General features: G+C 38.1%; 1 protein-coding gene and 2 long non-coding RNA genes across 3 annotated transcripts in view; all 3 read right to left on the reverse strand.

Moving 5' to 3' along the window:
* SLC38A2 (solute carrier family 38 member 2) overlaps positions 1 to 7,801 on the reverse strand; it is a 16,403-nt gene extending 8,602 nt beyond the window's left edge. Inside the window, exons 1-9 of the mRNA XM_007430270.4 lie at positions 7,500 to 7,801; positions 6,264 to 6,508; positions 5,866 to 5,947; positions 5,634 to 5,749; positions 3,117 to 3,190; positions 2,932 to 3,024; positions 2,673 to 2,754; positions 614 to 702; positions 1 to 32 (exon numbers count right to left, since the gene is read on the reverse strand). The exon at positions 1 to 32 is cut by the window's left edge and continues 27 nt beyond it. Of these exons, the coding sequence (XP_007430332.1) occupies positions 1 to 32; positions 614 to 702; positions 2,673 to 2,754; positions 2,932 to 3,024; positions 3,117 to 3,190; positions 5,634 to 5,749; positions 5,866 to 5,947; positions 6,264 to 6,382 (687 nt within the window). The 5' untranslated portion in view covers positions 6,383 to 6,508; positions 7,500 to 7,801. The remainder of the gene's footprint in view (positions 33 to 613; positions 703 to 2,672; positions 2,755 to 2,931; positions 3,025 to 3,116; positions 3,191 to 5,633; positions 5,750 to 5,865; positions 5,948 to 6,263; positions 6,509 to 7,499) is intronic.
* Positions 7,802 to 29,713: 21,912 nt separating this feature from the next.
* On the reverse strand, positions 29,714 to 38,982 carry LOC148215902 (uncharacterized). Its single transcript, XR_015796391.1, has 3 exons — positions 34,281 to 38,982; positions 31,702 to 31,816; positions 29,714 to 30,990 (listed from the first exon to the last, which is right to left on the reverse strand). It is a non-coding gene; the product is annotated as an uncharacterized LOC148215902 (long non-coding RNA).
* A 1,534-nt stretch (positions 38,983 to 40,516) lies between these two features.
* LOC148215903 (uncharacterized) lies at positions 40,517 to 48,291 on the reverse strand. The gene is made up of 4 exons (XR_015796390.1): positions 48,054 to 48,291; positions 47,753 to 47,927; positions 44,259 to 44,320; positions 40,517 to 43,022 (listed from the first exon to the last, which is right to left on the reverse strand). It is a non-coding gene; the product is annotated as an uncharacterized LOC148215903 (long non-coding RNA).
* Between the last annotated feature and the right edge of the window lie 23,798 nt (positions 48,292 to 72,089).

A 72,089-nucleotide genomic window follows, 5' to 3' on the forward strand; every position in this document is an offset into this window, starting at 1 on the left:
CAAGGAAAATCCACTGGTGTAGCCCAGATAACCTATGGTAATAAAGGAATGTTTTAATTTAAATCATGCAGTTCATGTGCAAATCACAAATCCAATATTTTGAACTGTAATGTCATCTTGTTCAGTAGACATTAGGTGGAATTGTTATTAGAAATATTTTAATGTAATACCCACTTACAAATAACCCTATGCACTTTTAATAAAGTAATTAGATTTTCCTCTCCAATATATGATTAGTCCAAATGGCCAATGGTCTAATTTGGCAAGTTAATTATTGGTATGTATCCACCAAGAATATACTGTAGCCCATTTAAGTTCAGATGATCTATTCCAAGTTAAATGAATATAAAATTGGAATATTTAATGTGATGCAAATAGCGCTACACTTTCTTTTCAGAGCAGTCATCACATTTTATTCATGTATCGTTTTGAATTCACCTAGGCCAACCAGAGGGCTTCATGAATTTGATCACGCTATTTCCTTCTGCGTGTGCAGGATAAAGGAAAAGAAAAACTGACTTGATTTTTGGGGTCTCTCTTGCTGACAGCAAATAAATTATGCATTCTTTTTCTTGTTTATTCTACATTAATATAAACAATAACAACCACTTACCTAAATTTTTCAACAGTGACAAAGGAAGAATGAGCCCCAAGGATACTAATACAACCAAATAATCGCCATTGGTATACCAATACCATTCTCTAGAAGAAAGGGAAGAATACACATGGTGAAATCCTTGCATGGTAATCCTGTTGACAATTTAAAATCATCTAAAGCTAATTGCCTCAGCAGGTGGGACTACCTGTTCAACCTTGTCTGGCTTTGGAAACTAAACAAGGTCAGGACTGCTTAGTTCTTGAATGGGAAACCTCTAAGGAGCAAAAGGGCTCTAGCCTACACTAGGAAGTCAAAGAGACATCTCAGAAGAAGGAAATGGTAAACCATTTAAGTGGTAAGGCAATAAAACTATAGGGATGTGTTGACAAAAGACCAAGAACTGAACTTCACTTGAAGAACTTCACTTCATCCTTTAAGGATTGGTTGAGATTGCAATATAATGCAGGGAGCTCAATGATTCCAGTCTGGAGCCTCTTCTGTACATGGATTTCCATATCTGGCCATGGGAATGTACTTTTCATAATCCCTTTTGCAAGGAGTTTTGCTTTGCTGAGTCACAGTAACGACAGTCCATTAATTTAATTAAGTTCCACAGAAGTCAGTATTTGAAGTAGACTCCACTCTCTTCAAAGGAATTTATAAGAACGTAATTGTGCTACTGATGGGACAGTGATCCAAGTACTCCTGCTCCAGAGCCTCATAATAAATATGTATTTTACACCAAAAGTTAGCATAGGGGGATAGTGATTTGCTTGATGATATAAGAATTGTGCACAGGCCTTCCACTCACTGTTATGGGCCAAGAGAATACCTCAATATATGCATGCACAGACATAGCAAAGGAGCTATTATATACTGTTGAGGTCACTCTTTATGTGGACCTGACCAACTTTGGTTTAGAGCCAGGGCCAGTTTGGTCTAGTGGTTAAGGCTCCAAGCCAGAAAGCAGGAGGCTGTGAGTTCTAGTCCCACCTTAGGCATGAAAGTTGGCTGGGTGACTTTGGGCCAGTCACTCTCTCTCAGCCCAACTCACCTCACAGGGTTGTTGTTGTGGGGAAAATAGGAGGAGGGAGGAGTATTAGGTATGTTCCCCGCCTTGAGTTATTTATAAAAATAATAAAGGCGGGATAAAAAAAAAAAGTACTACTACTACTACACTATACTAACTTGAAGAATGACCTACTGGTACAGTAACTATTAATCTTCTAAACCCACCAAGCACAACCCTAGTGCCAAAACCTATGCATCTATATCTAATTGTAAAAGTATTTCAGAATGGACAAATAATTCCAACAGTAATATTTGAGATTATATGTACAGATATAATGTACAGATCAGAAGCATTCATCAGTATGGAAATATATTTATCAAAATATTTTACTTTTTTGATATTGTATTTCACAGAATTTCATTTTGGTTAGCTCCCTAGATTGGTACAATGCATTCAAAAGATCTCAATCTTAGGCATGTCCAGGTAAGGCAGAGAAAGAATCTTGTCCCACAGTGGCATGAACCACTGTTGGCTATAATGTTGGCAACCCAGGGGTAGATGGACCACTCATTTGATGTGGTATAGGATTGGCTTCCTGCTTTCTCTCTTACCATTTTTAAACAAAAATATGTTTACCAGTTTACTAGGAATTATTATATTATCAAACTTCAAGGGTTTTGGTAACTCTTTTCTGGTAAAAAAACAAAAACAAAAAAACAAAAATCTATCAAATATGCCTCTCAAGAGGCAGGAAAGCATAACTGGCATTTAATACTTTACAGGTAGTCCTCACTTAACGACCATTCATGTAACAACAATTCAAAGTCACAATGGCCTCGGAAAAAGCACCTTACAACCTGTACTCGCACTTACAACCATTGCTGTCGCACCCCCCCATTTTTATGATGGTCATTAAGCGAATCACATTGTTAAGCAAGGACTACCTGTAGTTATATTTGGCTAAAGTTAACAAGTTTCAACAGAAGTCCTCAAAATAGTTTATACAATGCCCATTTCTGTTTCCCATGAAAAAAATTTCTACTGAACAGTTCTAGGACCTACCCTGAATGCTCTTCAATGTTCATAAATGCCTTGATGACCAATGGTAACTCATATTTCACTATGTAGAGGTAGCTTGACATAGCTGCAGGTGAATAATATTGTAGATAATTACAACGAGAACATGATACAAAAAAAAATAACAAAATACAGTTCCTAGTGACAGGATTGAATTCTTTAATGAAATCATGTTTTGTGAGAAAATAGTATTTGGAATAAAGTAGAAGACTGTTTTTAAAGCATTATCTGAGAAGGCTCTTACCTCCAATGTTCTGCATTGTAATTGATCCAGATGCTGCAAGTTTTCCAGGCATGCCAAATGCTTTCATTCCCAGTTGTTCATATAATAGAGATCCTACAGGAATAGAGATCATTTGGAAGAATGCAATTTACATAGGGGGCAGGGGATGAGAGAATCTATGATTGACAAATAGTTACTATCATTACCTCCTTCATTGGAAGTCTTCAAGAGAAGGTGAACGGAATACAGAGAAAATATTGACACGAAGACTAAGAGAATTCTAAAAAGCAAATACAAATGCAATGTTTTGTTTGACCAAATTGAATATATACATAAATTGCAACAAGAACACATAACATATAGGATTGGAGCTTACCCACATTATGCACATTTGTCTCAGCCAGTTAAGTTAGAACTATTCAAACACACTTAAATTCTTCATTGAAAATAATGGCTTTGAAAAATGAATCAATTATTTAAACATGACTGCATCATTCCCAAAGTAAATAATAAAATCAAATATAAATTTAAATGCAATGAAAATACTGGGAATCTTTACTGCAGTCAGGGGACAAGAAACAGTCTAAGAAGGATTAAAAAGAGCCCAACTGCCACTTTTTAAAACATAAATCTATCTAGATTTAAGCCATTTCAGATTCAGACTAGATTAAAATCAATCATTTTTAAGCTGATCAATATTGTCTACTCAGTTGTTTCTGTAGCCTGAGATGCTTATTTATTGCAAGTAGAAATAAAATGGTAGATACTTAATTTTTTTTGTTCATTTTAGTCCTTGATTTACAATATATTTTAGACAAATTAATTTCCAATGGAAAAGACAACTTAAGAAAAACATAACTTTAAGTTGCATTTTTATATCCACTTGCAAACCTCACTGAACTCAGTTTATTCTAACTAACATGCTTACATTGATACAGAATGTACTGACCTTTATTTATATATTTCCACTGATTTAAATGGGCTTTATGTCAAACCTTGCCTTTCAGAGAGTCCCAACAGCATGCATTATGCTGATGACTTGTAACCACTGCAAAACTTTCTTGGAGCATGAAATGGCACAATACAGTAAAATTATTGTCTCTGTCTCAGTTTTTTAAAAAAACCGTATGGCACTTTTTTGCTTATTTTTTTTTTTTCATATTCTAGCAAGAGTTATTTTAAAACAATTTGCAAAAGAAAAATAAATGCCATACACCAAAATGTGCTTCACACTTCAGTTTGTTTTGGTGGCAACAGTAACATTACCAGCATACTGCATGTTGAGACATCCCCGAATGACCATCAATGAATCATTTTGAGGGACCTGAGAAGAGAGAAGGGGAAATTCAGAAGCATTAAATATGCAACTGCACTTAAAGAAAATTGGGCTATTTAGAACATGAGCTTACACACACATATTGAATGAATTCATATTTAAAGATGAATTTGAGGGACCAAAGCTGTTTCCACTTAGAGTATTTCATGCATATTATTTAAAATTCAGTGAAACTTGTTCCCAAATAACATAACTAGGCTCACTGCCTTCAACAGCTTGACTTTCCCTCATTGTTGATATGGATTAATGAAAGAGAGAAATGCAGTTGTAAATGCTCTTAGATTTTATATTAATTTCTAATGATATAGGAAGGTTGATTTACTATCACAAAAATCCCTAGAGGCACATGTGAATTTTTAATCCTGTAGCCAACATTAAAATATTAACTTGGTTATTTCCATATTTCTTTGGTTTCTATTAATAGTCAACATATTCTGCCATTATATATTTGCCTTTCTGAATATGCTGTTCTTTATCTTTTCGGTGTACTTAATATAAACTTAAACAGCCTTCTAATAAAAACATATCTATATGCATCTCTTTGCTTTTCATACCAGTGAGAATATAGCTAAAGTCTACTCAGAATCTCTGTTTCCTTGTAATCAGACACATTCCATTTTCTTATCTAAAGCTGGACCAAGCAGCAAACTTTTTTTTTTTTTTATAAGAATCTGACAAGCAAAACTGACAAATGCTTTATAATGCTATAGGCAAAAATGCAGGATGCCATCATCATTAAATGGTATTGAAGTCTAGTTGCAGAACATTATAATCCAGAAATTAAAATGGATGCATTGAAGTATTTTCCCCACTATTTGGAAAATGAATGCAGTGATATTTATATTAAAGTAAAAATCAGTTTTGAGGAAAGACACAGCACTCAAACTAAAGAAGAAGCAACTTCACAAATTATAATTAAAGCATTAAAAAAGTGAGTGCAATTTCTTTTTTAGAGTGTATAAATTCAGAATATTTCCTTTAACTTCCTTGGCCCACAAAGAAGAAACAGGATGTATATGAGTTGTGCAAACTTTTAAAATCTTACCGGCTTCAATATGAGAAACTTAAACATGAGTTTTATTCTTCAACTGAAGTTACTAGGTCTCTAAATTATTAGTTTGGGCTGAATTTTTTTGTGTTTAAAGTAACTTGCAGCCTAATCCCATAGGCTTGCCACACCGAAGCAATTTTCTGTGAGTTCAAGTATATTTATAGATAAGTGTCCACTGGATCTTACCTCTAATCATGTCCATGGGATTAAATTGGCATGTGTTCAAATACTCTAGTAGAATTATGTTTTAGGCTTGAAGCAAGCACCTACAAATGTTTTCCTAATTAGATGCACAAACAACAAGGTATTGTAACTTGATTGCATTCTAATACTTACACAAAGAGAGCAATCCCTGTGTTTGCCATGGCATAAGAAAGTCCAAGGATACCACTGCCCACAATTGCATTGCTCAGATTAAATACTGACATTCCAAAGGAAGTTGTACCCGGATGCTGTAAATAATAAGAAGCATGGTAAAAGTTCAGAGTTTGCTCAGAACCTCTTACTTGTGAGAGGTTTTCAATAAACTTGATTTCACTCAGTGAAAAGATTAGTGGTGTGTGCTTACATATTCAGTTTCATATTTCTTCTTCCCTGGATTGGATTCAAGTAAAAAGTTTTGGTTTTCTGGATCCATATCTACGTAATGGCTGTGAAAGGAAGGGAAAGAGCAACTTGAAATACTCCTGTAAAATTCCACTGATTTTTAACCGAGTTAAAATCTGAATAAACGGCTCAACAATTTGAAAAGATTAACCTTGTCTTCTTTTTCCTGACTTGTGATATATACAAACGTTAAGATATTGGCACTTTTAAACATTTTCCCTCAGTGGGGGAATTCCAAAAGTGGAATTCTCTTCCATCTAGAGTGTCTGCCTGTCTGCCTACCCCCAGCTCAGTCCGCTGGGACACGGACTCGAAGAGGTGGTGCTGTAGCTCAAAGCGAGGCAGAGAAATCTCCCTGACCTTTTCATAGCAGCTGATTTGGTGGGGTAGTGATAGCTGAAGTCGTTGCTGTTCGAGCTGTAGCTGCTGCTGTCCTCCTCGCGGGTGCTGTTGAGTTTGCCCATTTCAGCTTTGCTCATGCTGGAATCCAGGGTGCTTCTTAGGGAGCGGGTCAGTGAGGCCCAGGAATTATTTATTTGGGTCGGGAGCGGCCGCCCGGGGTCCTCGTGATCTTTTGTCCTTGGCGGCCGCGGGTCCTGCCTCGCCTGCGAAGGTAAAGGGGAAACGTCAATACTGCAGCAGTCTCCCGAAACGGGTCACGTGAGACGCTGCCGACGAAGCGGCTGCTCACCGCGGCTGATTCAGCCAGGCGAGTGGAAAAGTACCAGCAGAGAAGGGCGGGATAAGCGAAGAGGGCGAGGGGAGGAAAAGTACCGGGAGGAGAACAAAGATATCTCCAGCTAGAACACTGGGAGCACACGCTGTCTGGAAGGAGGGGGAGGGGGAGGGGGAGGGGGGCTGGGGGAAACAAAGACCTACGGTGGGAAACCAGGGTGCGCAAAAGAGGCTCCTCTGCCCGGCGAAGCAGATGAGCAAGGAGCCTTCACGCGTCTTCTCAGATTTCATCCAGACAGTGAAGAACACAATACATCCGGCACAGGTAGATTAACTTGTTAAGACCACGGAAGCTTATCAACACGGATTTTACACACACACACACACACACAGCCCGCGACATGATGTGCGTAACCAGATTTGGAAGCGAACGAACTCCACCCCATCCGTCCTTTTTTCGACGGGAACTTCACATGATGCAATCTAGGTAACAGATTGTGACTATCCCTTTCTAACATTAACTGCCCGCCGCCCGAAGCATCTCCTGGACTTCCCCGACCATTTCCAGCTGTTTCTTTCTCCCTCTCGCTTCTCCCCGGGAATTCTGCTTTTGAAAATGTGGACAACAATGCAAATCAGTCACAAGACTGCACCACCAGCGTTGTGAGGAGGGTTTTGGAGAAGCGGGGGGAGACCTTGGAAGCCCTGCTGGAATACAGCGGCGCTGGCGGCGACTGATGGCTCTCTACCCCCCCCCCCCCGAAGCTCCCTCCCCGTCCCGGTCACATTCTAAGACTCGCCCAACCTTACATAAAGAAATCAAGCCACAGCTAGTTATATCACAAGCAAACGCCGTTAACCCATTCACACAGCTGTAGATACCTTCTTCCATCCGCTCCCGCAAACCTCAGAATATTTTACCTCAAATCTACAAAGCTTAAAACTCCAAATGATCCCAAGCTTCTTTCTTCGGCAGATTTCTCTCTTTAAACGAAGCAAAAATCCTTAAATACTGACAGTCCGAAGGACCAGTACGAAAAAAAAAAAGGAATAAATTAAATTAAATTATATATATTAAAAAAAAAAAAACAAGTTGTAATGTGACAAGCCGATAGAAAACAATAAGTTAGGATTTTTCTGGTGAAATCAAAGGCCCCCCCGCCAAGGAGGGAAGCGGCCAGGTGAACGAGGGTGAGAAGAAGCGACTCTCTCGCAGAACGACACGCTCGGTTCTGGGGGACGCGCGCTGATGCCTCCGCTTTTGAGAGCGGGGTGTGGCTACGTCAGAGCAAGCGAGCAATGGAAGGAAAGGGCGACGGTCCGCGATGGCAACGTGCAGAGGCTTTCCTGTGTATAGCAACAGTAGGCTTCATCGCTCCACCCCGCGCGTGCCCTCTTCCAAAAACATCCCGAAATTACTCTGCTACCCTGACACTGCGACTTCCAGGAACCTCCGTTCCCGGCCCAAAAGGAAAGCGTCTCTCAGCAGCTGGCCGAAAGCCGACCCTGTGCCGGGTTTTACTCAGCCATTACTCGAAACAGCTCGGGGGAAGCTTTAAATCACACGGCGCTGAAAGCAGGGGTTTATTTATTTATTTTTCTTAGCCAAGTCCCCTGTTTCAGCGGGGTCACAACTCTGATCGTGCAACTGCTTCCAAGAACTTGCCGTGGCCCGAGCAAACTTGAAACTCCCACTGGTAATGGCAGTGCAAGGAATTAACTCAGAAAAAATCCAGGCCAATGCTCTCTCATATGTCTGCCAGCAAGTTACGCATACTAAATTCCGGGAATGTCTTCTGAATATTGTATATACTCTGGAATTAGAGGTCGTTGGGGTTGCTTAATTTATGATAGAAGAGCCAGCTTGGCGTGGTGTTACTTAGCGTGGTGCATCAGGCTAGAAACCATGAGACTGAGTTCTAGTCTTGCCTTGCCTTGTGCATGAAATCAGCTGAGTGGCCATGGACCTGTCACTCTCAGCCCTAGGAAGGAGGCAATGGCAAGCCACTTCTGAAATCTTGCCCAGAAAACTGCAGGGACTTGTCCAGGCAGTCGCTAGTAGTCAACACTGACTCAAGGTACAAAAAAAAACAAACCAAAAAAAAAAAAAAGAGAGAGAGACAAGCTTGGGGGAGGAAACCCATCTTGGTAACATAACTTTATTAGAATTCATTTTATAAAATAAGTCAGTATGAATATCTTCTTTATATAATAGGGTAAAATGATTATTAGGCTATCCAAATTGCCATAACATCCTGGTTAAGATTTCAGAGTGTACATCAAATAAAAGCAGCAAAGAGAAATGGAGGTAATGATGATAAAATCTTGAATTCTGCAGTTTTGTTGCTGTGAAAAATTGAGTAGAGAGTTAATGCAAAATGCAGTATTCTAACTGTAATCATAAATAAACACAATAGCTTAATGTATGGATAAGTAACTATCAGGTCCTAGCACTTGGTTGATCATATTTGGGCTCAGAAGCTAAGATGGATCAGGCCTGGTTACTAATTGGATGGGAGACACCAGTGAATAATGGACTCACAGCTTAGATTGGAAGATTGAAAATGTATTGTGAAAGAAGGCAATGGCAAGCCACTTCTATACTTTTTGCCAAAGAAAACTAAATTGATGTGTCCATGTGCATGAGCTTGATTCAAGGCATTTCTAACTTTTTAGCTAACTCTTGCCACAGTATTTATTGATATTCCTGAGTGATAAAGCTAGTGATTTACAAATATAGGCCTTCTTATAACAGATGGAGAAGATTATTATGTCAAAGACATAATAATGTCTTACTGTGGGAAACTTACGTCTGAAATATTTTGTGTAACATTCAGCATTTCAATTATTTTCTCTAAAACTTCAGTCCTGTTATACCATCAAGGCTGCTAAAACTTTCTGTATGAGGCACAGGCAGATCACATTGTAGTAGTGAAGAACTTGGCATCATTCTGTATTATCATTAACTATCCAGTCTTGATTTCTTCTAAAAACATGTGAGAGTGTGTATATTACAATAGAAAATCTCCAAAATGAGAGTAATATCAGTTGCCATAACTTATACTTTTAATGCAAGTTTATTACTTAATATTTTTTTAAAATATATAATTTGTATTTAATGATCTTGAGGATGAATACTATTTTAAAGCAATCTTCAATTTGAAACAGTTTTCAAAATACTTACACAGATTTATATACTAAGACTCCAAATTTATCAAATCCCAAATTAATGTTAATCCAGAACACTTAATTCTCTTATTAATGTATCTTGTTTTCTTGCACAGGAAAAGCAAGAATTTGTTTCAGCTGATACAAGTGACCTAGAGCAGAATCATTTTTCTATGTGCTCTAATTTTCTAAATGTTTGATAATCACTTCCTTAGAACTACTACTAATGCATTTCTAATTTGCATCTCTATTAATGAATGCTTCAGGAAAAGTTGGAGAATTTTGAAAATACCGGTAAGAGGCAAAGTAATGATTTCAGCATTATCCCAAGTTAATTTAGAACCACATAGGTATGAGAGTATTATTTTAAAATACATATTTACTGAACTAGTGTTCCTGAATCAAATTTGTTTTGCACTTCTACTACTAATATGTGGGTTGAATGAAATGCTTCCACCCTCTTTAGTTTAAATAGGGATATTTTAATAAATAAAGCAAGAAAATAATCTCTGAAATGAGATCTTTATTTATTTTTTGACCTAATCATCACTATTCTCTACATGCTTCTGTCAATAATGGACAAACTTCTGAAAGCTGTCACACAAAAAAATCACACTTTGGTCTCTTCAACCAGATCCTCATAGTGCTTTCCATCTCTTCATTTGAGTTAAATAGATGCCCACCAAGGTATTCCTTCAATTTTGGGAAAAGGCAGAAGTTGTATGGCACCAAGTCTGGACTCTATAGTGGATGGGGTAAGACAGTGTAATCCAACTTTGCAATTGCCTCTTGAGTGATTCATGAGATGTGAAGTCTAGCACTGTTATATTGGAGCAAAATTTCCTTTTTGTGCTCCCAAATTTTGCTTAATCATTTAAGTTTTGAGCATTGCAAAGTAACACTATGAACTGATAGGAGTGTCAGGTTCAAGGAAATCCATGTGAATAACACGTTCTGTGTCCCCAAAAAAGGTAACTGTGACTTTTCTTGTCAAAATTTGGTTTTTGATGTTGGTTCCCCCCCCCACAGGTGTGAAGTTTTGCATTAGGACTTATGCTTCATTTATTATTTTTAAATTTTATTTATATAGCTGCCCATTTCACAAAGTAACTCTGGGCAGCTTAGAGCAGAATAAAAAAACAGTACAAAACATGATGTAAAACAGAACATATACAGCAGCTGAGACACCAAACCAGCCTAAATAATGTAGCACATCATGGTTTCCCACTAGCATTCTGATCCCATGCCCAGAAATACAACCATATTTTAAGGGCCTTCTGAAAGGACAACAGGGTCGGGGCCAATCTAATCTTGGTGTTCCATAGGGCAGCGGCAGCAACTGAAAAGACCTGTGTCCTGCAAGATGCCATTCTTTGACCGATGGGATCTGCAGCTTTGTTTCAGGGTCAAAAGCCTGTGTTTTGTTGGCTGTCACAATGATGTGAAGAATTTCCCCATTTTCATTCATTTTGCATGATAACAACTGCTGAAAAATTTCAACTCTTAAAACGTTCATCTCTTCTATCCACATGTGAGGAGCCCATCTTGCATAAACCTTCCAATATTTAAGAACATCAATAACATGATCCACACATTCCTGTAAAATTCCAAGCTTGACAGCAATTTCACTGGGCCTTACCCATCTCAATAGATCTGGCAGTATAGGCATATTACAGATAGGTCTATTCAGAGTGCTATCTGGCAGGACCCAGAAAGAGAGCCTTTTCAGTTGTGGCACCTACTCTTTGGAACATCACTCCACAAGAGATTTGATTAGCTCTGATCCTGTTGGCCTTCTGTAAGGCCTTGAAGATGTGGCTATGTCACTAGGTTGGGAGTCAAAATGTGGCAGAACCTGTGAGACGGTTATGTTGATTGGTGTCTGTGGGTTTATCTTGGCTGCCAATTCTGCACTTTTTTTGGTGGTGTTTATTAGGTTGGATTTCAACTGATGTTAGCCACTCAGTCATTATGATTACCATATATATTAACATAAATAAATAGTTACATAAATGAGATGGTGACTATAAATCCCTCTGTAGTGAGATGGGTGGTGACAAATTTGAAATATATATATAAATAAATAAAAAATATGCAACAATGGTGCATTCGAATATCTGTAAGAAATACCATTTGCCTGCAAGCAAGAACTGGTAGGACCACAAAACAGAAAAAGTAATAGAAAATGAAGACGCTAAAGTGCTCTGGAACACCTGCCACACAACACCCCAGACTTAATAACTGTTGATAAGAAAGACAAAAAATCTGGATAGTGGACATTGCAATACCTGGAGACAGCAGAATAGAAGAGAAAGAACTGGAAAAAATCACAAAATACAAAGACCTGCAAACAGAAATAGAATGACTGTGGTAAAACAAAGCAAAGATAGTATCAATAGTAATAGGTGCCTTGGGTGCAATCCCATAACATCTACAGTACCACTTGAAGACCATTGGCATTGACAAAAATCACCATCAGTCAATTGCAAAAGGCAGCTTTACTTGGAACAGCTTACATCCTGCAATGATACCATTAACAACATCAAACAACATCTGCCTATCCTAGGCCCTTTGGAAGGACTTGATAGGTGGATAAAAATGTCAAATCCAGTCTAAACATCTAGCTGACTGTGCAACCAACCACAGTAGTAATAATAATAAATACAATAAGAATAGATTCAGAATGAAAATACAGTGAATTTTAAACATTCTCTATATGCTCCTGTAGCATTTTTTCCTTCCCCTGGAGTTTCTTAAATCTTAATCCTCATCAGCCACTTCTAGATCTTTGCATTTTTTTCCCTTCAGTTTCTTCATTTTTCTACACATCATCTTTAGTTTTTCATACCTTCTCTTATATATTACTTGAACACATTCATTTATGGATGCACTGGAATTGAAGTATTTCCCTAACAGATACAATTTTTAAATTTAAGACACATATCCTGAAATGCTAATTCATTTCAGTTGGAGCTTTCCACATTGTTTGCTTGAAAGTCAGGTCCAAAAGTTTACTTTATTCTAACACTATGGTCATTATAGTCTTGTATCTGATGAAGTGGACTGTAATCTACACAAGCTTATTCAAGAATACATGTATTGTTGTTGAATGTGCATGAAGCTTTTTTTCTGAAGAATGGTATAGTTCACTTTTATACTGTCAAAGCAGACTTGATTGTTGAAGAAAAGTTTTCAAGTGATACCTGACAACAGTGCACATCAGAAATGCAACTCAATGGAAGATCATGCATGTTTTCCTTCCATATTTTCATAATTCATAGTGTATATGGGCACAAAACACCTTATGCAGGTTTTGAAAATCTTCAATTATCAGTCTATGTACAAATTACAATGGATTTTATTTCACAGTGTTTTCTTGTTCTAAATATGTCAAATAAAATTCCTTTTTATCTTACAGATGTATATTGAGTTTTGAATGAAGAGCTTAAGAAAAGAGTTTTTTTCATCTCCCATTTGATTCTCACCACAGCCCTGCAAGATAAATCTAGTTGAGAGCATTTGGTTCAAGTGACCCTTAACGGAGATTAGAATTTGCTTCTTACTCCTACTAAGGCAGCAACCTTTACATTCCCTAAAACACCCCAGATTGTCTACCAGATCCATTTCTCTTGCATAATCTTTTTTCTGATGTTCTTCTCTTCAGGGTTTTGCATTTGCACTCCTCTTTTTGTTAAACTCCTTAATTCTTTGCATTATCTTCTAGCTGCTTCTCTGTCTCCAAATAAGAAACAAGTGAAAATTTGCCTTTTTACTTGGGAATGAGGCAGATAGCTTTCTCTACGACGGGGAACACCCACCCAGTCAACGCGGCACTATTAAAAAGGAGCATTCAGAATTATGCTACACAGGTTTACTGTATGGATGCTTAGGTGTTACGCCTCATTAAAGTGTGCAGCGAAGGGCTTGGGTGTACCGTAGAACAGAGGGACGGCTCATCCCTTTTGTTGCCGGCCACCGTCCCCAGCAGCTCCTTCGAGTTATTTTGTGTATGTGAAATACACGCATCCATTAATAACGGGTGTCTTGGGCTGCCTCTTCTTATGTAAGGAAGCTGCAGCGCGCAGCCCTTAAAAGGTACTTCCCCCGATAGCGGGGAGGAGGAAGGAAACGCGAGGTGGCCTCAAGTGTACCCTGGAGAAATGTTTTCTCAGACGTCAATGTTATGAATTCCATGCTGCTTGTTCTTCGGAAAAGCGGGCAGAGGATGGAAGGCGCCACTGCTCCGTCTTCTCCTCAGCGCCGCTGTGAAACGACTCTAAGCACCCTTCGGGAACCAGCACCCCTTCTCCTCCCCCGCCCTTTCCCGGAATATTCTAGATGCAGAAGAGAGACACACGGGGGTATTGTTAGCTGCGCGCGCAGCGTTCAGATCGAAAAATTTTCCACTACTGCGGTTCCAAGGCTATTGGCGCGCCCTCCTCGTCACGTGGAGATTTTACTCGTCTCTCTCTCTCTTTCTCTCCCCCGCGGCGAAGAGGGGAGGGGCGGGGCAGGGTGGAGTAGCGCAGGTTGGATCAAAGCCCTCGCGTCCACCTGGGAGGAGAAGGAAGGGAACACAGACGACACAGTTAATTAATAAAAAATGCCCTAATGGTGAGAAAGAGGCAAGCGCCGGCTTGCGGAGGTGGATCTTCTCCGCGCGGACGCGCGCAGAAATTGCCGTTCCCACTTCGCGTTCTCCTCACAGCCTGTTCCAGGTGCGATAATCAAGCTGCTGCCAGCTGGGCTGGGGAGCTTGGGAAGGAGGCAACCTAACGAGCCGTTGATGGACGCACCCACATCAAAGCACTATGGTTCGCCACGTTTCCCCGTGTGCAGAGAGCGATTCTGCCAACCCCAGAGGAATGTTAATATGAAATATTAAAGGAATGTTATCCGAGGTGAAACAGAAAGACATAAAAGGCCCGCAGAAGACACGTGGGATTTGTTTGGTTTCTTTGAGTCCAACATTTCAAAATTCTGAGCTTATTTGCGTTTCCCATTCACCTTAGGCCCGTTTAGGTCCTGCTACGGGATTAATGTTTTCTTGTGGGTTTGGACTGGAAGCTCAAGAATTCACATGCAGTGGAAATGACCTGAGCTCTCCAGAATGTATTGGAAAGAAAAGAATACTCTTTAACTGGGAAGCCTAATTTGTACTGAGATCATTCATGAGATGTTTCTGTGGCTTTTTCTTTAGTTCAGCCTTCCTCTGCCCTTCAGATGTCTTCGAGATCAGCTCTCAGATCGTGTTGGTCATCTTGACTGAAAGTTATGGGAGTTGAAAGCCACACATTGAAGTATATCAAGTTTGGGATGGCTGTCCCGGATGAAATAGTTGGAATTAAAATGTAAATAAAACCACATGCAGGTCTGTTTATGCTCAGTAATTTACTTAGAGAAATGTATCTATTTTACATCATTGTTCAGGCATTTCTTGTATGCAGGGATAGCCTAGGAATTTGGAGCACAGTTAGAAAAAGTCTTGTTTAATTAATACTATAAGTTCCTTCATTCCAGAACATCATATTTTGAAGGCCACATTGGCCTGTTTTCCTTCCTTCCTTCCTCATCGTTTTTCAGCAACATCCAGAGAAAATAATTTGAGACATGCATCTGGGTTAGTCATAGGAAATGTTTTTCCTTGACTATATTATCTGCTGTATCTGTATGTAATATATTTTTGGTAATTCTTCTCTTTGGGCCTTTTCCCACTTGCAGCTTTCACCATACAAACATGCTCTGGCATCTTTTTTTTTTTTTCCTGTTGTATCTCCATGATGTTGCCATCTTCTGTTCTCCAATTCATAAGTGAGATGGGCTTAAGTTATCCGTAGCTATATCAGTGTTAAAAATAATACATCTCCCTTAAATAAACAACATCCAGCAATATTTGCAGGTTATGTAAAATTGATTATGCTTCATTATCCACTAGGGTGAAATCTGATTATAATCAGCTGGCTTCAGAGAGGTGCTTATTGGCTGTTGCAGGCATATCTCCGTTCCGGTCTCCAGCCAGCCTCATCTGTTGCCATTCTGCCATTGTCTCCCCAGAGAGGTGGAAAAGTTTCCTTGTTTCTTGAGTATATACAGTGTGAGAGAATTTATTACATTGAACTCTGAATGGAATGTCAGGAAAATTAATGTACATACATAAAGTATTATTCTTTAATGCCCAGTTATGGCTTTGGCTCAGTTCCATCAGATTGTCTCATCAATGTACAAAAATATAATCCAAAATAATTTTAACGCATCATCATAATTAAATCAAGAAATAGAACAGAAGAAGGAAGAAGTTGAGATTTTATTTTTTTCCTTCTTTAAGATATAGAATTAGTACAGATTATAGTCTACTATCAAATTATAATCCACACGTATAATTAATTTTGTGGCCTGTGTAGCATAATGGTTAAGTCACTGGGAGTGGCAGTAAGAGAAGACAGTGTTCACTACAACATGTGTTCATTATTCACAAAAACCGAAAGTTAACATCAGAGTTTTCTGGGATTTTCCTTCAAAAGTAATTTAATGTTTATAACAAAAATAAATATGTCTAATAGACTTATGATACATCAGGCACTGCCTGGCCAGAACTGAATTGTGTCTTAAAAAGTACTACTAATAGATACCCACCATAGGAAACTAGGGAAACATAGGGCAGAGAGTAGGCCTCTTCTGTTGTAGCCCTCACACTTTGGAATCTTCTACCCCTGGATGTCTGCATATCCCTCCCCAACCCCATTTTGAAAAGTAATTTAAACGACCCTATACCATCAAGGTTTTACGCCAGTTGATTGCTAGGGTCCATGTTGGGGGATGTATTTAAAATTCATATTGTTTTCTATTGTTTCCTGCCCAGAGTCTTGACTGAGTGACTTACAAAAACTATAATCAATAAATCAATATTGATACCTGGGCATGTTGAGGGCATAAGTCCAGTCTTTCCCCTTTACAGGCAGAAATGTATGCCTGGTAGATAACTTGCTCAAAAGAACTCAGGAATGGCTAAGATTTAAAGGCAACTCTTTCAAGTTCAGCCCTATTAGTCCATGCACTAGACTTCTCTGTCTCTAATCATCCTGTCTGAGCTGACTGCTCATCAGTGGTTGACAGCAGGGATACTTGTTCTGAAATGTCTGGCCATTATTTGATCTTCATCATAAGTTTTGTTAAAAGCCATCTGTGATTAATTGATATTTCTGAGCATCACCAAAATGCAAAACACGAAGTAATAAAGTTAGAAACTCTTCTAACAAGTTTTCATCAAGGTACACTGGTTGTCTCCAAAATGCTGCACAAACATGTTTAATTGTAATTTACTGACTTCCATTTGTCTGTTTTCAAGGTGGATATTGTGTTTACTTTTTCCCACAATAATCACATTGTTACCAGGGGATCTGGACTCAGATCACTAGAAGGATTTGACGTGTTTTATTCCCAAAGGTTTTAGTCTTATTCTTACTTTTCTGGGCAGAAGCCCATTGAGCAAAATGGGATTTACTTCTGAAATATCTATACCTGTCAGCAATTATTTGCTGTATAGTTTCCCTTTTTAACTTCTCAAGGATATATTTCTACACAGGATCTCAAAATATGTTTGACCTGACAAAACAGGACATTCAAGAATAAATAGAATACTGATGTAATTTTAAGACTGCATATACATATATTTGATATATTCATATTTAAGTAAATATTTATTTGATTTAAGTATACAAGTTTGAATACATATGTGTATGTATGTAGAAGCATAGTTGCTGTTATATAACAAGTTTTTAATAACAGGTTCCCCGTTAACATAGTAGTAAATCAGAATGTTATGAACATTTGCTCTGTATGCTGTGGAATTTTGTGGAGTTTATTTACAAACAGTCGAGATCTCTAAGTATAATTTTTGTCTTCCTCTTCAGTGTGATGGAGATGACAGCACAAAGAATTGGTACACATGGCTAATCCCATTAAACCTGCATGGTTAAATGTGCATGAAAGAGTGAAAGAATGCAATAGTGTACTATCTGGTTACCTACATTTCACTTTTTTGGATCTCAGTGGAATTTAAGCCAATCTATTTCTTGGACTATGGCCAATATCTATAGTGTTACTCATGAAAAATGTTTTCGACATCATGTGTTCAAAATTCCATCACCAACAATTCTGTCTGATATAAAAATTTGAATTACCTGGAATGAGGTGGCATTTTAATTTTTATATAGTTCCAATTGCTACAGCAGTATGGAGGAGAACTATAGCTATATCCTATATAACAGAGCTGACCAACCAACATTTTTGCCGTAGTTGAGCTGTGCTGAGTTAGGGGAATACATTCCACAAAAGTAAGTGGGGTCAGGATAAAAAGTAATTTTGATTTAATTTAACTTAAATTTAAATCTGTTAATATTAAATATTTTCCCATATTTAATAATTTCCTCTTTTTGCTATGTTAAAACTTAGAGTTTAGTTGGTGACTCCTGGAGGGGCACTTGAGCTGCTCCCACAGCATTAAGGGACTGCCTGAGGTTCTGGCATCTCAGGCTGTATGTTGCTGAATGATCAGATGCAGTAGAGGAAACAGTGTGGGAAAATATGGAAACAGGTTGATAGTAAACCATTTATAATTGAGAGAGGGGGAATCTTTGCTCAAATAAAATCAGATAAAAGAACAAGGAAAGAAGGGAGGGAGGAAAGAAGGGAGAAGGAAGGAAGGAAGGAAGGAAGGAAGGAAGGAAGGAAGGAAGGAAGGAAGGAAGGAAGGAAGGAAGGAAGGAAGGAAGGAAAGTTGATAATTGCAAAAGGAGTGGAAGAATCAACAGATAAGCCCATTTCCAAGGGCGTACCTAACTTTTATTTTCTATGACAGGATGAGATTAGCACTATGTCAACATCTCCTCTCTATGCTGCTGAATCAGTTTGTTTTGTTGTTTTTGTTTGCTTAAAGGAAGGCTATGGCTATGTCACAATGTACAAATGATTTCCAAGATGAAAGACTGCTGTTGGCTGAATCTTTTTCTTTGGCATTGCAGACTTATGTTCCCAGGATATTTGAGGTAAAGCTCCTATGCTAGTTCCTAAATTTGCATAGGGGTTGTTGCTGTAGAGGGAATAGTTATGTTTGGAATAAAATAAGTAAGGTTTTCTTTGAGTCACGCTCAACTTCTATGACTTAACAGAAGTGGATGTGGTTTGTCATTTCCTTCTTCCAAGACTTTTTTTTTTTAAGTTTCCCAGTGCAGTCTTGAGCCCAGGGATTTCCTGATGACATTCCACCCAAGTCCAATAGTATTGCTTGGCTTTTAAGGTCAACCAAGTCAGGTAGCTGATGCCTCATCATTGGAGTACTTATGAAAACAAGAGCCACTTGTGTTCAGACTACCCTCTTCCCTTGCTGCATAACCTTCCCTGGAAGTAGCATGTAGCCCATGTAGCCCAAACATGGCTGGCTGGGGAATTCTGGGAGTTAAAGTCCACACATCTTAAAGTTGCCAAGCTTGAGAAATACTGATCTCGCTTTATTTGCCTGCTGCCACCAATAAATCCAAGCTGATTTATTAGCTTTCAACATCTCTTCAGAATTTATTTTTAAACAGTGGTTATAAAAATGGAGTCACTGTAGAGAATGACTACCTATGGAAATTATTCCAGTATATACTGAAATTTAATCTGGATTCATTGTATTACTTGGTGCTCCTTCTACTTCTCATTGTTCTAAGACTGAAAGCATTTATAAATTTTAATTTCTGAAAACTGGAACTTTAATAATGCTGTCTATTTATATGCACAGAGCATCAAAGAAATTTGCCAATTATAATGAGAAACTCTACAGTGATAACTTATTTGTCTGCGAGGAATGTAAATGCACATCTTTCATGTAGAATTTAGGTCATATGAAAAGTCACATTTTATATATCACTTAAACAAATCTAAATAAACTGAAAAACAAGAAAGGAAGTAGGATGTTGTCTTAGTCATGCGCTTGGTGCAGAAAATTGTGATTGAATATGCAATAAAAACAGCAACAGCAAGGTCTAAAAATTAATACCCATGGCGCCATGGGCATGTCTGTGAAAGAAGAATGTAACTAGACATTTCTGATATTTAATGCATGAATTCTTATAGGTTGATTCATTCACTGTTATAAAAAAAAACAAACTAGATTATTATGGTATGATAGGGGCCAGTCAGCTTTTTATAAACATGAGCATTCCTACCTGAACATATAGAATTAAAGTATTTCTATAAGCTAGTCAATAATATATCTTGAAGGTGAAATCTGTAAGTCAGCCTTTTGGGGAGAGAACTGAAAAGTAGACAATATCTAGGAAAGGCTTTGCACATGGTTATTGGACAAGGGATATTTCTTTCATTTCCCTGAAGATGTCCAGCATTTTGCCAGGGCCAGATTAATGGAGATGCTTGCCATATTTCTACTGCCATATCTTATGTTTTAAAGTCTGGGATGGATAGATACTCATTTTGCTCATTTGATGTCAATAGCATATGTGAAGTACATGCAACAAGATATGGACAGCTGCAACCTAAGCCCAAAGAACACCAGTGTGTATTGCTCTCTTTTTCTGATTTTGCTCGTCCATCATCAGATGTCTAGATGGGGCCATGTCGGCAAAGGTTGAATTAGTGAAAACAGGAATTTACAGATTCTAGGGATGGAGGCAACATTTATTCATTTTGCATGTTAGTGGAAACCTGTTTAATTTTACAGTTTCCAAATTTTACGGTTGAGTCATCCAATTAAAAACAGTACAAAAATGCACATTTTGGAGAAAAGAGTACATAAAAACATAGTAATGAAAAGAACATGCAAAAATAATTTAGGGAAAATTTTATTTGCAAAAATATGTATCTTACAAGAAGTACACAGAGAAATGAAATGAATACAAATATTAATGTGAATCAAAATCATATAACTGATATGGAAACAGGATGAACCAAATTTAAGAATCAGTGCATTGGAAATTGAAAAAGAAAGATAGATGAATCCTTGGTCTTTGTTGTGCCTTTTCTACTTAACAAGCAAAAAAATTAAAGCCAGGATAGGTTTTTCTGCTGCTTGCTTTACTGAAACTTCTAACTAACTCTAAAGAGTCTGTGAGAATTACAACGTGTACAAGCAGGTCAAAGTAACTGAGCAACTATGCCACATCATAGAATTGCTTAAGCAACTGACAACAATAATAATCCAATGCAATTTTTTGCTGCCCCTTCCTTCACACTTGCTGGAGAGCACAGCTGCTGCTCCTGATGGTAAGAGCCATAGCTAACTGCCACCAGTCTTGAGTTTCTTTCTCATTCCATCCCCCTTTCAGGGCTAAGCTGGTGTTTATCGGCTGGCTACTGAATTTCTTCTTCAAGGCCATCTCTGTACTCTATAGCCACTGAAAACTTCCTCAGAACTGGCCCACTCACTTGCAGGATCTCATGATACAATTGCCCTACCTCCTGGCTGCTGAAAAGGAAAGTTTTTAAAAGTACCTCTACTGTACATGATTAATGGTAGCTTTGGGGTGGGGAGGTGAAGATTTTGTCAGACTATAGTGATGAACACATAAGAGAAAAGGTTAGATTCTTCTTTCTGATCTCCAGATAGTGATAATCCCAGTTGTGTTTTAAAAATGCCAGAATTCTCCATCATAATTTTCCCATGTTCATACTTGTAGAGTGAATTAAGAACAATAACAATACAAGATGAGGGATTCATAGTTTGGAGACATTACATCAGAGGAGGACTTGGGTGCAGTCATTTTCAACAAGCTGAACATGAGCCAGCAGTGTGAGACAGCTGCTAGAAGGGGTAACATAGTTCTGTGATGCATCAAAAGCAGCACTGTATCAAAGGTGAGTGAAATCCTCATTCCCTTCTACTCTGCACTGGTGAGGGCACACCTGGAGTATGATGTATGATTCTGGGCACTAGATTTCCAGAAGGCTACTGACAGGTTAAACAGGTCCAGAGGAGAATGACAAAGATAACAATTTGAAAACATTCCCTATAAGGACAGGCAGAAGGAACATGGAAAGTGTATTCTGGAGAAGTCTGAGGAGAGACATTACATCAATGCCTAGGTGCACAATAGGTGGCATAGGAAGGATAATTAGGAACTATTTCTCACCATGAGGAGAGACATTACATCAAAGTTCAGGTGCATTAAAGATGCCATAGGAAGGATGCTCATGAACTATTTTCTCTATTATTAGAGACACTAGGACCAGAAATAATGGGTATAAGTTGCAGTTACCTAGATTTCATTTAAATTTCCTGACTCTAAGATCTGTACCACAGTGGAGCAATCTAACTACAGAAATTCTGGGTTCTCCATTTCTGAAAATTTTAAAGAAAAGCCTGACAGCCAGCTCTCAAGGGTAGTTTAATTGGTTTTCTGGCACACTGTAGCAGGGTAGACTAGATTATCCTTGTGGTCCCTTCCAACTTCATCATTTGTGATTCTGTGCTAATTGCAGCTCCCGGCAGCCTAGCCAATACGGACAATGGTGAGGTACATGGAAAGTTCTACAGCATCTGGAAAGCTACAGATTCCCCATCCTTGGCTAGCAGATTCAAATTCAGGATGTTAAATTCAAATGTACTGCTCTGTGATTATAGTATAATTTTTAATAGTTTTAGTTTCACAGAGTTCCAGTGTGTTGGCAAATATTACATCAGACTGGTAGATTACATATATGCTTGGACAATCCTACAGTTTAACACACTGAGGATTCATTTTCTACAGGGAACTACAGAAAAAGAACAGGATGTTTTCTCTTAAGAGAGTCACCAATCATCAAAAGATATTGTAGGAGAGCCTGCAATGTCAGTAGTGGCAAAAAATCAGAAGGAGCACCTTGTCTAACAAATTTTATTAAATGTCATAACTTTTCATGAGCTGCAGATCACTTCCTCAGCTCATGAAAGCTTATGCTGTTTAATAAAATTTGTTATTTTGAAAAGTTGCTACCAGAATCCTTCTGATTTTTTTGTAGTCATCTGCAGGTGGTTTAAAGGACATTGTCTTTGAAAGTAGCTCACAGGAAGACACAGGGTATTGCTCTTTATTGTTGTTATTTATTATTTTTGTTCTTTTGGTTTTAATCCTATGTTCATCATCTGGAGTTGCAATTGCGACATGGGCTGATATATAAATCAATGTCACGATTAGAGAAACATTCAGACTTTTGTTTACCTAACTGAGCTCCTAACTATGAAACATTCCATTTTTTTTATGATACTTAACAATTTTTAAGAGAATCATGCCTCAATATGTGGCACTGGATTAAGTAGCATTGGAGGTTTATCACATCTTTTTTTTATTTAGAAAGAAACCATGAAATTAAAAAAAAAATTATAAGAATCTTCTGATAAAATCACCTGATTGATATTCATATTTCTGGAATTTGTACAGACTCCTTTACCTCTGAATCACAGCTATATGTCAGGTCATGAAATGGCAGGACTTTGGAATCAGACAAGTTTGGACATATATCATGTCTGGACAGAATTACTTCTGAAATAACTGCCCGGGTTATATTTAGTTCTAATGAGAAATTTCACAGACATAACTTTATTTTCAGAAAAGTTGTAAAGTATCTATAGCAATTTTCTTCCTTGCTTTGAGAAGTATTAATGAGACTAAGAGAATTCTTCAGAATTTTGGGTTACAATTTTTGCAATTCCTTGGTGTCTTGGCTGGGGATAATGTGAATTCCAAACATCTGACAACACTAGACCTGTCCCTGCCCTACATAATTCTTTGGAGAAAACTTCCTTGGAACTAATCTTCCTATGAAAGTATATTCTGGAGGATAAACAATGAATCACCTAGATGGCTCAGACTATTACAGGTCTGTACAGCTTGTAGGCAACAAACTCAAACATAGTGTACCAGTTCTGTATTTTAGTTTGCCATATCAGAAGGCTTATTTCATATATAGTAGACTACCATACATAAATAGTGGGCTGCATTGTGTTTGGTACGTCAGAAGCTGTTTTATCTTCAAGTAAATTAGCAATAGATGGAATACTGTAATGCAGCATCCACCATGCAGCATGCTGGCTGAGGAATTCTGGGAGTTGAAGTCCACATATCTTAGAGTTGCCAGGATTGAGAAACACTGCTGTAATGAGTTGTTTCCAAAGTTAAGAAAATGCAGAGGAAAAACTGGGTAATGGTAATGCTTTCCTTGAATCCCTGCTCTTGAATGGTACCAAATGTAGAGCTCATGGATCCCATTGCATCATTCACTTGTCAGCGTTTTTCATTTTCAATATTGCAGCTGAGATACAATTACTTATGCACATGTCCATTGAAAATAATGGAACACAGATTGATCTTAGCTAACTTGTTCTATAGATTTCAATATGTCTACTTCTAAGAAACTGGAGATGAAGAAGTAAGCCTATATCTTCTCTGTGCTGCTTTAAATTGTAAGTGGATAATTTACAAGGGACTAAAATAAAATGCCAGTGAGCTATATCCAGTCTGAGAATATAAATACATTCATTTGGGTTTAATAATTTTGAACTCTAGATGTGATGGTCCTCTTTGACTAAATATTTCTCCATAAAAACAAGATCTTGCACATAGAATATTAAAAAAGGCCATAACCCTTTTTTATGATAATTCAGTTTTTTATATGTAATGAATCTTTCAAAAGTAGAAGCATTTGAGAGGCCCAATTTGCAGAATAATTGAACAATAAATTCAATAATTCTACTGATTCTGAGAACTATGCCTCAATTATTACATAAAGTCAACCAGACTGATAAAAACTGTTTAATGAAAAGTCATTATTATATTCATGGATGGACAAATATTGTATCAATTAATTATATGAAGTTTTCAAATGTAAATATACCCCACTGAATTTAACAATCAATAGAGGCACTTTGACAATTTTAGATCCTGGACTTAATAGTTCTATATGAATCTTCTCCTTAGATAGTCACAGTATCTGAGGTCAGTCCTGCTGCCCTTGGGAGCTCTCCTGCTCAATCTCCTGACTGGGATCTTGGATTCCCATCACAAAGGCTTGTTTTGTTTGCCCAGAGGAAATAATTGTGTCAATTCATGCAAGTGGACTCACACAAGTGGAGTCACACAACCAAGACAACAACCAGGTTTCAGGATGCCAGTCATGAGCTATCTAGTATTGAATACATAACCAAAACAATTAGTATAAATAGCTCGTCTTCACCTGCAAAGTAGGCAATAGTGACATGCATGCATTATCATTGTGCGTAAAAAAAATCTACACATTACTTTCCACTCTGAATAAAATTTATATGGGTGAGTGCAAAGTCTCTTGAGTTGAAGTTGATTTCTAGTAACATCATGGACATATCCATGCAGTTTTCTTGACAGCAGATGAAAAGGGGTTTTCTTGGATGTTTTTTGACTCACCAGCTTAGCCTACAGCCTTGGTATTCTGTGAAGATCTCCCATCCAATCAGGCCTGACTCTGCTTAGCTTCTGAGCTCAAATAATGTCAATAAATGGACATACTAGGTGATGATGATAGGCATTATACCCAACATATGTAGTCAACCAGCCCTGATGAGGTTTAGGAAAACTATTAAGACCTGGCAGTTCCGGCAGGCCTTTGGGGAATAACGTGACTGGGATCTTTGTATTTTTTTTTTAACCGTAACTGGGATTAATCTGCTTAGTAATGGAGCACTACTGAAGCACCCTATATGCCATAGATAGATAGATAGATAGATAGATAGATAGATAGATAGATAGATAGATAGATAGATAGATATAAATATAGCAAGCAAGCAAACAAGCAAGCAAATACACATTAGATTAGGAAAAGCTGCATATTTTAATTTTTTTTTTTTTACCCACATGCTCTCCATTTTTTGCAGTTTGAAAGGTCATCTGAGTTATAACACAGATGTCCTTTAACTACAATTATGTATCTCTGCTACTGTGATTTATATGGCCCTCAACTGATGGATGGTCACAGTGTTGTGCTTGCCAACATAAATCACTTCTGCATGGGCTACACAAGGCTACACTAACATTTGAATCAGAGCCCTAGCCATGTGGAAAGAATATTCAGTAACTACATGCAAATTATTCCTTAGAAGCAACTGTCTGGTATGACTTAACTTAATTGACCCGGAGGCAGATTGAGCTTTAATAATTAGGGCTACCTGTGTAGCATTCACATAAACAAAAAAGGCTTTATTCATGATTTATGCTTTTGACAAGTTTATTTAGTTGGCATCATAGACCAGTGATTGAACATGTTTTGCACGCAGAAGGTCTGGATTTCAGCCCTAACATTTCCAGGTAAAGGATATGGAGCAGGCAATATGAAAGAACATCATCAGAGCTTCTGGAGATCTACGCCAAAGCAGGCAGCATAGACTGCATTGAGCTAGATGCATAAGTCATTTAACCCAATACATGACAACCGTTCTCAGCATAACTTTATTTATTTTTTATTTAAATTTATCCCACTCCAGTAGACTCTGGGCGGCCAATAAAAGTTATGAGAAAAAGTTTTAGCATTTTAACATTTATTGTATTGATGTATTACATCAGATTTGAGAATGTACTGATTTTTTTACTTTACTCCAAAATTTGCAAACAAGTATTAATTACAACAACAACCAGTGCCATCACAGGCCAATTTCTGGAGGGAGAAGACTCATTTGAATGAGCAAATTCTCCAGTAGGTGCCATGAAACAATTGTGTGCAATTGTACCCTTCTCGGCATTGTGTTTTTAACATTTGGCTCTTTGTTCATTGTTGTACATGGAAAAGAAACATCAGAGGAGGTTTGCCCAGTTGCGTAATAAAAGTGAAAGTTGTTGGACAGGCGAATGATACAGCTGATGAGAATAACCTTTCATCTGGATTGTATTTTGCAATAGCTTGGGTGATGAAATCACATAGACGCAAATGGCTCAGGAAAGGAAAACTTAATGATGTATAAATGAAGTGTATGCTGTACTGTATTTGCAATAGATCAGCCCATGGAGATAGAAAGGATTGTTTACTTTCTTTACTCATTCATAATTAGTACTTAAACAGAGACATGGCTTCTAGCTTCATTCCAGAGAAATGGCTATCAGTTCAGGACAAATTTATAAAGCTGATCATGGATGGCTGATGATAAGTATTAAATATTCAAAATTCAAAAGCACTCTTGTATTACTTCATAAATGAGAGGAATCAGTCATGGAATTATTTACTGCACATGCATTTAGGCTGAGCATATTTAGGCTGTTTTCCATTTGATAGCATTCAGTTATGTATTCCCTTATTTTTTCTTTGGGACTGAACAAAAGTGGCATGATTAAATAAAATAAGTTTTTTATATGAGGTTTCATCTGCATAGGACTTTCATCTAAATTATTTGTTAAAAAAAAGTCAAATAACCCATAATGAGTAATAGATTTACAACATTAGTAAAATATTTCTGTTAATGATGAGGCATTGTTATGCAGTAGCAAGGATCACACTGACATTAAGAACTATACTGCTAGATCTGACCAAATACTATATAGTTCAATTGCTGCAAAACTCTGGATGAGCAACAGATGGTAGCAGAGATAGAGTTTTCTGTATCTCTTTGCTACCATCTACTGATTGTCTGGATTTCTAAATCAAGAGGAAGCAGCTATTTTATATTTTATACCATTATAACTAGCTTATTTTAGAATCAATAAACTCCAAGATTTTTCTGTTTGTTTGTAAATCACTTTTGGAAGATATTGGTTTGAAAGACAACTAATAATTATATTTAATATAAAATAGTATTTCCATAAGAGTCTTGATTTAGTTATGTAAAATGTTTACAGTATAGGACTTTTCACAAATACGTTTTAAAATCCAGAAAACTCAATCCAGCAGTATCAATCTGTAACAATTGCCTTATCAGTAACCCACATGACTGTTGAGTATTTCTTTATAATGTTCCAAGGGGAAGGTATATTAGCAAAGTATGTTATGGCATTAGGCTTGAAAAAAAAAAGTGCTTGTTTATTCTTTTTAAACTGGACTAATTGACAATGGCCTGAATCCAAAAAGCCTCTTAATGTCATTGTTTTCTCCTCACACTGTTTTGTTCACTCTTTAATTCTGCAGTCATTCATTTATTGTTGGCAACTATGCTTACATGCCTCACTTTCTTCTGCTGTGATTTTCACTAATATGCCCAATCCCTGACCAAGGTTTAGAAATCAGTTCTTATATTCAAAATGTGTGTTTAAGTTGCATTAAATTATCAGAAAACAATATATTCAGCCAATTTTATTTTAGCCATGTCATCTTAAATAAATCACAAATGGCTGGAATCATATATAACATTAAGCCATAAATCCTAGTTTACAAATCATGGTGGTTGGGTTCCCATCAGTCAAAATCAGACAAACCATTTATGGCTTAAGTTAATATGTGTATGTTTCAATAACATCTACCTCTTATCCTGCAAAGAATTGTATATGCTGAAGCCTAGACATGTACACTATGTCAGACTATCAGACTGCTCTGAAAAAATCAGAAAGACCACAGCCTGAAGCAGATTCTCACAAGCAACAAAAAACAGGACAATTATGCTAACATGGGAACCAGACCCTGAAACAAACTAAGATGTCTACTTTGTCCCACATCTAAACCAACACCACCATCCCAGGCTCCAACAAGTACAGCACAAGATTAGAGGTCCCCTTATGTGCTCATCCTTTAATATGTTATATGCCATCATCTGCCAGAAATGCCCTACTGGATTCTATGTAGGACAAATGGGACAAACTGCAAAAGAATTAATGGACACAAATATGACATCAGGACTCAGGACAAGGGCTAAGTAATAGAGCATTTCAACCTCCCAGGACACTCTACAGCAGACCTCAGAGTGACTGTTTTGGAAAAACAGGACTTTGAAAGCACCCTTGAGTGAGAGATTGCTACACTCGCATACATCAAAAGATTTCAAGCCTTCCCAGAAGGTGTCAACAAACACAATGGGTTTTTATACATTACAACTATGTATTGATAAAGTACTAGTATGTCTCACATGTAATCTGTATCTGCATAAACATCCTGTCTTCCCCTCCCTCTCCTCTCACCCAGGTTTAAGTCCATGCAGCTGATAAAGCGAGCTGCAGTTCACGAAAGCTCATACCTTTTAATAAAATGTGTTAGTCAGAAAAGATACTAACAGAGACCTCCTGATTTTTGGATAGGTTTCTGTACCTTTTTGCTGTCACTTAGTCCAGATTTTTGAAGCCCAGATCTAATAGCTTTGTCTGTGATTATGAGCATTTTGTGCTATTAAGTTTACTCAGTATTTCATGAATGGGTCAAGAGGCATTTAGTTTGGCAGAGTTCACCCTCTTGACATTTTTTGCCAGCTCAAGAAAAGCATTGGTTAGCTTGCTTTACTCCTATTATAACAAGAACACCCTTGAAGGACTGTGGTGTTTGGCCATTGCCATGTTACTTGAGTGCTGGAGGAAGCTAACTTTGGCTTGCACTGCCATTCTGTGCCTGTGGAGCATGTGCTATGACAACACTTGTGTGCCCGAGATATACATAGCTCTCAGGTCATGGAAACAATTTAATTTTGACAGGCAATGAGGATGTTTGTTTGAACTGCTTAAATTTATATCCACCTGTGAGAGCCAAGTTTTGCACTACATTCGTCATGCAACTAGAGAAAGAATTTGCTGGACTCAACTTAGCATACATTTTTAAAATAAATATCTGTGTAGAGATTGTAAGGACCCAAACCTATCAGGCTGTAAGTCTAATATGGCCGGCCAGTCTGGCCCAGGTAGTCTATGGGACTTTCAGTCAGTTCCTGAATCCTGGGATTCTGGCAGTTTTAGTCCTAAAATACAGTCGTGTGAAAAAGAAAGTACACCCTCTTTGAGTTCTATGGTTTTACGTATCAGGACATAATAAAAATCATCTGGTCCTTAGCAGTTCCCAAAAGTAGGTAAATACAACCTTAGATGAACAACAACACATGACATACCATGTCATCATTTATTTTACAAAAAGAAAGTCAAAATGGAGAAGCCATGTGTGGAAAAACTAAGTACAACTTATGATTCAATAGCTTGTAGAACCATCTTTAGCAGCAATAACTTGAAGTAGTCATTTTCTGTATGACCTTATCAGTCTCTCACATTGTTGTGGAGGAATTTTGGCCCACTCTTCTTGACAACATTGCTTCATTGAGGTTTGCAGGCATTTGTTTATGCACAGCTCTCTTGAGGTCCCACCACAGCATTTCAATTGGGTTGAGTCAGTCTGGCCTTTGGCTGGGCCATTGCAACACCTTGATTCTTTTCTTTTTCAGTCATTCTGTTGTAGATTTGCTGGTGTGCTTGAGATCATTGTCTTGTTGCATGACCCACTGTTGGCCAAGCTTTAGCTGTCGGACAGATGGCCTCACATTTGACTTTAGAATACTTTGGTATACAAAGGAGTTCATGGTTGACTCAATGATTGCAAGGTGCTCAGGTCCTGTGGCTGCAAAACAAGCCCAAATCATCACCCCTCCACCACCATGCTTGACAGTTGGTATGGGATGTTTGTGCTGATATGCTGTGTTTGATTTTAGCCAAACGTGGCGCTGTGCATTATGGCTGAACATCTCCACTTTGGTCTTGTCTGTCCAAAGGACAGTGTTCCAGAAGTCTTGTGATTTGTTCAGATGCAACTTCGCAAACTTAAGCCATGCTGCCATGTTCTTTTTAGAGAGAAGAAGCTTTCTCCTGGCAACACTTCCAAACAAACCATACTTGTTCAGTCTTTTTCTAATTGTACTGTCATGAACTTTAACATTTAACATGCTAACTGAGGCCTGTAGAGTCTGAGAAGTAACTCTTGGATTTTTTGCAATTTCTCTGAGTATTGTACGGTCTGACCTTGGGGTGAATTTGTTGGGACGTCCACTCCTGGGAAGATTGGCAACTGTCTTGAATGTTTTCCACTTGTGAATAATCTTCCTCACTGTAGAATGATGGACTTCAAATTGTTTGGAAATGGTCTTATAACCCTTCCCAGATTGATGGGCAGCAACAATTGCTTCTCTAAGATCATTGCTGATGTCTTTACTCTTTGGCATTGTGTTAACACACACCTCAATGCTCGAGACCAGCAAACTCCTAAAACTTTGGCTGTTATAGAGGTAGTCACACTTGCTGATGATCAATTGATCAAGGGCATTTGATTAGTAGCACCTGGCTGCTACTTAGCCTCTTCATACCTATGGAAGCAGTAAGGGTGTACTTAGTTATTCACACTAAGGCTTTCTTTTTGTACTTTTCTACTTTTTACAGGCCAAGAACCTGCGTATTACCGATAAGACTGCACTCTTCATATCAAAAGCAATTACAAAGAGGGCAAATTATTTAGACCAGATTGGTGTCGACTGTAGGGGTGATGGATTGATATGAACTTGTATAATAGTTTTACTTATATTTTTACTAATTCTTATCTGTATGTTTACAGTGGCTTTTTATTTTATTTCCTTTATACTTGATATGGTCAACAGACTAAATCAATAAAGTTGATTGTGATTATAAAATAAATGATGACATGGTATAATATGCCATGTGTTGTTTATCTGAGGTTGTATTTACCTACTTTTGAGAACTGCTAAGGACCAGATGATTTTTATTATGTCCTGATACGTAAAACCATAGAACTCAAAGAGGGTGTACTTTCTTTTTCACACGACTGTATCTACAGATTTCCAGATTGGGAAGGCTGCTATAGATAGTTACCTGGGCCTGAATCTCACTGAACTTAGTGGCACTTACTCCTGAGACATCCAACTCATTGGGATATGCATACAGTACATGCAAAAAGGAGTGAGGCATAATTTGTACATTCCAGAGTATTCTAGGAAGTCAGTAGAAGGTCACCACAGCAGAGAAATTAAGCTTTATCTTATCAGCTCAAGCTAGTAACCTACCTGTCCAATGGTGTGTGAAACTTAGCAAATCTGTTAGCTTCTCTCCCTTTTTTGTCTTTTTTTCTTCTTCAGCAGTTGTTTGTTTCTGTTTCATTTGTTTGTTTTCCAGGAGAGTCTAGACAAAGAGCCATAGATATGGACAAGAGAGAAAGTATCCAGGTGATGTGCAAGATATGTGGTAGGTTTGTGTTCCTATCTAAAGAGGACTCCAACTATGCCTACACCAAATGCAAATTCAGAAATATGTTATATGTCTGACTATGAGATGGAAGATTAAAAATAAGTATATTCTTTGAAATAATTGCTTGAAACTCTCCATGGCACATCTGCACTACTATTCTACCACATCTGGGAGAGCCCAGATGAACCATTGACTTTAAACATACATTATTCCCCTTATGTGATAGCATTAATTCATTATGGATCACCACTTATACTGGCTAAATAGTGCTAAGTGGTTGAGTTCACACAGGGGCCAACCTATAATGTTGTTTGATGGTTTGACTTAGATTTAGTATGCTGTATAAACCTCAGTGCTTGAGCTTTGGAAACCATGATTTATCTTTAGCATTTATTAAACAACCCAGTCACTATGGTTTGTGTTGTACAGTGAACCTCTATATCATGGTCCATGATTTTAATAATTCCTAGTTAACATAGTTTGGGATGTAAACTTGATACTTTCAATTAGTTCTCCACCCTCTGAATCCATCCATGGGTTCTTGTTTGACAGTAATTGGTCAAATATCTGCTTGTCTCTCTAAAAAAGAGACACTAGTGCTTTATCTTCATTCTCTATTGTTAGCTTTCAGCACCTCTTAATAATAATATTGATAAAACAAAAGACTGATTCAATGAACAATGCTTTGCATAAAGGATGTATTTCAAGTGAAAATAAAAAGAACTTTCTGTCCTCAGACCACTTACAGGATGTGAAATTTTACCAAAACAAGCACTGGCACATGCATTCAACAATATTGTTTTGAGTAACACATAGAAAGTAAAAATAATGAAGAGGCTTGGGGCACCTAAAGGATGCAGGGTGGAGGACAGGTGGAGGTAGAGAAATTAATATTTGAAAATAAACAAGCCCCAGAAGGATTGGCATTGGGTTCTAAGAATGAGAAAACAGTGGAGAAATAATCTGTTCAATCTTCTGTTGATTTTCCAAACTTCACGTTTAAAATGAATATTCAATGCATTTCCATCCTGAGTATTCTGTTGAATTTGATGCCTCTGCTACAGGATATAGTAACTAAGCAATCCAAATCCATAGTTTGAAATGACCTTAATTTTGGTCTACTTAATTCAACTTTTCCTAACCCAGGTCTGTTCAGATGCTTTGGATCATAACTCCTATCATTTTCATAGGCAATCACTCCATTGTATAACCCATGAAAAAAATCACTCTTAAAAGAGTGATTTTTCAGGCAAGCTGTGTTTGCCTTTCCACAACAGGTTCATTGTTGGATGGTTATAGTTATTTTCTTGTTCTCTTGGATTATATTAGTATCAGGAGGAGGATGCATCTAATGTTGCAGTAAATGCTGCAGTTTTCTGCCATTGCCCCTAAACTGTGCTTTATGATAATAGTTTATGAATGTTGGTGATGCTGTGATGAAGCTCTCTTATACTGAAAACAAAAATTAAAGGTTACATCCTTTTCTCTGGGTGAGTCAGTATACAGGGTGCAATGTCATTTCAGGAACTTTCAGCACCATAAGCTGTGGGATTCTCTAAGATTATTTATCTGAACTAGGTTTAAGAAGCACAAACTTTCCAATCCTTCTTGAAGGAGTGACCCAAAAAGGAATACCGGGGGATTTCTATTCCAGCCCATGATACCACAAGTTTTCATCTTGTCCCCCATGTTTCTAAAGATCTAGGTTAAACTATTGAGAAAATCATAATGGCTTTAGGTTGAAGTATTAGCATGCAGCTGATGCTCAGCTTCACTTTGCATTTCCAGTTTACTAAAGTCCACTGAATCTTTTAGAGAGCCAGTTTGGTGTAGTGATTAGAGCATCAGGCAAGAAACCAGGAGACCTTGAGTTCTAGCCCTGCCTTAGGCACAAAGTCAGCTGGGTGACCTTGGGCCAGCCACTCTCTCTCAGTCCTGGGAAGAAGGCAATGTCAAACCACTTCCAAAATCTTGCCAAGAAAACTGCAGGGGCTAGTCCAGGCAGTTGCTAGGAGTCAACATTGACTCAAAGGTGTGCGCGTTGCATGCGCGCACACACACAGAGAATCTTTGCAGTTCTTGAATGTTTCCAAATAGTTTTGGGATGGACAAGGCAAAAATGGTAAAACTTAAATCCAGTTAAAGCAATTCTGATGTGACTGCTAGGGAAACCAACTACACTGGGTGGAAGTTTTTAACTTGTCTTAAGATAAGGGTTGACTGATCAAGTGTGCAGTCTGAGAAAAACATTGGATTAAGAAGCAACAGAAAAAGCACAGGTGGATACAATGGTCCAAGAATGCTTTTACAAGTTTAAAGTTTGCAGCTTTCTATGTTGGCTTGGAAAATCTGATCTAGTCCTCCAGATGCTGGCTTGGAATTCTGGAATTGTACTCACTTGCTTTTAGAAGGTGCCAGGCTTGGGAAGGCTGTAAAAATGTAGGTAGCTCTGGAAATAAAACTAAAAAATGCATTATCATCACCATCAGCTGTAGTTCTATTTGTACTTACAAAGTTATTTAAAACATTAAAAATAGGAACATGTAATTAAAAAGAAAAGATATAAAATAGATAAAAAATACTATCTTGGTACAGTGTGGGCATCTAAAAATTAAAATGAGTACAAAATATAGAAATAGAACAGTTAAATTACTGTTTTCTTACCATCCGGTTCATATTGTGAAGCTCAGTCAGTCAGAATGAAATTGTGATTCTAGGAGCCTGTATATTAATTTACTATTACTCCCACTGCGACGGCATGATTTGGGACTTGACTTGAGCAAGAGCTGCTTGTCACAAATGACTGCCTTTTGAATGGATGTTAGACAGTGATTATATAAAGGGGCTCAGAACTTTGTCCAACTGACTGGCTTTCAGGAGAATGATTCTGAAAACTGCATGGAATGGGGCCAAATTTGGTATGGTGGGAGAAACTGGTAGAAGAAAGATCAAATCTGAAGACAGACTGGCTGCAAAGGAGAAAAATTCAGACATAGAATAGGCAACTGGACATTTGCATGACAGGTTGCTGATGGTTGTATTACAAGCTTCCTTCCCTTTTCCTTTCCAAAACCAGAACTCTTTTAAGGGGTTGGAAGGAATTGCAAAGTCATGCTCTCCATGCTTTCCACAACTTGTTTCCTGATTTCAGTTCTGACTTTCAGCCTCCTTGCCTGTTAAAATATTCATGCTCAGCAGTTAGAGATGGTGTTAACAGGAATAGTCTTCAGTCTAGTTTAGGAAGATTGGTAATATAACACAAATCCTAAGGTAGTTAGAAAGCAGTGATTTCAGCTTTCTTACTGTCACCAATGAATACTGTTCAACAATATAGTAAGGTCATCAATGGAATTTTCTTATAATTTGGTGTATGTGTAAATGTATCTGTTGACCTTATGCACGTCTGTTTGGACTGTAGCTCAAAGAATTGGCAAGCTGTATGAAACAGAAGGAAACTGTACCTCAAAATGCATGGAAGATGTCTGGTTAATTAACCCAGTTCAAGAAATAGCAAGACTTGAAGACAGGGGTGGATAGAAGTGATGTCTGGGCTAATTTGCACTTAGTTCAAATGAGATTTACCAGATCCATAACGAATAGTGTGGCAACACCTAGCTTTTAATTTCTTTCCTTAAGAAAGAGGCTTCTGTTTTTCTATTTCATTGTTATGGAGTTTTGGAAATTCCTTTGAATTTCTTTTGCCGGTGTTTTCCAGCTTCCCCTGTCATGTGAGATGGCTGAGAGTGATGCTGCTGGTGTTTTCTCACTACAGTTGTCCATGACTTTGCAACTTCACTGGCTGCTCCTGCTTCTTGTTCTTAAAAACTAGATGATAGAGGAGAGGTTCTCAACATTTTCTTCCTTTCAGATCTCCCTGAAACCTGGGAAGCCAAGGAGGCTGCAGATCTGAAGAGGTGAATATCTAGGTAAATATAGGGAGTTTATATGTACAAGAAGTGTATGTATAAATATATACACTCCTTGGCCACGTGATAACTTGACTTATTGCAAACCCCCGTCCCTGAATGTTTCACTGAATTTTTAACCTCTTTGGAAAAAAAAAAAGTGAAGGCAAATTATATTTCATCAAGTTGTTTACTTACAGAAAAGTTGGGCAGTACCTTTTCTCTTTGCAGCCATATCTTTAGGCTGTAAATCTGTGTTGGAGACAAAGATTTCTCTTCTGTGGGTTAAATGCTTGGTCGAAGTGATTGCTGATGGGGGAGTGCATTTGTTTGGCATTTCGCTCTCTCTCTGTCCATTATTGTTATGCAGTGCAGCTGAAAAACTGAGATATGAATATACCCTTTGTCAAAGAACACGAATGCTAATTAAAAGCAAGAGATAAATCTCAGCAACAGGTGGACTTTGGTTTCCTGTTATTTGTGTCTGCATTTACACACCAAAATCAGTGTAAAACATTTTAAATAGTGCAGTGTAGTTTAATGTTTTATCTGGACATTTTGTTTGAAGAAGATGATTAATTCTACTCCTTCAAAACTGATAAACGTTACTAATGTCTATTAGTAATAGAAGCTGCTACTTTGGTTTATTTATACATTTATGCTTATTAAAAAACATGGAGATTTCATCTAAAAATCAAAGAATTTCTTCCTAGCGTGGTTAAATCAAACAAAGGAGGGTACATGCAGTTTTAAAAAAAATATCAGAAACATATGTAATTTGCTGCTGAACAGTACAAACAGGAGAAAAAAAGAATAACAAGATTTTAATCCCCTATTAAAGGCACTAGGTTCTAGTCCAGCAAAATCTGCGCTGATTGACTAGCATTTTCCTACAGTAAGTCAGGAGTCTTTTCCAACCTTTACGGCAATCCCAGAAATTTAATTTAGAATTTTTTGTGTGCAAAACAGGCAGTTTTCCACTGAGCTCCAGTCTTTCCCTCAGCATTCACCAAAATATCTCAGGGAATAACTGGTGCACAAGCAGTTTCAGATTAATAAAAGAATCCCCAATAAAAGAGGGATTGCTAGGATGAATGATATTCTGAGACCTTTGCCAAAGCAACCATCCAAATGGTAAATAGAGGGGATTTTCTCTGTTTTTGTGGTAATCCTTGTTGAAGAAGTAATAGCTTTTAGCAGAGAAACCCTTAAAAGGGGATGTCTACAAACAATTCTCATCTAGTTTAGTTTATAATGAGCTGTTGCTGCTTCTAGATGCAGTAGAATAAAAGCTTGTATTGTCAGGAAGAAACAGATCCTTCCCAGCTGGTCACTGTTTGGAATGGTCTAAATCTCTTCTGACCTTGACACACTATTAAGGCATGAAAAAACAAGTTGGGAGGAAAAATAATTCACAGCTTTTTACTGGGAAAAGATGTAACTGCTTGAAAACAGGTCTACTGGGATGGTGCGAACTTTTGGACGAAATCTTTTTGCTTCTCAACAAAAGTTCACACCATCTCAGTAGACCTGTTTTTAAGCAGTTATGATTTTTCCCAGTAAAGCTCTAATGGGAATCTTCCATTACAGGAAAAGGAGAAGTTTACTTTTCTATGAAGATTGATTGATTGATTTTATTTATTTATATATCAAATTTGTCACTGCCCATCTCGTTAAAACTCGGTTTATAGCAGAGATAAAATCAATTCAAATACAGTATAAAAACAATCTTAATAATAAATAATAAAAGTGGGATGTGGTTTTAAAAAGGAAATGTGAGGTATGGATGATTTTGTTCTTACAGTGTTAAGATTGTAGATGTTTCCTGTGAACTTGTGCTACAGTCTAATTTCCTCTTTTAGTTTTTGGGAAGCTCAATAAACAATGTTGCATTTGATTTGATGTTCCTGGAGGATAATCAGTAATTGCAAACACTAAAGGTGAAACTTTAAGCTATAACTAGCTGGTAAACTAGTAATATAGTAATTGATTAATACACTAGTGAATAAGTCACTAACCTCTATATATTGAAATAAAAGTAAGTCCTGTGATTTGCAAGAGTTTAGAACTGAATCCTTATCAATTCATATATTATAAATATATATATATCAAATTGTAGGTTTCTTTTTTTCGCCTTCTCAGCATACCTCTGTTCAACTCTTACTTTCCTGTAATATCCCAATGGGAAACAGTGGTTATTAGGACTGGAAGGAGATAGACTATTTATCCAGTTTCAAACCATGGTTTTAAGAATTTGGCTTTTTTCAATCTTAGAAACCAGTTTTGGGGTTTGGACAAAAGAAAGCTTACTAAGCTGAGATATGAATAACTGGATCAGACCATTGACTTGGATCTGGACAGAAATGTGAAGAAAATTTGACATCTCTCCCTGTGGTGAGAAAAACAGCCAGTTCACTGGTGAAAATCGAGGGCAACATTTGCATCTATGCCTGGGCTTTTCCAGATCAAAGCCATGCTTAATTCACATGGCACGCTAAAAAAAAATAAAGAAGTAATGGTCATTTTTAAATTTGTCTGTCACAGTTTAAAGCTGTTCTATTTTAAGCAACACATTCTAAAGCTCTGCTTGCTTAATTTAGTCTGTTATTGTCTGTCACAGCTGTTGATTTAGTAGTTTTCTGGATCTGGCCTGGGAATGATTTCCTTTGGGCTTTCACATTATCATATTACAACCTACAACTCAGACTATTTATACTGGAGGTTAATGATATTATCTCAGTGGAATTCATGTGTGTATGTATGTATATCCATCCAGATAGGCCTGTTGATGTAATTAAGAATTACGTCCTTTTTTATAATTAAAGTGTAGACAATGTCATCATTATAAACATCCCATTTTTTAAAAAAGAAACATTAATTTGGTCTACATTTATCCAGAAATATTTCCTTCTTAACCCAAAATTTGTAATCCATTCTAAATATTGAAATCAGATACTTTTTCTCTATTTGGTTAAGTAAATGGATAGACCAAAATTGTCTTGAAGTACACTAAAGGCACTTGATGAGTAGCTAAACTAACATATTTCTATATTGATTTATACTGATAAATAATTTCTATACTGATGTATTTATTTTGCTAATCTACATTAAAAATAGATTTTTAAAATTATTAAAAATAAAATATTAGAACATACATACAGTGGGGCAAAAAAGTATTTAGTCAGCCACCAATTGTGCAAGTTCTCCCACTTAAAAAGATGAGAGAGGCCTGTAATTTTCATCATAGGTATACCTCAACTATGAGAGACAAAATGGGGGAAAAAATCCAGAAAATCACATTGTCTGATTTTTAAAGAATTTATTTGCAAATCATGGTGGAAAATAAGTATTTGGTCAATATCAAAAGTTCATCTCAATACTTTGTTATATATCCTTTGTTGGCAATGACAGAGGTCAAACGTTTTCTGTAAGTCTTCACAAGGTTTTCACACGCTGTTGCTGGTATTTTGGCCCATTCCTCCATGCAGATCTCCTCTAGAGCAGTGATGTTTTGGGGCTGTCGCTGGGCAACATGGACTTTCAGCTCCCTCCAAAGGTTTTCCATGGGGTTGAGATCTGGAGACTGGCTAGGCCACTCCAGGACCTTGAAATGCTTCTTACGAAGCCACTCCTTCGTTGCCCAGGCGGTGTGTTTGGGATCATTGTCATGCTGAAAGACCCAGCCACGTTTCATCTTCAATGCCCTTGCTGATGGAAGGAGGTGTTCACTCAAAATCTCACGATACATGGCCCCATTCATTCTTTCCTTTACACGGATCAGTCGTCCTGGTCCCTTTGCAGAAAAACAGCCCCAAAGCATGATGTTTCCACCCCCATGCTTCACAGTAGGTATGGTGTTCTTTGGATGCAACTCAGCATTCTCTCTCCTCCAAACACGACGGGTTTAGACCAAAACATTCTACTTTGGTTTCATCTGACCATATGACATTCTCCCAATCCTCTTCTGGATCATCCAAATGCTCTCTAGCAAACTTCAGACGGGCCCAGACATGTACTGGCTTAAGCAGGGGGACACGTCTGGCACTGCAGGATTTGAGTCCCTGGCAGCGTAGTGTGTTACTGATGGTAGCCTTTGTTACTTTGGTCCCAGCTCTCTGCAGGTCATTCACTAGGTCCCCCCATGTGGTTCTGGGATTTTTGCTCACCGTTCTTGTGATCATTTTGACCCCACAGGGTGAGATCTTGCATGGAGCCCCAGATCAAGGGAGATTATCAGTCGTCTTGTATGTCTTCCATTTTCTAATTATTGCTCCCACAGTTGATTTCTTCACACCAAGCTGCCTGCCTATTGCAGATTCAGTCTTCCCAGCCTGGTGCAGGTCTACAATTTTGTTTCTGGTGTCCTTCAACAGCTCTTTGGTCTTGGCCATAGTGGAGTTTGGAGTGTGACTGTTTGAGGTTGTGGACAGGTGTCTTTTATACTGATAACAAGGTCAAACAGGTGCCATTACTACAGGTAACGAGTGGAGGACAGAGGAGCCTCTTAAAGAAGTAGTTACAGGTCTGTGAGACCCAGACATCTTGCTTGTTTGTAGGTGACCAAATACTTATTTTCCACCATGATTTGCAAATAAATTCTTTAAAAATCAGACAATGTGATTTTCTGGATTTTCCCCCCCATTTTGTCTCTCATAGTTGAGGTATACCTATGATGAAAATTACAGGCCTCTCTCATCTTTTTAAGTGGGAGAACTTGCACAATTGGTGGCTGACTAAATACTTTTTTGCCCCACTGTAATATATGTATGTAATATACATACATACACAGGTCTTAGGGCTTCTATTTATCCTATTTTTAATGCAGCTTAGCAAAATGCTTGTTCCTGGACATTATTAAAGATTGATGATTAATCCTTAATTAATTAATCTGCCTTCTTAACCTCTCAAATGGATGTGACTTAAGTTTTGCATAGGGCTCCTCTGCTGGATTTCACCAATGGAAAGAAGTTCTCTTTGGGGGTCATTTGGCAGAAGCTTTTGCTGTTCTCACAGGGAGCTCTGCAGGTGAAAAACTACTGTGGGTAATAAATATTAACAAATGGAAGATTTTAAAATGAAGCTTCTTAAAACACAGTGGTGTTGGTCTGAACTATATGATCGGAAGCTCCAGACCCATTGCTTATGCTAATCTGGACACAATGTAGGGAATGAACAAGAAAAGCACCCTGATGTTTCATTTTTTAAAATCTGGATCAATAGGTTCTTAATTAAGTCTTATTCCCTAACTGGCAACCCAGTTAATAACACCAGACAAACAATCAAGCAGAAAATAATATCCTAATTAACGAACTACCAAGGAGAAAACCACACCCCCACCAATACTGGTAGGGCAAGCTACTGTATGTAAACAAAGAGCAAACACCACACTCACTAGCACTGATGATGTTACCTAGTTGGGTAATGAAATTTCTGCAAGCAAACAACCAAGCTCAGAGAGCACCAAGGACTCCACAGTTCAACCCTGAGTTACATATATTCTCTTCTATTAATTATATTCTTTGTAGAACATTTAATTGGTGTTTGGAGAAGATTCCTGAGAATACCATGGACAGCCAAGAAAACAAACAAAATGGGTCATCAAACAAATCAACCTAGAGTTGTCACTTGAGGAACAAAAGACCTGAATCAAATTATCCTACTTTTGACATATTATGTGAAGACCTAGCTCTTTGGAGAAGGCTCTACTCCTGGGAAAGGTGGAAGGAAAGAGAAGAACAGGATGACCAGTCAGCAAGGAGGATGGACTCAGTTTACAGTGACAAGGAGTAACTTGGAAGACCTAAAAATCCATCAAATTTAAATTTGCATTTTAAAAATATTTAATGGTTAGTTTTGCATAGTTCTTGAAATCTAGGTTTTCCTTTTGAGATACACTCATTTCTCATTCTACATTTATTTTGGATTAATATTTGCTCTTTATAGCAGCAACTTTAGGGAACCCTGACTTTGCTATCAGCTAGTCCAGGCAGAGTGGGAATGAATTTTGACAACATTGAAGTTTTGTGTATGCATACCATGAGCCTTGCATACTCCAAGGTGGAGTTGTGTCAAACTATGCTCTGGACTTTGCTTGGACAAGTCAGCTATTGTTGGCTAACAGGTTCAGGCAGTGATCCTGTCAGGTAGCTGCCTAAAACATGATTCTTGCCAAGTAAAATTCTCACAGAATTCTCTTTAGCAAGGTTTATTAAAAAGAATGGGGGTGGGGTTACAAAAATTCCAGTAACTGAACTATTTCTGGTTTAGAACCAATTTATCCACATCTACAAGAGGGTAGGCAGTTTTTTATATTCTTTCTAACAACCTTCCTGTAATTCAGTGAGGAGGTATTTTCACTGATAATACAGAAGCTTGCAGTTGGCTATTTACATAAGGGTCTAGGAATCAACCATTACAGATCCTGCTTTGTGTTTGCAAGTTCACAGAAATTTGTGTTATTTGCTCATGACCCCTGAGGATCATGACCCACAATTTAAGAACCTCTTCTCTGTAGCTCCATATAGGTATAAGACTGATGCCTCTTCAATCTTTTATAAAAATGTGGCCAGAACAAAAGCACCTTGGGAACTGTAAAGAAGATACTAAAAATAATCATACCATTAATTCCTGAAAGTAACTGATGAACCCTAAGACAGGGCTGTGCAGCTCACAGCAAATGGGTTGCATGCAATGTTCAAATTCCTTTTTGGTTCCTACTTCTAATATCTGATTCAGATATTTGGCATTGTTTTAACTAACTCTAACTTTAGGTTTGAGGGGTTCCTAGAGAAATTACTCTCTGGTTGTTTATTTCCTGTGCCAGTGGCTTCTCACTAATGATGATGGGACACACCTTATTTACGTTTTCTAGAATGTCGAAGCAATATTAGATAAAGAGCTAGGAAAATTTTTAAATGCTGACTCTCACAACCAGATGCATATTGTGAAGGACCTAGAACTAGTATCAGAGTCAGAAGGTGTTTTTTTGTAGTAGTGAAACTCCAGCCCAATGATATGGTGTTCTCCCCCAAACTTGCTTCTATCCTCTAGATCTTTTTTCTCTCTTGGTATGTTTACTTTATGATTTAATCTTGAGCTTCATCTCCAAAAAGTAGCATTTAATTGAGCCCATGTTGACATCTCTGCTCTGTCACTTTAGCATAGCACATGGATCAGTATTCTTTTCAGGAAGTATGATCAATCTGCAATTTTGTGCAATACTGGAAGTGCTGAAACTGAAAAAGAGAAACAAGTAATTAAAAGAGCCAAACTATTATGAACACGCATAGGAAAACAGATATTGAGAGATTTGGCTTTTGCACAAGCTTTTCAAGATTGTTTTACTTTTTTAAAAAAAATTGGAAGGCCAATGGGGGCACCATCTATAGACTCTGTGGACATAATAGCAACATTGCTGACCTTTGTCATAGTATAAATGTCAAAAGTGGAGAAGGAATCCTTGCTATGATTCATTGAAATACTGTCAGTGGTTAAAAAAATTGCCATATTATTAGATTGCTCAGTGAGCTCTACCAAATCAATGTTTTCAGAACTGATCAGGCCTAATGTATGAGTCAGCTAATGCCTAAACAAACTTTCCCTAGATTCCTTCACTGGCAATCTCTGTCTTGTGAACAATATCATAACAGGATTATGTTTTACGGCAGGGAGTACAAACATTTTCAATCAAGAGATGTTTTCCCACAGGAATATTCTGTTGGGGAAAGCAGTACATGCCAGCAGTCAGTGGGGGTGAAATAAGTGGAAGACATATCCAGAGCAAGGTCCTTCCTCCTCCCCCTTCTCACTTTCTGACACTGTCTGCTTCTCTCTCTCTTCCTCTTCTCACAGAGGCTGTTAGGGGAAGATCAGACCAAACAGCAAGAGCTACAAATAGATTGCCTGCAAAGAGTTTCAAAAAGAGGTTGAGAACTGCAGGAAATTATGCTGAGGGCCACATGTGGTCCTAAGGTTGCAGGTTGCAAGGTCAGGGAAGTATGACAGATCACACATACCTGCAAAATATCCATGGGTTTGCTGCCAGCTTTAGGGGAAAAATAACTTCAACACTGGTACAGTTTAAGGCTGCCTTATGCATAGACTGAGGACAACATCACAGAGGATGGAAGAATAAAGATGTTGCCAGAGAATATTTGTGCTCTGGTGAGATGCAAACAGGGAAAGGCCTTCACTGTTATTACAATAGCTTGTGAATAGCAATATCTAATGAGGCTTTGCATCTCTTTATGCCAGTAGATATGTAGCTGGATGGAAATGATATTATAAACTAGACATAATTTGTACCTATTGACACAATGATTAGCAAAGCGGCCTAGGACTTCGACCATTCAGACCTGGTTGTCTGCTTATTAGAAATACACACAATCTAAGTGTGAAGCAAGGCTTCATTATTTATTTGGAAGTCTGTGCCCTTAAATGCCCATGATTTATGGCTATAAGCTAAAGCTCACCAATTCCTCTGAACTTGCTGTTTTCATGCTGCAGCTTGAAATAGTTCAAAAAGGTTCACTTTCTGGAAAGAATAACAGGAACATTATAGGGCTGAAGGAACACACTTTTGACACTCACAACTGTTGAATGCTATTTTTAACTTGTGCTATCAAGCCTGTTGAGTTAGTCATTTCTACGTTCCTTTGAGATGACTGTTTGAGTAACACACTGAAGATATTCTTTGGAATAAATCAGTAAATATAACTGGATAAATGTTATGCAAAAAAAAAAAAAAGAGGCAGAAGTTAGCCAGGAATAAGTAAACATTTTTTTTTTTTTGCCATCTACACCCTGGAAATTACAGAATTGGGCACTCTCACAAAACAGTCATGGCAATAGCCTACCTATTCACAAAATGTCTGCCAGTAGTTACAAAATAACCATTTACTATAAAATACTGGGATTACTTCTCCACACACTTCTATGGTTCTTAGAGTGGTCCATATCATTCCTACATCATCCCCCCCCCCTTTTTTTTTTCTGTACAGGAGAATAGACAACATTGTATTTATTTTATAAGAATGCCTTTGGGATCTATCTGGCTCTTAGAGAGACTTAAAGAGAATGCCAGCTTCCTGTTAATTATTTTTTAATTAAAATAGTAGACACCACTGCAGGTTTCCACAGGTACAGTGCCATTTATTAGCAACATGGTAACTCTTCCTGCTTCCAGCACTTCATGGGAATTCATTTTGGTTGGTCTCAAGACTCCTCAGGAACCCACTGAGGCCTGTGTGCTAGTGTAAGCTTCACTGTTGATCCATTGCCCTGCTGTTTCAGCTATTCAGTTTTACTATTACCAGCTGTTCAGCTGAACAAGTAAGTGGTGAGAAGAATTAGAGTCAGGTACTGTATGTTCAACCTTACTTATATCTATTTAAAGATGCATTCTGTTTGAAAAGGTTATCCATCCTCCCAATCCGATTTTATTTTTAAAAGGTGCAGAGACCTTGAGGTTGCCACGAACAGCAAACTGGATGTACACTCAGGACACCTGATTATACACTCCTATATTATGATAAGATGTTTTGCATTTCTATTAAAATTAAAGCCATTCTTTCTAAATAGGCATCTAGAACAGGAGAGAGCAATTTTTGCTGGACAAAGGCTATTTGGGGGATGCGGTTCAATGAAAGGGGGAATTATACAGCGTGAATAACCTTGTCATTATCAATGGTTGAAGGTGACTTTCTGGGGCTTTATGCAATATTTTTTTTAACCATTAAACTATTAATATAAAATAGTATTATATTATTATTTTTGTGAATTTTCCAACTTCACCAGTTTTCAACAAGCAAAATGCAAGAGACCTTCAAGGACTGAGCAGAAGTTCAGGGATTGTCTATCCCTGATTCTCCTTCTTGGCCACTTCAGGATCAGAAGAAATAGTAACTTATGCACCTTGGGAGGTACTCTACTGCCAATCAGGAGAGTGAGAAAGTTATAGAGAGAGAGAGATTCAAGGAAATAAGAGCAACAATCAAGAGCAGAAAGTATTCCCATTAAGGGATAGACCCATGGAGACCACCTTGCTCAAAGACCTCCACTAGAAATTATCTGTCTTGCCGTTTTCATGTATGTCATGAAATTAAATGTAGATTTATATCTATTTTATATTCAGTAAATAACCACTGGAGTTGTCTTGTCAATGCTATAGTAATATAACACAAACGCAACCATACACATACATGTAGAGTGACAGTGCAAGCAATTGCCTTTACTTCTGTGATCTGAATGGCTTTTTGTTACTTGAACAGGATAGGATAGAGTGGTGATAACATGGTAAATGGGTGTGTGTATGTGTGTGTGTTCGTGCCGTGTGTGAAAGAGAGGGAGACCCCCAACCTACATTATCAGCTTATTTTTCTGGCAATAATATGGCAACATTTGCAACATGGGTATAATTCTGGGCATATCAGCATATGTGGCCCTAACTTCCAGAACAATTATGAAAGCATCCAAGCTGATTCTGATTAGAGTTGTCTGTCATCAGTGCATCTGCGCTATTTAAAAGCCTATATTTGATTTTCCACTGCCTCTTCTGTGTCTGCAGCAGTTGGTTTACAAGGCATAGCTCAGACATTTGGCCTTTCTTTCTGATCTGTACAGAAGAGGAAACAGAGACCCCACATCCTCTAAATGGAAACAAGGGAAGGAAGTCTACCAACAAGGGAAGATGCTGCACCCGAGGCCCCTTCATGACTAGTCGTGCTGCTTTCCAAATGTAGCTTGTCTAGGAGCCAAGAAACAGAGAAGCTACAGCTCATGTCAAGGGCCATCTAGGGGCACTAGAACAAGCCTGACAAACTCTAAATAAATGTGATCCTTTTACCTCTGACCTAATGAAGAGAATTACAGGGATTGCCTGCCAAAATTCCTGCAGGATGGAAACCAAGAAGCACAATTCTGTAGGGCTGGCTTAGGAAAATGTCACCTTTTTAATGTTGCTTTAGTCTACATGACTAAAGGCATGTAATCAACATATTGGTAGTGAACACAACCTTCTCTACCCCTTCAATTACCCTAGGTCTGATTTATATAGGGAATAGCCATTGGGAAAAGCTTTTTTATTATTCAGTATTGTGCTGAATAGAAGACTTCAATTTAAATGAATGGAAGAGCTTGAATATGCCAATCTCAAAGGACTTTTCTCTAGAAGCATACTATAAAGAGCTACTAAAGACTAGTAATAAATAATCATGCTAAAATTTAATAATATTTCTCTGATCCATACTTCTAGTGGTATAGAACATTTTTGAGAAACACATTTCATTTATTTAATAGGTTGCCTGACTCCTAAATGAATCTGGGTGGCTTACTACTAAAAAACCAACATATACAAGAATACAACTGATTGGAAGAGCAAAATACCCAAACAAAACCAAAGCACTCAGACCAAAACAACCAGTGATGTAATTGGTTAGAAGGCAAGTGTGCTTGGCCATGAGTCCAAGAGAGGGAGCCAGTGGGTTGATGTCCAGCCCAGCCCGGTATAAGACTCTGAGTGGGGCAGAAATCTGGTGGTAAATATACTGTCCAGCCCAGCACTGCCAACCCAATCCAAGGCCTTCCAGGTCCTCTTCAGGGTGCTCCCAAAATCTCTCCCCCAGGCAAAAGCACCCCAGGGAATTGAAGCATCCAAGGTATAAATCCAAGCCAACAGTACCCTCCCTCAGTCTGAGGGGAGGCCGCACTAGATGGGCCGAGCCCCAGGAGTTGAAGCCTACTTTTTGCAGGTAGCCTACTGGCCTCAACAGGCTAACCAGCAGTCAGGGACCCTGCCCAGTCCTCCCAATTGTAGCTGGAATCAGGAATGGCCACTGGAAGAACTGAACTGCCTCCAGCCACACACCTCTCTCACATACCGGCAGCACACCATGATCGGCCTCTTCGACTTCCACCTTCACTGAAACTGGAGCTTCCCAGCTCATCCACGCTGTCATCACCAGCTCACCTCTGCCTCCAAGCCAGCCTCTGATCCCAGGGCCATTTGGTGGGGCCTCCAGGCAACTGGCGGTGTCAGGTCTCCATGGGCTCCATGGGCTCCTGGGACTTTGCCAGGGTAGGTAAGCATGATATCTCTGACCCCTGGTCTCCAAAAGATGGTAAGCAGTCAGGCCACCCTCCGTCTACGCAAACACAAAAGCAAAGCAAAGCAAAGCAAAAGTTCCAAATGAATTCAAGCCCTTCAGACTTGGTCCTCTCTTCTGGTCACCACTGACTATGAAATATCATGTGGTTCTTTACACACCTACCAAGGAACTAATCTCAGAGAAGTCCCCAGGCTTGATTCTGAGTTATTAGGCATAGGTTAGCATTATGGATATCTCCAAAATTTCCTTTTGTTTTTAAAGTACATCTTATGAACTTAATGCAAGGAGGAGAAGGAAAAAAGAAAAAGAAACAGCCGTAGTTGTGGTCATGCCTGGACCTGCTAGTGGGGAAAATGTGGTTGAGGAATATTTTAAAAGTTCTTTGTTCTTTGAAATCCCAGTTTGCTGAACTGCTTAGGATAGTGGAGTGTGTGAAAAGTTCTGTTGCTGCGGTGTGATGCTTTTGTAGTCATCTCAAAGGAATGCAGATATCAAGTAACTCAGTTCCTGGTTGCAATTAGTAGGACAAGTGTGGTGGAAAAGTACTAGTACTGTTATGTTTTATGTCACCCTAAGAAATGTGGAGGGTGCCTCATAAAGCATACTTTTTATGTTATGGTATGGAAAGAGTCAGTATTTATCAACATTATTTATATCCAGTGTTTTGTGGCTCAAAAACAAAAAACAACAACAAAACACTTAAGGTCACTTGTATCAGACAAAAGAACAATAAAACTATTATGCTAAAGTAACCAGACTGTAAAACAATAAAACACTAGGAAAAAGAAAGCAGAAGCAATGATAAAAAGATAATATAGCTTTGCAAAAAATCTAATAAAACATAGGCAGCTCAATAATAACAGTAGCCTTCCTATTCCCTAATAAACGTTGCTAATCTAAATGATTACAAGATGATAAGGCTAGGTAGTTATGACAGTTTTAGAAGGTTTAGAAGATTTTAGGTGATTTAGGAGTTTTAGAAGATTTAGAAGTTTTAGAAGATTGCCACAAATACTAAAGTATGATGACATTGAAGTGTGAGCAACTTAAACAAGGAAAAGGACCAAATAAAGAAAAGGTCAGTGTTGTGTATATTCGATGAGGCTATTATCAGTGTTTTCCTCCACACATAATTTGGAGAGAAAAAGGTGCTGTTTAGGATTCTGGAAATAAAAATAAAAATAAAAATGGATGTTTGGAGACCATGTTCATAAGACCAACACTATCAAAGGATATTTCTTCTTTGTGTGTGGTTCAAAAAATAATTGAAAAGCCTAAATATTTTTAATACCTTACTTAGGACTAGCAGTCTTGGGCTGCAAAAAGGTGAATGACCACTAGCTCTCAGCAAAGAGTTAAACGTTTTCTATATTTGTTTGCTGCTGAGAATGGTTTTCAAGGTTTTTGCAGCCTTGATATAGGAGCCCTAAGTTTACTTAGCATAGAACAGAACAGGTATTTGCACACAGGTATTTGTGTAAGAACTTGGAATTCTGGAAAATGGAATAGAGTGATGAAGAGCCTGTTTTACCGAACCACCTGCATTAGAGGTGTAAGCAGACTGTATTAAAGAAAAAAACATTAGAGAAGATTCAGATCCAAGGTAACCAAAGCTAGTCATTACTGACCACTTACACACTGCTCTTCCCCAAAATGGCAAGCCAGAAGATATCTCTCTGCATGCAAATTAAGAATATTAATTTCTATGTGTAGTTGCAACAATTTAAACATCATTATTATGATTCAAATAACAATAAATATCTGGCTATTGTGGGGGAACTATGATCAAATGATCTCAGTATCTGCTCAGCCAGCTCTTCAGGTACAACTTTAAAGTCTTTGTTCTACTTTTCAGTGGTTCTTTATCTTTTAACTTGATAAAGACCCATTAGAAAGGACTTTCAGGGAGATGATGCTTTGAATTAGAAGGCTGAGGCAGAGGTGAGCAACAATTGCCAGATAGAAGCCAATTTTATAATGAAGGCTTGTCAAGATACACCTTAGCACCTATGTACATACTAGGTTGTCTCTTTCACCCAGACACCCATTGTGTATATTCATATTAAGAGGGATCATGCTTAGAGAGACCCACCCCAAGTCAGATAAAAGGATTGGGGCCCTCAGAGATGCATCTTCCCAGTGACAGTACCCTCAATAATGGAATACCTTGCTTGTTTTCTGTGAAGTGGTTAAAACCATTCTATTTTAATAGGCTATTGGTATGGATGGAAGATCTGGGCTGCCCTAACAGATTGATTTCTGTGGTTTTGCTGATGCTGATTATTTTCATTGTTCGGGTTTTTACCTTATCCTGTCATATTTTAAACTGCCAGAGGCTTTCAAAATACATATATGAAAATAAATAAGCATATACAATACTTGCTCTGGAACCCTACAGTTATTTTCAGAAGATTTTTGAGGGAGCAATTCCAAGAAGGTTGGTTCTCATTCATATGTTGCTTTTTTCCATTTCCATTTTTCCCCACTAACAGCTCTGAGCGAAAGCTCTACTTGCACCATACATTTGATGAAATGTGCATAATGAATAAGCAGCATACCCAACAGAACACTGTTGCAGCATTGAAAGAGGTCCTACTGAATATGGGACTGTTCAGATGTGATAAACCCTTTGGCATGAATTAGTCATTAAGATTCCTAGCCACTAATATCACTGGCTGTTGATATAGAATTCTGGGATGAAAAAGGAGAGGGCAGAGAAGGTGTGGGTGGGAATTATAGCAATATACAAAGGAAATGAGTCAATTCCCACCTCTGTTGTAAGTTTCCTGTGTTACTTGGGTCAGGAACTTTAACTCTCAGTCTCTAAGCCTTGAATTCCATATTGCAGAATAGCTATTTTAAGACAAAATGCAATAGCCTGTGTCCAGAGTTATTTAGAGGAGACCCACTGAAATTAATATGGCAAGTTATTTATGACTAATTTTAAGTCCCACTGACTTCTACTCCAAGCATGGCTAGATCTGGAAATAGCCTAATGATATTTGTGAACACCCATGCTTGCTTTTTCATTAATAGTAGCATTCACAGCCACTGGGTCTTATAGAAGCAAACCATCTGTAGAGAAAGTGCTAACTGACCCCAAAGAATGGACACAACTGTTCCCTGTATTCTCATGTTCAAAAGGGTTGAAAAGAAGAATAATTGCTCAGAACCTAATTGTACCTGAGCTTCACCCTCAAGAATTAATACCCTCGTTTCACTGGAACTACAGTGGTGAAATGTGCTTGATAGATTATGGCCAATGGACACAAGGATTTCCCTTACAACAGCACAGTATTTGTGCATTTCTGCTTCTCTATGCACAATTACTTCTGCTATGGAAATTGCTAATTTGCCTTTTCTTTCCTCTTCCTCTTGTTTTCTTTTTGGATTTATCACTTAGTCTGGAATAATTGCTTTGGACGTTTGGGCCAGACCCCCATAAAATATGTCAGTTAAATGTGGCAATTATTAAGGTTGCTTTCACAGGCCTTGCTGAATGGACCAACTTCCAGCAAACTGTTTTTGTCTGTTGGCACCATCTTTTGAAACAAGGTGGAAGGGACCTGGCTTAGTGGTGGAACATGTGCTTTGCATGCGTCAGCTCCCAAATTTAATTGCTGACATCTTCTGGTTGGCTAGATGAACTCCTGTCTGAAACTTGGATTGCACCAGTCAAATAAAACAGATGAATTAGTAGTGTGATACAGAGGAAAGGATTTTCTTTTTATACTTCTGTAAAAGACTTTAAGTTTTATAAAGGTTTCAGCTTCTTCCCCTCTTTTTTCTCATGACTTCTTCACTTGGATATAATAATTGAACTGGCAGCAAAAATGAGAAGGAGTTTGGAGGATCCAGAAATTGGGTCTTTTAGTTGGTCATTGGTTCAATGTCCACCCAAACATTTATAATTTAAAAATTGCTGTTGATGTAGAATTTGGAGATGCATTTTCCCTCCCAAAAAGAGAGACATAAAAATAAAACAATTAGAAGAATCTTGACTTAAAAAAACAAAACAAAACAAGACATCAAACCTCCAATTCTCTAATCCATCTTTTTTAAAAAAAAGCAGCTGAGGTTTTTTGATTGAAAACCATCAACTTAATTTTACAGCAGAGTAACAATGTAGTAGAAGATAGTCTAACCTCTAGGGGCGGTGAGTTTCATATACAGGGCCCTGCTCTCAATCTGTGTGAAATGATGATATGTACACAATATGTCATCATATAAATCATGCCATTTATGCACTTGCATCAGATGTTATGGATTCATTACATAATTCTTCAATTTGAGCAATGTTATCACACACATTTTGACATCATAGTTACAGATGCTGCAGGGCTCTGCCACCAAGAAGATTTTCTTTAATGTGTTGTGACTGTGACTCTGAAGGTAACAACCCACAGCACCTGTCTCCTATACCAGCCCTAGCTTGCAAACTCCCTTTGAGGCAGGCATCTGGAAAACTAGATTTCTACAGTAGAGTTATGGGTTTCCATCTTATGTTGAAATTATTTCATAAGATCAAAGAAGCCAGAAAATGGTTTTGCTTGTCAAAACAGTGCCTTATGCCTATGGTATGGCTTTCTCAAGTTCTGATTTGCTAGGAAATCTATCCAGGAATTCCTTAGGTATATTACTCATATATTCAGTGCCTTTGCTTGTGTGGGCAATGTGTGAGAATGATTCATAGGAGTCAGTCTATGTTTTTTTTAAAAGGTAATGTGAAAACCAAATTATACTGAACAGGATAGTTTTCTGCTGCTGTAAAATGAATGCCCACAATTCACATTACTTTTTCTAAAACTGTAGAATGAATCCTGTGAATCATTCTCGTACAATGCCTGCACAAGCATTGCTTTTAAACAACTTTGATGTATTTTTATCTGTAACCTACTGAATCCACTGAGCTAAAGCAGAATAGGAGTAGTTTTACAAACTTAAGGCATTGATATGCTGCTCATAAGAAGAATAAAACCTAGGATGTTACTGTATAAATGGTTAATGCATTTTTTGTTCTGAATGCCTAGCCCACTACAGAATGAAGCAAATAATAAAAATGAAAAGCCTCTCTGTGATAGATAGCTACCATGTTTTAGCATTTCTATTTTATCACTGTAGTGGATATGATTCATGTTTGTTTATGACAGCTGACAGCACTTGCTTGTCCTAATTCAGCTGTGTTAAATCATAAAGGACATCTGAATCACAACATTAGCAGCAGCATCTTTGGCAAGGCTTAGTGGAACACAATCAACTGAAGAGTGGTGCTGTAGTCAGGTGGTAAAAATAGAGGTGAGAAATTATCATTTAAAAAGGAGAAAGAGAGAAAAGGAGAACGTTTTTAATGAAGCAGATGTTAGTTTGAATCCAGCTAGAATCCACCTCTCAGGAAAAGTAGTTCTGGTCACCCCGGGTCTTTGCTAGGATTTAATCAACTTTATCTAAATATCTAAGTGGTAGTTAATAGTTTGTTACTCAATATACACTCAACCATTATTAGCACAAAGCTAAACGGAAAAAATAAGCCATGACCAACTGTTTTAGCAAGCATAATACAAGTCAAAATCTGAGGATGAAAGAGTGCCATCACTGGAAAATGTGATGCAGGTGCCTGAGTTTGTAGATGCCTTTTGGGGATGGGCAGCAGTGATCTATTAGGATACAGGACTGTGGATATCCATAGGTGCCCTCAGGTAGATATACCTGTAAAAATCTGGAGGTTCATCAGATGGCAGCAAATTCTTTGTTTCCATCTAGTGGTCATCTGGAGGTTTGCAGTCCAGGTGTGGTACGTGTATCTCAAGTCTACCTCAGGTATACTAATCTTAGGTATGATAAAGGCTGTTGCAGTGTGGGGTTGGCCATGCTGCAGATAGATTCAAGTAACATTTGGGTCACATTATGTGTGTGGACCAGGCAAAGAGATCTTACCCTTGACCTTGGGCAGCAGAATATCTTGGGTTGGTCATGTATGGTATAAATATAGTACATATAAAGCTGACTTTATCATTAGGCATGACTCCCTAATGACCAATCCTGATTCTGCTAAACAGGCTTATTGTATCTGGTATAATGAAGAATGGTATACACCACCAAGAAAGATCCAACTGCTAACCCAGTCTGCTTCTGTGAGCATTACTATACTACCATCTTAAAGCATTTGCAATCCATGCAAACCCAAACTTCCAGTTTGTCCTCACCACAATCCCAAATGTCAAAGCATCTCAGGTTCTCTCACCTGTGTGTGTGGGGGTGTTAATAGGCCTAGGAAGCAGCCAACACAGAAGAAAACATCTGGCTATGTAGCTGAAGGATAGAATTATATGCTGTTTCTATGCCAGAAACTGAAGTAATTCTTTAAAAAAATCTCTAGAGGCTTAGCAGTGTCACAAAATGCTGGGGGTGTTACCAGGAGCAAACACACAGTTTTATTTTTAAATGTGTGAAAGATCTCTACATGGAACACGAGGAGAACAGGCAGCAAAATATCTAGGGATGGCCTTGGTCTAACTTTGGCCATTTCCTCATTAGTGACTTATGGCATCTGCAGCATTGTCTAGCCATCACTATAATGCCTGTCCTCATTGCTGTTATGTTGGGACAGTGATGGTTGAATGACTATACAACACTATAAACCATTAGTGAGGAGTTAGTCTTTCTTTCTATTCTACTGAACCCAGGATCAGACAACCCAAAGTGGCAGGCAGGAGCATAGTCCTGATTCTATATCATAACCAATCCAATAAGCTCAAAGCTCCACTAATGCCTACTGCTTATGCCAACCCAACCGTTTCACAGGCAGACTTGACAAGAATTTAGAATTCCATCTATTTAAAATACTGTCGGATAATTCACTTCAGTGTAACTTTTCTGTTTCCATAGGTTTCAAAGGTTACTTTGAAAGGCTCTATAGAAGCACTAAACATAACATTTGCATTGGCCTTCTATTCTTCATATATTTGCAATAGTCTAGAAGAGGGTATATTCTGTTTCTTTTCCAGAGGCTTAGAATCTCAGATGTTTCAGCACATAGTGTAAATTTTAAAGCGTTCTGAGCTTATAGTTATCAAACTAATACATAGCAAAACCTTACTAAATATGCCCATCATCAGAAGTTTCAAAGCCATATTCTAGTGCCTGCTTTTTATTTTCAAGATTTCTTTATCTAAGAGAATGCCTCCCAGAAGCAAATCTTTTGGTCCTTTATAACATGATAGCGTTAATAATAATTGAAGCTTGCTGCATTCATGAATGCTGAGATCTTGTTTAAAATGTGTCCATTTTAATGGACACATGCACAGAATTTTAGATGTCTGAGAGTTCACAGAAAATTCATGTTGTCGCCAGCATATATCTCACAGCTTTGCATGCCAGAAAAATTAGATTGGCTTTTAGGACTGTTCCAATCAATAACAAATCTTCCATATAAGCATTCTGAATTTTGGTCTTAATGATTATTAGCAAATTCAATTTCCATCCCCCAGTGATATAGCCGCTATCAGGTGAGTGCTTGTAATTCAGCACTGGGAATAGTGTGAAGTATTCAGCAACTAAAAGAACCATAAATTATTTCTAATTACACACCTCCCTTTGTGGCAGTTTTCAGATGTGATGTGAAAAGAAATGCATTTATTCTTGTATTTGTTGCTTTCAATAAGATCATACATTAACAACAGTGTAAGAAATGGTGATAAAAATGAGGGAAAATAATTGTTTTTAAAATCATGAATAGCAAGCTGCCCCAAACAAAACAAGATCTCAGCATTCATGAATAAAGTAAAAGAAAAAGTGATCATTAACTGGGGTAAGACACAAAAATAATTCATGGCTCTAGAAAAGTACCACCAGCTTTGGATGTTTCAATGACTATGCTACTTTACTTTTGCTTTGTAATGCCACCTAACCCAACCTAATTCGCTCCAGATGTGTTGAATTTAAATTGTTTGAATTATTTTTGGATGCCAGTATCTGCTGGGGTAGGGTAATGGAATCATGGTATCCTGCAAGAAGGGCTGGAATTCTGCAATGATTAAGGGGAGTTAGGATTTTTATTTATCCATTGAAATAATGGATGCAAAAATGGTTTGAAAACTTATATGTCTTTTTTCTTTGGCTTTGCTGCTCAAATCTGTGGGAAATCATGCTTTTCCAACTTGGGGCCTTGCCAATGAATTTTAGTGGCAGGATCCCTAGTCTGATCTGGAGGCTATAAAGGTGGGTTGGGGTTGCCTGTATACTGTTCACTTCTGATCTAGTCTAAGTAACTAGGCAAAACAGCCCTTTTTGTAGCATGAAGCTATGTTTGATCAAAGGCCCAGGGCTGCTGCTTCAAGGGCCAAATTGTCTGCATGTACTTGTGCATGTACAGGCAGCCCTTTCATTGGGTCTACCGATGGAGGCAGCCTGGAAAGATTCTCAAAACATTTGCATAAAGCCTTCCAGAAGATGGGGCTGTCCCAACGCTTGGAGAAGCAGTACTTCATGAAGCACCCACTTCAAATACTTTGTGCAGCCCTACTTATTAGTAATACCAGGGGAAAAAAAAAAAAGGATAAATGCAATTCTGCCCCCCAATTCACCGTCGTTCCTTTGGCAGGCTGGCATTCGTGTTTAAAACACCAAAGTGTGATGTTATCATGTCATAGAACTGTGCTTATCTTAACAACTTTTTCAGACTTTGGAAAGAGGAATCAAATGAAAAAAGGATCAGTAATTTTGATATGATGCTATGTCGGTAATGACAAATATCAGTCATCAAGACCATGAGATATATAATTTCCATGTTCAGGGACAACATACTTCTCCACTTTGGGAAAAAAAAGGTAAAAAAATTAATATTTCTGTATTTTTTTTCTTTTAACTTCCTAAGAAGTTTTATTGCTTTAGCCAGAGGCTGAATGCTAAGCTACATACAGTAGAATATTGATTTTGATTCTGCAATTACAGTTCTTATTGTGTAGTTCTAAGCCAGTCCTCAGGGTAATTGTGTTCTTTCATAGGTCCTGTTCTTTCTGAGTTTGCAAAGAAGAGGTTTGTGATATATTAGGGCCTCCCTATCTTTGATAAAAAGACTCATTAGTATTTATTTTACTTCTTTATTGTTATATTAATGAAGTATTGGTATACAACAAACCATGTACATGGTATATCTTTTTAATAATTTGAAAAAAAAATTCAGAAAAAAAGTTGCTAATATTTCATTAGTTACTTTGCTTGTAACCCAGTTCTGATATTTGCTGGATTCAACAGCTATGCATCTTAAACAAATAGAGCATTTTCTGTAGAATCCATAGATTTTGCTTTACTACTGTTATTTACTCATAGTTGTACAGGTCCAAAAGCCTTTATTACTGGGCTTTATCCTTCATGCATGGAGTCAATTCTTGGATCTCACCAGATTGTGTCCCTTCATTTTGTTGGTTTTGCTCTAATCCTTATGGGCATTACCCTTTTTACCACTGGATTCCTTTCAGAATATTCTTTTCATGTGTCACCTACCAAAAGGAAACTCTTCTAACTTCACTTTGACAACCCACCACAGTTGTTCACTTTTAATATCCTACAATGTGGATGATGGAGGATGTCTACCATCACTTTGAGAAACAATGGTTGCCCTGATAAAATGTATATATAGCCCACAAGCTGCTAGTTGATTATCCTAAGCTTTATGCTAAAAAGCTGAAGAACCAGTAAGCATGTCCTTGAAATAGAATACAGTTTCATTCCAGATGCTTAATACTGGTAATACTCTGTTTTTTAACTGGTAATTCATAAAGATCAAATTGTGCCATAAAATCTCCTCCAGCCGATCAAACTCAGGGCTTCTATTAAAGGATGTTGTAAATTAGCACAATAAACATGGAACAGCACAATCAAGAGCGTCAGCATGCAGGAGCTTCTGGAATGCATATGGTTGAACAGATGAACCATTTGCATTCTTTCTGATGTCTTTAGATTCAATTCCTTCTCTTCACAAATAGGTTGAAAGAGTCTTGTCATACCTCTTTTTTTTCCCTGTATATAACCACATTTTAATATGACTCTTGTTGATCTGCATTCAAAGTTCCATGTTTCCAGCTGGTCAATTTTTCTACACGGTGTGGGGTTTTTTGGAGCTGGTCATAATAGATGGGAGCACTGGGTTGACCTTTCCTAGGCTGGAAGCTAAGCAGGGATGGACCTGGTAGATGGGAGACCAACAGGGAATCCTAGGGCTGTAGGCTAGAATGTAAATGGAAACTCTTGTGAACTACAGATTTCCAGATACTTTCCATGTCTGATAATCAAAAGTAAGGGTTGATAATCTGTAGCCCACAGCTTGTATCACCATAGCTGTCAATTGCTTTTTTCTATTCCACAGAACCATATCATGTCAATGAAATATGGTCCTTTCCTCTGTTCATGTGACTGCTTTTATACTATCTTCTTTGAAGCAAAAATGCAAACAGGCAATTCCAAGAGTTCCTATTTACAGTCTCTCTGGCATTGTAGACAGCTGTATGTTTAGCCTTTAGTTTTAGCACTTTGTGAACCTGATGAAGTAGTCTAATTTGCAAGAGCTCCTGTTCTTAAATAATTTATCCTTCAAGGTATTCAGGTAAAAATGCAGATTACAGGTAACCAAATCAGTTACCAAGAAATGTCAGCTAGTTGAAATATTCATACCCTTATGTGACAAGCTGTACTTGCCAAATCCTACTTACACTCATTTATAAAGGGTACAGGAAGGCTTTCTGCATCGGGAAACTGTCATTCTCCCTTTATATTTAAAAAGGAAAAGTGCAGCTTCTGATCACAAAACAGTTGTCCCACCCCTAATCTGAGTTATGCATTGGATTTGGTTTGAAGCCTGGATCCTGGTTTCCTTTACATGGGGTAGAAGAGATTTGCCCATTCCATTTCTGGCCATCTATGAATCTCCATGCCTGATCTGTTTCTCTAGAGTTCCAGCATATGGCAACAAGTGAGGTAGCAACTACGTCAAGAGGCGTGGAAAGCACCCTTTCAAACACTCCCATGCCATTATGAGGAAAGAAGGAAGGATATTAGATTCAATGGTTGACAGAATGGAGAGATAGATAGATCCTTAGTTCTGCCATTTACTTTATTGTCATCCAGTCTCTTTCACTGAACAGTTGCATAACAGTTTTTTTGGGGCTGTGGTAGCTAAAGAGTGAATTACTGTCTTATAGTTCTGCTTCAACCTTTGACAACCAGCTCCACTGTATCAAAGATGGGGCATCATTTTTCCTTATGTAACACTTTGCCCAAAATCCCTCACTCTATCTAACCACAGAAAAAGATAGGGTTGTTGCAGTATTTATCATGTTCTGTCACAATCCAATAAAGTTATGGCCCTTAAAAAGGATTATAAAGGAACGTAGATAAAAATCCTCTGTACCAATTTGTATGAAATATAGCAGGTTCTATAAACTTATTAAAATCTAGCTTTGCTGCAGATTTCACCCTATTATTGTGGGGAAAAAATTACAGCTATTTGTGTTTCCTCATGCTGACTATGGAATAATGGAATGGAGCCCTATTTTTCTGAATATCACTCCAGATCCAAGGGCCAAGGGCCAGACTCTTTTCAGAGTGACTTATAGCTGAACAGGCCCTTTTTTTCAATCCCGTACCCTGCTCCCAATATCCATCCATCCTTTTTTAAAAATGGATTTTATATAGAAAACAGATGAATTCTTGAGAACATAGCAATGGATTGGGAAAAAAAAAGTAGGTAACAATTTTAATTTTACTGAAATGAAATTAATTAGGAATGAAAATTAAAATTAAAATCTGAATCACCTCAAGTACAATACAGTAAGGAACAAAAGGGTTAACCTTTCTGTAAGCCACCCTGGGTTATAGTGCATAAGATGGCAGCTGTATAAGTCTTTTTAAATAAATAAACTTACAAATGTTATTGTAGTTATTGTAGTGGTACAATATGATTATTGTACCATATAATTGCACCATGTATTATTATACCATATAATTGCACCATGTATTATGATGATTATTGTGCCAATAATCAAGATGCAGTTCACATATCATTCAACAGAGGAATGTCCATTTTGTTGGCTAACAAAAATGGACATTCCTCTGTTGAATGATATGTGAACTGCATCTTGATTACTGAATCATTTTTTCCCCAGAAGTTCACTGAGCCTAACAATAGAAATCAAACATAAAAAATATGCAACTTGATGTTTCTAATGATATCAAAAACAGATGAAAGAAGAACAATTCCCCTTTCAAAAGTGACTTCTGCCATCTTTAATTCTTGTTCTGGAATCTTACCCATCCTTGAATCTCATTAAAGGTAAAACAACATTACAGTTTTAAAACTGAAATGCTGTTCCATGCCAAAAACTATTCCATGTCGTCTTTCAAATATTGTCAAATACTAAATAGCATTGATTATCAATTATCTTATACTCCCCTGATTTGAAATACTAAGGCATATCGAATACAGTCAGAATACTAATTCTTGCACATCACCAGTCAGATGTTTAACATGAAATGCTCTAAATGTTATACAAAATAACAAATTGTGTTGTTAAAATATTAAAGGTGTAAAGCAGACAATTCTTGGAGGATATATCAAAACTCAAGAATTCCAAGGATTAGCTTAAGAAAATGAACTAAGTGGGGGAAAACTTACAACATGCAACAGAATGAATCTTTGGAAGCTGCCAAATCCTGATTAGTCTTAGCAATGAGTCTTTATTAAGCCCGATTTGGCAGAATGGGAGGGAATTGTTTTAAAACCTGTGGGAAATTCAGACTAAAGCCCTGAGTGGGGGAAAAATATAAGGAAAACGTAACTGGGAGAAGTAAAGCCCTTTTCAATATTATTTTATTCAGTCTGGAGTGAGGTTTGAAGAGATTAGACAAGCTTACATGGACCTGTCTAGATTCTTCCAGATATTTTGGATTAGAACCCCTATCATAATGTATAGAGACACTTGTGGGAAAAAATGGTCTTCATTATCCTATACAGTCAAATTAAGCTCGTTATGATTCTTTTATTATGATAAAAATGCTGTTTCTGAGAGTTGTTCTCTTAAGTAAAAAGAGCAAAAGCAAGAGGACCTGGTTAGAATATAGGTAGTCCTCACTTAGTGACCACAACTGGGACCAGCAACTCTGCCGCTAAAGGCCACAGCCGCTATGTGGAAAATCACATCACAATGGGCTTCCCATTTGGTTGTTAAGTGAATCACTGTGGTTGTTAACCTTGACATCACATGACTATGACTTTTACTTCCACATTCTCCATTAACTCTGCTTGTTGGAAGCCAGTTGTGAAGCACCCAAACAGCAATCATGTGACTGTGGGGCACTGCAACAGTCGTAAATGCAAGGACTGATCACAAAGATGGGGTTTTTTACACCATAGTAACTTTGAACAGTCACTAAACAAGGCAGTTGGTAAGCAAGGACTACCTGTACTATGTAAGTAGCATAGGAAAGCTTCAAACCAAAATCAGTGGTTTTTCTGTTTTTGCTGGCACTTTTTTCCTGGAGGTCTTGTGACTGAACTGTGGAAAAGATGGTTTTCATCTAGTGAGAAAGCAAGCAAAAAACCAAGATGTCATAATAGGAAAATTTGGTCACTATACAGGGTATCACCCAAACTGTCACATGCATGGATACCCTGGTTGCACTCACATGCTGTGTGTTTGAAACTGTCAGTGTTGATTTCTCCAGCTTATTTTTCTGGCCTTAAATTGGATTCATCTAATTTTTGCATTATTTTTTAAAAATTCTACATTAAAATTGCATATATTTTGAAGTTATTTTTCTATTTTTTAAATACTTAAGTTATTTTTTTCAAAATACACAACTTTGCATAACAGTTTGTTTTGCTGTTTGGGTTAATATATTTGTTTTAACTGACCCATTTTTATATACATTTTAAGTTGGAGAATTGCATTACAAAATTCAGATCGGCCCACATTTTAGAAGACAATTCTGTTTTGATTTATATATTGATTAAAAATGTGATTTAGATATTGAAATGCAACCAAATTTCTCCATACCTCCACATGTTGGTTCAGATACATGATATTTAATCCTATTCTGCAATTTAAGTGTTATTACTATATTCATGCCTCTATGTAATTTAGGTTTCTGAGATTTTGAAACCTGTGAATTCAGCTTCTGAAGTTGAAGTCCATGTTGTTATTTGGGCTACTTCATTAAATTAAACACATTTTTTTTCTTTTAAGAAATCCTCTTAAAGACACAGAAGGCAGTCATGCATTTATATGTAATAGCAAATTTTCATTCCAGAAATGAACCTGATCAGGAAAGGAAGTGACCAATAATTATAGTCAATATTTTCCTGTCATGATTAAAATGTCATGTTTCAAAGCTACTTGTGGTTGCCTTTTTCCCTTTTAAGATCCAAAAAATTATTTCCATGTTAACATAAACTACAATCCAGTGAAAAGTTGTCATTTAAAAACTTAACTGAAATAAAAGTTTTGTAAGAGCTATTTGTTATTTCCATTTATTTCAATGGGGATTGCATTGTAAATTGTCTCACTGATTATGCTTTTTACATATAAGAAATAGGGCTCTTTCTGTCACTAACCACCACAGTAAAACAAGGCAAAGTCAGTTGGAGCTAAATCAGTTCATTTTTTCAGAATAAGAACGCCAGAATTCCTGAAGCTTTTGCACATGCTGCATTACAGCACCATTTCTGGCATCGTACTCACCAAGGATAACAACGTGTTCATAGTTAGCTTAACTCAAATGAGACTTTCAGGAGCCACAAGTTTCTTAAGATTACATAGTGAGCAGATAAAGCCTAAATAAGAGCTTTAAGGAATCCCAAAGTTAAACAAGCGTGAAATATTATCATTGGTAAAGATGTCTGCATGTGATGTAGAGGTATATGAATTACTCTATCTGAGCCTTCCTTAGTCCCGAGAGATTTAATGCCTTAGGCAAAATATTAGTTTGAGGTTTACGACACATTTAACAGCATATAATTAAATGATAATGTAAAGGCAATATAACATCCCTTATAGAGAACTGGGTAAGGGAAATGAAATGGCTTGTGATGTAAATTCATTTCAGGTATGCACAGCCATGCTTGATATATTTTTATGGAAAAATGAACATTGATATTCTTGATGCCTTTTTATAGAATCTATCACTGCAGCATTCATTTAGCATGGCAACATCTGTGACTGATGTAGAAACACATACATTGATGTACATGTATTTGTTGGTGAGGTTGTAATGCTCCTTCTGTATGATAAGGATTGTTTATGTGGCCATTATTTTACAAGGAAAGCAATCCTGTGAAGTGTATTCACTGACTTTTATTATCCGTAACATTTAGATTATTGCTAGTTATGCACTGAATGGGATTCTCTGCCTCAAGTGCTAACGTGGCCTTTGTTACCTAGCATCCCTTAAGATTGGAGAAGTCACAGGGCCAGTCCAAATCACTTCGCTGCTTGAGCATTGTTTGCTCCTTATAAAATGCCTGGAGACTTTCAATTAAACAACTATCACTTGGTTTATTTACAAAAACTAAATATATAATCTGTGTTCAGTCCTTTGCTTTCCTAGCAGACAGCTTCACTCCCAACCTGTTTCTGTCCTTTACATGTTCTTCCTGGCCACGTAGGTATTGTCTACTCTTTCTCTTAGTCACTACTTAGGATCACATTTCAGTATGATTCCCCTCCTTTGAGGCATAAACACAAATGCAAAATAAACAATAAATAACATGAAAGCTTATTTGGTCTATGACCATAAACTGAATAAACAAACAATGTTTTCAGTTTCCTATTTCTAAGATGGTGAGAGGCCATTACTCATGTCTAATACCACCTGGGATTACTTTTTTTAAAAAAAATACATTTTATAGTATTATTATAAAACACTAGTAGTATTATTTTAAAACAGGATAATATATTGTATTATTTGGGTACAGAGAAATCTATACAATGACTGGAGATTATTAGCACTCTGATGATTTAGATAACTGAAACCTTTAAAAAGAAGAGAAAAAATTTCTTTTTCTTATATAAAGAAAATTTATATAAATATTAACTATGATTTCTAAAATATTAATGTTGATAAGTTATTTGGGGAGTGAAGCTATCAACTAAGAGAAGCTGGCAAAGGGCAGTGAACAGTCCCAACAGAAGAGAATATCTATAACTCAGGGTTGAACTGTGGAGTCCTTGGGTTTCTCTAAGCTTGGTTGTTTTCCTACAAACATTTCGTTACCTGGCTAGGTAACATCCTCAGGTAGCACTGAAGATGTCACCTAGCCAGGTAACGAAACATTTGCAAGAAAACAACCAAGCTCAGAGAACCCCAAGGACTCCACAGTGAACAGGCCATATATTTAGTTCTTGTAACTATACTAGGTTGTTGAACAGAAAAACAAGAGTGTTTTATAAAGAACAAACATGGTGTGAGAAGTCTTCATCATCTGGCAGCTTTGCAGAGTCCTGCAAGCAAGAACTGTTATTTGAAGCCTGAAGTCTGGCAGTTTTGAATAAAGAGGGGGGGTGCATTTTTTCCCATTTGAGACTTCTGATTTCAGCCAACCTACTAGATAGCCTGATTGGAAGAAAAAGTTCTTTCACTAAGATGTGCTCCCAAACTGACTGCACAGAAAAAGCTAAAGTATGTGCCACATTTGTGTCACCAGCAGGACATAAAGCAGAAGCTTTACTTTCTTGTGGGAGGACTGAAGCTGGTAATAGGAGATGCGGAAAAGCTTAGATCAGGCAAGACAATTATGTAAATCTGGTTTAAGAGCCCTTCTACACTGTAGTCTAGAGAAAGGTAGCAAAATGTCTGCTACACAAAAGAGCATGAGAAACACCAGTGCAATTTGCCAGAATTGCACCCTAGATCCAAATATCAATCAAATGAGAAGATCAGAAGGCAAAGTCGCAACAAATAACTACTCAGGAACAATTTCAAGTACCTCAGAGAGGAACAACTGAAGACTTTATCTAGTTCCACAGCAGCAAAAATCACCAGTCACAAGAATGTCCAGAAACAGAGTCAAGCAGAGAAGCTTGCAAGGGACTAAAACTCAGAAGCAGAATTATACTACCAGCAGATAGCAATATTCAACTGCCATCATCAGACTTTTGTTCCCTGGCTTCAAGCACAGACACTGGAAGTTCTAGAGGCTTCTAAAGTTGTCCAAACCTGCACACTGTAGAGACTACTTTGTGTAGATAGAAATAAAATCATTTGTAGGGATGAAGTAATCCCAGGTGCTGTTAGACATGACTAATAGCCTACTAACCACAGAGCAAGAATAAATTTTGCCCAACACTGGAAGAAAGATATAGTTCCGATGATATCTGATTGGGAACTTAAACTTGGAGAATATGCAGCAATGGCAAAGTTAACAGGATATCTTCACAACAGACGTTTAACCAAATTCAAGCAAGAATGGTTCCCACACATACAATATATAATGCAGCGTGGCAAATATAAACACTTACAGTATGGTGTCTAAGGGAGCTAAATGCTTATACAGTCCTGGGTTAATGACTGCAAAGTTACAACGGTTCTGAACACGTGGTACTTACAACCAGTCCTTGAAGTTCTGGCCATCCCAGCACTCCCACGGTCACATGATCGCAATCTAGGCATTTGGCAACCGGCTCACATGATGGATGCAGCATCCCACATTATGTGATCACCATTTGCAACCTTCCCTCCCAGCTTCCCACAAGCAAAATCAATGGGGAAAGCAGCAGGGAAGGTCGTAAGTTGCTCTGATAAGTTGCTCGTACTCCAGCAGCTTTTTCCCCCGAGGAGCGCAACTACGGCGCCTGCAGCACTGCCCCTCGCCTCTAACAGCCGCCTGCACACCCTCACCCACCTGGCAGCAGCCACCCCTGGCCCCACTGTGCTCACACTACACCATGCCAGCCACCCACACACCCTTGCAAACCCTCCACCACCCAGCAACAGCCACTCCCAGCCCCATCGCACTCACACCTCAGTGACCACCTGCTCAGACTCACATACCCAGCAGCAGCCACTCCCAGCACCACGGCACTCGCACTGTGATGGTTACCCTTGCACACCAGGCAGCAGCCACCCTGGCCCCGCTGTGCTCACCCCACAACAGGCACCTGGGCACCCTTGCACACCCTCTCCCACCCAACAGCAGCCACTTACCTGCCTGGTGGCCTGCTTGTGAGCCACCTGGAACTTGCGACTTCCTGCCAGCTTCCTCATTGACTTAGCTTGTTGGAAGCCAGCAGGAAATTGTGAAGAGGTCCTCAGCTAACGACCCATGATCCTCACTTAATAACATCAACAGGGAGTGCTAAGATTGCTGTTGCTAAGCAATGTTGTCACATGACATTGTGCTTTACAACCACATTATTTAGCGATGGAAGATCCAGTCCCAATTGCTATTGTAACCCAAGGCCCACCTGTAAATACCACAGATTGGTAGTGGTACAAGAAGGGAAAAGTTAGAAACCAAATAGACTTTTTTTCTTGTTTCTGTTTTTTCTTTTTCTTTTTTCTTTTTTTAATATGCAAAAACAACAATAATTAGCAATACAGTGGAGACCTTAGAATTAAGTATTAAGCTTAAGTTAGAAAATGTTAGCATATAATAAATAATTTAATGTATTTTGCAGTTGTTTATTGCTGGCACACTTGGCTTTAGATGTAAAATCTAAGCAACTTTCCCCCTTGCTGGCTGGGGAATTCTGGGAGTTGGAGTCCATCCATCTGAAAGCTGCCAAGGTTGAGAAACACTGATATAAAAAATGGCCCCCTTCTTCTCTTATACACCAAGTAATTTCACTCCAGTGAGAGCAGCAAATAATAGCCCCACACACTCAGATCAATCATTCTGTCATCTGATGTAGAAAACCCCGTGAGCATATATCTGTTAATCAGGACAATAAAAATATAATTACATTAAATTAATTAAAATATAATTAAATAACAATCTGCACTCTTTGTGACAGGCAAAATTTTTACACAGTTTAGTTGTATAGCCAGCCCTGGGATGCCATCTGCTGCTCTGTACAACAAATTATTATGGGCTGGTCCTTATGCGTGTTAGTTAAAGCCTACTTCCCTTATGTGTCCCAGGAGTTTTGCTGGGATGATATAAATGATAATTTCTGGATGAGATTCTGTGGGTAATAAAGTGATTAATTCAACCTGGGTGCACTAGGCCAGGAAATTTTTTTTTTCACACAAACTGAATTTTGGATGTGGGTATCCTCCCCCTTTTCATTTTTTCGTTGTCTGGGTCCAGGAGATAAAAACTCTCTGTTAGGAGAGGGAAAATTAAGATAGCAAGGAACTGAGATTGAGACATTTCATTATTTGGAATAACTCAGCTTTTACTGTGAAGTAGCGCCTAAACTGTTCCAGATTTGTTTCATGTCAGACTCAGACTCTTACTCAGTATACTTTTCAACATTCATGAGAGGAATCATGAAATGCAATATCCACTGGATGCACCAGAAGAAAACCCTTTATAGATCTGGAGGGTAAACATTCATTTAGTCAAAGCTCTGTTGCTTTAAACTGGGCTGATACCTAGCAAGCATACTGTATTCCAAAATAAACAAGCACAAGATACTCTGAGGGAAAATGATATTAAAACTTTTCAGCAGTTTTCTGCCAAAGCAGAACTGGTTTTCCACAGCATGTCTCTTATGGCAATGGCTGGTAGTATAACAAAACAACACAGCACAGCACAACACAAAACAAAACAAAACAGAATAAAACAAAACAAAACTTCAATAATGAGACCCATTAAGGAAACAGTGCAGTGATGGGGCAGGAGGTGAACTTTTAAGGTTACTGAACTGGCCATGAGATTTTACAGTGTAAGGTTCACGGCTACCCAGAAAACTTGAAATCAGTCAGCAGGACAAAATAAGAGACTTCAAGCAGGGACTTCTCTAAGCAGCGTTTTATTTGGCCAAGCAAAAATCTGGGTGCCCACACCATGCACCAAGAGAGAGCAGGGTGCCACACCCTTGGAGACAAAACCACAGCGTTTTATAGTATTTTTAAAAGGGCAGAACTTGTTACCATTATAATGAAGATGAGTTTTACAGCCAAAGAAACTTTAGCAGAATACGTTATTCCCCACCCTTGTTTGCTTACATTAACTCTATTCCCCGCCCTTGTTTGCTTACATTAATTTAAAGGAGTTCCCCCTAACTCTTATACCTTGTCAGTCCCTGCAGACCCTTGTTCTGTGTCCTCCCTCCATATCAGGCCTCAGACTTAGCCTCTTCAGGAGGAGTTTTCCCTGTTATCTGAGCTAGCTCGTCTGTGGTCAGTTGCTTCCTCTTGCAATTTCGCTAAGCGCTGTTAGTATTGAAGCTTGGCTATAGAGAACTCTGCGAATGCTCTAAAGCTATGAAGTTAACATTGCCAATTTAGATATTGCCAATTTAGTTTTTGATCCCTTCAACAGTACTATTTTCACATGCCATGAAGTAAATATCAAATCCGTGATCTTGCCACTAGGCAGAACGTGCATTTGGACTTATGCCAGATTTACTATTAAAAGAGGCCTGGTGAAGGAACAAGTTGGTGGAATATCTTGCCATGCAAACATATCTCTAGATTTCTAAAGGGGAAAGGACTGCACTGATATCCTTCCCCTCCTTTTCTATGCAAGCCTTCAACCCTGATTTAATGATTACACTGTAATCCAGTTCCATGGCCAGCTCTTCTAATGGATTCATTCCTTCTAGTAGTAAATATTATAAGTAAATATAACTGTCTCCTTGACAGTTTTTAATAAATATCCTGGAAGAGAATAGAAGTGAGTGAAAGATCACCTTTTCCAATTTTCAGAACTGCTTCCTCCTCTCTGTAATGCTCAGGGCCAAGTTGCCCCATCGTGGGTAGGAGACATCAACTATTTCCGGGGGGAAGAATGGATGATGTTGTCTTCGGCTCAGCTCCACCACAAATGGAACCTCTGTCTGGGTTTTTCTGCTCCATTTTGAAAGCAGCGTTTTCTGGCTTGTGCTGGTCCAGGTGATGTTCTCCAGCCTGCTTGCTGAGTTTTACTTTGTTTTGGGCAACCCCTGCCTCTTGGCTCCTCCACACAGGCAGGAATGGTCCTTATCTAATTTTTCCAGCTTTTCCACAACAAGGCCTGCCGCAGCTTCTATCACTGGTCTTTTCTTCTAACACTGCCCTGATGTGCAGAATATCCTGCTTTGAAATCTGGCAGTTTTTTCTCCTCCCCCTGAGAAATCTACTTTTACACTGGGCCTTTAAAAATACATAACGTAGTGAGTCTACTGGCATATGTCATTTTATTAGACATTAGAGGCTGTTTGAGTCACTGGAGTACTGTGGGAGTTGGTGAAATCCTTTGACCTCAGGTCACTAGAAGAAATGATAAAATGGGGCCCTGGTAAATTTACTAAAAAAAAAAAAATCCAGTGGGAAAAGTAGGTACGTTGGGATGGGGAGGGGTGGAGGCAAGGGACGACAGCAACAAAAAAATTCTGCTGGATTTCAATCTATGTCCTTCTACATGTCAAGCAACTGAAGGTGCATCAGGCTTTACTTTGAGGAAAAGCTGGAAAAATGCAAGGAAGAGGATTTTTATATTGTAAAGCTGGTGGTTGTGTTTGCATATATGGGTACTTTGAGACTTTAACTTTGCCTATATACATATAACTTAACTTTGCATACAAATATTTTTATGCTAATGTGTGTGTGTGCATGTAGACTCACATGTATGTATACATGCACATACATCTAAAAGAATGCCCAGTATTTTCTGCCCACAGGAAAAAAAACAGTTGGGTAAGTGCTTTCCTGGAATGGAAAGTTAGGAAAGTGCAACAACAGGGGAATTTTCCAAAGGGGTGGGGTGGAGGGCTGTGGTTGCCTGCAGTTTTGGCTGAATTCCTTACAAGTTGCTACCAAAATGTCCCAGGCCTGATCAGCCCTTTCTGCTTAGTCAATTGCTAGTATGGGCCACTCCCCACTCCCTGCTCCTCATCTTCCCATTCTCAGCCCTTTGCAAGTGCACCCTGGACTTTTCTGTTTTTCTAACTTTTATTCAAAACCACTGTTTTCTGATCAGAGTCATCTTCAGAGGGGAGACTTTGTCTATTCTCGTAGCAGCCCAGCTTTGACTGGATGCAGTGCCTAGCGTGCCCCTTCCTTTTACTTTCCCACCCCCTGCCCACAGTCCTGCTTCCCTACCTTTATTTTTTAAAAACATCTTCAAGCTGCAATTTAGGAGCATTGCTACTTTGTTCCTACGAAGCTGAACTATCTGTTCTTCCATGGACACATAGAAGAAGGTAGGAACCAAAGGACAGAGCAACAAAGGAAGGGGGCGTGAAGGCCTCCATGTATGCAAACATCTAGGAAAGAAATGAAAGACGCAGGGACTAGTGAGGAATGAAAAGGTCCACACACCCTGGTCCCTGACTTCTCTGCACAAATGGGAAGAGCAAGAAGCAGGAAACAGCCAATCAGATCTTGTATGGCCCTAATCTAGACTGAGCACTAGTCCTGCCTGGTTGCCAACCCACTATATCCTGGAGTGGTGTTAATAAAGTTGGCTTAAGAAACAATCATAAGCAACATGGGGGAGAATCAGCTGTGGATGCAATGAGGAATTGTCCTCAGTCTGCACATGTTTTTCTTAAACTGGCTTAGAGTTAAGCCAGCATCAGCACAGAACAGGAGCAGTTTAAGGAGCCTGTGCTCTCAGACTCAGGGCTATCAGACTGTGAGGGGTGAAGTTCTTTTTTATCCCTTGTTCACCTTTAAAACTCAAATTGCATAGCTTAATTTGTTTTGTGATGTTAAATCTATAATTGGGCATTCCAGGTTCAGAGCCTACCTCATCCTAGCATTCAGTTTGGTGTCAAACTATTCATTTTGTGGTGAAGCAAGTGGTCACAACATTCTTGTGAGAGTGTCCCCCAAATTTTAAAAAGTATCTGCAGACTTAAATGTTTGAATAGCTTTGCTTTGTTTGAAGCAAAGTCCAAATACTATCTAAAAATCCTACATAGAGAGAAAAGACTGTGTTTAGTTAGAACTGAGATATTAGACTGAGTGACTCATCTGGTCATAGGTTCGAATTTCCTCTATAGTGAAATATTTTGCATATTGCAATATTTAGGCATATGCATACTTTTCTTTCTCTCCCCTGACCCCCCAATCTCAGAAAGTATCCCTTATTTTACATAGGGGTTTTCAGGAATTTATTAGCAATGAGCAACAATTAGAGGCTTCAGATATTTAACAGTATTCAGCTGGTCTACTGTATATATATAGAGAGAGAGGATAATGCTTCTTTTAAAACCCTTTTAGTTTGAGCTAGATCCTTTCTTTAGATTTCCACACGTAGCTCCATAAGTAAGAAATGGAGGACCTCTTTCCACATTCAAATTGTTTCTATGCTGGAAATGTTAAGGATTCCAAAAGAATTCTATTTCCCCTTAAAAAAAGAAAACTTCATCAATTAAGGGTATGCTTGTGGTAAATATTTCTTAACTCATCTCTTGTAATAATTTTAAGGTCTTTATGTAAGTCATTTTAATCACTAATATATAATATCAGTTTATCAAGGGAGAACTACAAGCATCAAATATACATTTTTCAATGCTCAAAGAGCAATGACCTATTTACCTGAAGAATTCCTTGTCTTGTAATTATTATCTCACAGACACCAGTAAGAATATAACCTGCTATGACAAGTTCACAGGAATTTGTCCCTTCTATTCAAAGATGCAAAACTCACAACGGAGGGAAGAAGGGAAACAAATACCTTCATGATTATGAACAAAATCGGAAAAATGTGCCAGCATTTAGCAGTTTCTGAGAGTCTCTGGAAAACTAGAAAGGGTTATCTATTCAAGTAATTCATGGGTATTTCTGGATGTGTGGTCCCTCCGCCACACCCATAGGATTCTGTTGGAGGCTTAGATGATAGTAACTTTCATGGGAAACATTCTGGTTTTCCATCACTCCTCCCATCCTTTTTTTCTTACTTCATCAATAATTAAAGAGAAAAATAGCTGCATGATGTCTTCTGTTCGGTAATCTGATGAGCCCTCTGTCTGGAATCATCCCAGGATCAGATACCCTGCACATACACAGAATATGCCCAATTTTTCTATGCCTAAAATTGCAAACTTGAAATCTGCC

This window comes from Python bivittatus, unplaced genomic scaffold (assembly GCF_059951505.1).
Source record: "Python bivittatus isolate LINGU-HERP-01145 unplaced genomic scaffold, Pbiv_v1 ctg000330_np1212, whole genome shotgun sequence".
Classification (NCBI taxonomy): domain Eukaryota; kingdom Metazoa; phylum Chordata; class Lepidosauria; order Squamata; family Pythonidae; genus Python; species Python bivittatus.